This window comes from Lepidochelys kempii, chromosome 10 (assembly GCF_965140265.1).
Source record: "Lepidochelys kempii isolate rLepKem1 chromosome 10, rLepKem1.hap2, whole genome shotgun sequence".
NCBI lineage: Eukaryota > Metazoa > Chordata > Testudines > Cheloniidae > Lepidochelys > Lepidochelys kempii.
Window position 1 is genome coordinate 2,500,498 of NC_133265.1, and position 72,089 is coordinate 2,572,586.

Here is a 72,089-nt window from a genome sequence, read left to right on the forward strand (position 1 = left end):
AAACTCCTCTCTCAGGCCTGGGCCCCAAACATATTTTTACAGCTGGTTCTAATTGCCTGGGGATGCAGAGAGCAGGGCTGACAGCAACAACCAGCAGCTCCTTGCTGCAGTGAGGGGCCCCGCAGGCTCCGAGCCGGGCTGCATGCATGGGGAAAATGTGCCCCCGGCGGGGCAGTGCGGGCTTGGAGCCCCCTTCCAGAGCACGCTTATGGGGCCCTGTGTGGGCAGCGCTGGCCACTCGCCCCCAGCCTCAGCTGCTTTGTGCCACTGTGAGCTAGCCGCCAGGCACAGAACCAGGAGAGGGGAGTAGCCCTGTGTCACGGAGTCCCCAGGCGATGCTCTGGAACTGCCCCTACGAAGCCAGGCAGGACTCTGGGGAAGTCTCCTTTCTGGGAGCAGCCTGTCTTCAGGACACACAGCTCACACGGCTTCCCCCTTCCTGGGTCTGACCTCGGAGCATTCAGCCTCCTCTGCCCCTCCGTGCGCTTTCCACAGCGAGTCCACCCACGCGGGGTCCTGGGGAAGCCAGAGGGTCCTGCCCCCCAACTTCGCAGTCAGACGTGACTCTCAGCCAGCCAGTAAAACAGAGGTTTATTAGATGACAGGAACATGGTCTAACACAGAGCTTGTAGGTGCAGAGAACAGGACCCCTCAGCTGGGTCCATTTTGGGGGGCAGTGAGCCAGACAACCACATCTGCTCTTCACTCCATGTCCCCAGCCAACCCCAAACTGAAACTCCCTCCAGCCCCTCCTCCTCTGGGCTTTGTCCCTTTCCCAGGCCAGGAGGTCACCTGATTCCTTTGTTCTCCAACCCTTTAGCTCTCACCTTGCAGGGGGGAAGGGCCAGGCCATCAGGTGCTAGAAAACAGGGTGTCGGCCATTCTCTGTGTCCAGACCCCTGCACACACCTGCCCTCTAGGGCTCTGCAACAATCATACACCCTTACCCCACCCCCTAGATACTTAAGAACTGCCTAGGGGAAACTGAGGCACCCCGCACACTATTCAGAGGAAACACTGAGAACAGTCCCGCTTCATCACACCCTGCCCCACAAGCGCAGGGCCTGCCTATGTGCTAACAGCAATTCCAGCACTACCCTGGCTTGCCCCCCAGCACTGCCCCACATGCCTGCTGCTTCCCTGGCACGCACACTGCACCTCCCCCCGGGACACACAGACTCCTCCTCCCCATGCATGATACCCCACAGTAGGCGTGCAGAGCCCTCCAACAGACGCAAAGCCCCATGCACCCAGGGCAGCCCCTGCCAGGCGCACAGAACCCTGCTATATGCAATGCCACTGGCTACCCAGCACTCCCCCCTCCAGCTCTTCCATCAGGAAGTTTCGGCCACGACAAATAATAGCAGCAGAGACGAAATGCAGGTTGCTGCCTTCCCCAAAGCAAAGACCCCACTGCCACATCCTTGAGAACAACTCTTACGGGACCGACCCCGGGCAGTGGAAACGAGTCTCCCCTGCCTGCGGGCAGTGCCTACAGTACCAAGCTGGCAGAGATTGCGACACACCCAACCTGTTAGCCAGTGTGGGGCCTGCTGAGCTAGGGCTAAGTGAGTTCTCTCACCTTGGCTATAAAGGAGGTAGAAATGGCTCTCTAGAGGGGAAAGGAGGGTCTAGCAGATGGGCTGAGCATTTGTTGATATTAATGTTTCTGTTAACAAAGCCAGGCCCAGGCAGGGGTGTTTTTGACTCTGTTTGTTCTATAGCTGGTTGGGAAAAGCACCAGCTCACTATTATTCACACAAAAAGCTGCATTACAGGAATGTTGAGGCTGTAAAGTGAGGAAATGCCAAGGGGAAGGATGCCCAGGCAGCCTTAACTCTGCCCCCTTGTGCATACACATTATGAGACAACCTCACTAGGAGATCACATGCTACTGTTCCCACAGCATAGTCACCCTGCCTCGTTCATTGTCCACTATCCCTCCTGTCCACTGAGGAGCCAAACGTGCTATTGCACCAGCATAAATGCAAACAGACTCTGCCCCCAAATCAGGAAAGTTTCCCCTGTTACATTCACAACTATCCCTGCTTCACTGACTGTGTGACCGCTCAACCTGTGCTTTGTATGAGACAGGGTCCCCATGGAAAAAGCAACAGGTGAGAACTTTCATGTATTATCTGGTGCGAGACAGGGCCCCTGCCTCAGTCCGCACACCCCTTCATGCACAGCAGGGACAAGGTTTCAGAGTGCGCCCAGCTTCAGTGTGGCCCTGTGTGGTGCTAGCCAAATGCAGGGAACAGCCTCCTTGGGCTTTGTCAGGGCATGAGATGCTCACAGGCTTTACGGCTGTTTCTTGAATCCTTATAAACTTGGCCAAATCCAAACATGCGGTCTCTGGTCCCAAGCGCAGGGTAGCACTAGCCTAGGGCCTCCCCCCGCCAAATGTTAACGTCTGCCCCAAAGTCATGCTGCCTGGCGGTTACGTCTTTCTTGCCTAACAGCCCCAGTGTATTTTATTCTCTGCCTTTGCGTTCAAAAATGGCTCATTCGGAAATAACTCAGCCAGGCAGATCAGATCTGGGAAGTCTCAGCCCAAAATGTGAGAGGCGGAGCAAATTATGAGCAGCTGACTCCAGGCCTTTAGAATGAAAATGCTTAGGCCAAAGGGTAACCCCACCACGCTTCACCTGACATAAATGAAAGCAGACCGCCTGACAGGGTTCCCAGCACGCTGCCCAGCTCTCTGGGGCAGGGACAGTCCTTGTGTCTGAGTGCACAGGGCAGCCCCGAGCTCATCACTAAACAGAATGCCCGTGCCCCAGGCCCCAGAGCCAGGAGGAGGAGTCCCGGTCGAGATCCCAGGTCCAGCTGAGCGGCTGTGTTCCCTCTGGCTCCCGTAGGGATTTATCAGGTGAGCAGGCTCTGCCAGAGCAAACCTCCAGCTGCACATGGCTCTGTGCTAACGGCTTCCTCCACAATCCCCCTGGGAGCTGCAGCTCTGCATTTCATTAGGAAGCCTCCATCCGGATCCCCGCAGAGGTGCCCTCTCTGCTCGCCTCGCCCTGCATCCTCGTTCCTCGCAGCCTGGGGAGGGGGCGGGGTCTCAGAAGCACAAGGCCTTGATTAACTTTTAACTAGTCTGGTTCAGAGGGGCTGCCTGCTACAACCATGAGCTGCCGTTGCTTTCCCCTCCTTGCCTGCTGACTAGACCTAGAAGATCTCGGTGTCTCTAACCACTGTCACAAGCAGATCCCCACATGCCTTCCCTCTGAGCCGTACAGGCCAAGCTTCCGAGATGCAGCACCAGGGGGAGAAACAAAATGCACCCATGGGACCTATTCGACATTGGTGAGGCCTCATCTGGAGTACTGTGTCCAGTTTTGGGCCCCACACTACAAGAAGGATGTGGATAAATTGGAGAGAGTCCAGCGAAGGGCAACAAAAATGATTAGGGGACTGGAACACATGAGTTATGAGGAGAGGCTGAGGGAGCTGGGATTGTTTAGCCTGCAGAAGAGAAGAATGAGGGGGGATTTGATAGCTGCTTTCAACTACCTGAAAGGGGGTTCCAAAGAGGATGGCTCTAGACTGTTCTCAATGGTAGCAGATGACAGAACGAGGAGTAATGGTTTCAAGTTGCAGTGGGGGAGGTTTAGATTGGATATTAGGAAAAACTTTTTCACTAAGAGGGTGGTGAAACACTGGAATGCGTTACCTAGGGAGGTGGTAGAATCTCCTTCCTTAGAGGTTTTTAAGGTCAGGCTTGACAAAGCCCTGGCTGGGATGATTTAACTGGGAATTGGTCCTGCTTCGAGCAGGGGGTTGGACTAGATGACCTTCTGGGGTCCCTTCCAACCCTGATATTCTATGATTCTATGACCCCGCGTCGGCGCTCTGGTCAGCTGCCTGCAGGCGCACAGTTACCCACCAGTCAGGGCAGACAGGAGGCTCTGCCAGGCTGAGGCTTTCAGCACCACTCACTTGTTTCACAGGGCGCTGGGACTCTGACTACTGCCCAGCAAAATGAATTCACCCAAAGCAGAAAGTCCAGGTTTCAAAGCAAAATTCAGCCCTGGCATCAGTAGGCCCAACTGCCCCAGCTTCAGCAGGCTTCACTCATTTGCACCAGGGCTTGGCCGGGCCCCAGGGCAGGTCTTCACTGCAGAGATGCTGGTGCTGGGCACCCAGGTGTGAGCAGAGACTGCAAAGCTTGATGCAAGTTACTGCTTCCTCGCGGGTTCTGCACTCCCCCGTGTGCGTCACTAGGGCTGGGGCCACATCCCAGGGCTCTTAGCACTGCCGAAAGCTGAGCTGCTCTCTGATTCTCCCCAGGGAATTGGGGGAGAACCTGCCTGTCCTTCTGGGCACACAGGGGGATTACGGGAAGGCACAGGAGGACTGTCAGCACTTCTGTGGTTTACCCTGCATCCACACTACAAAATGGGCAGGTTACCACCAGCCTCAGTGACAGCAGCACCTGGCTCTAGTTTATATCCTAACTGTGCCAGCTAGCTAGGATCAAAGCTCAGGTGAGAAGTTTTGGTGCGAGGACAGAAGTGGGGGGAAGAGAGACTGGGCTAACAATAACATGAAGACATGTGCCCAAAGCCTCTTCTACATAGCCCCACATAGAGCATACACGGAGGAGAAAACCCCCACAGTGCACAGGGGGATGATGTAGCAAAAGCCCCACGCTCTTGGACTCAAGAGTAGAGGGAGGAGGAGATTTTTCTGACAACGTTTTTCCCCCAGAAAATGCTGTTTCAGCAAAACGTTTCACAGAAATGTGGCGTTTGACAAAATTTCTTTCTGAAAAAAAAAAAAAAATCCGAAGGGAGTGTTCGGCTCAGCTCGAAATGTTCCACTTTGACCTTCACCAAATAAACTGTGGATTTCCCGTTTCAGAAGGTTTCATTTCCAGCTTTGGAGCCGTACATTATGTAACCGAAGATAACATTTAAAACAAGTCAAACTCAGGATGAACCGTTTGGGTTGGCCGGAAACTATTTTTTCTTATTATTTTTGTTCTGTGGGGAGTTTTGGTTTTGTTCCATTTTGGCACAGAAAAAAAAAAAAAAGTCAAAATCTCAGAATTTCCGGCCACACGAGCAATCCGGTTCCCCCCGGCCGTCCTCAGGAGAGCGACGCTGGCTCCGCGGCACTGCACATGCAAACGGGGTTGGCTGGAGCAAGATGAAACGCCAGCACCAGGATAACCCTGGCACAGGTCCCCAGTCCGGTCTGGTGAGGGCCCAAAGAGCTGTCGGGCACTGAATGAGCATGACCAGGTGCCAAAGCCTCAGTCTGGAGACTTGATGCTTATTTCCCCTCGGGCTCCATCCTCTGTCCTAGAGAGGCAGCTCCAGGCCCCTGGCCAGCCTGTAACTGTGCCTGTCCGTGCAGCTATCAACGCTCGCTCTGGACAGGCTGTGGCACAAGCCATGCCCTGCCTGGGCAGGACGACGGCCCAGAGACGGACCGGGGTGATGTTACGGGAAGAGAAAAGGCCCGGGCTTCCCCCAGCCCCTCTCCACAGGCGCTCCCAATGCTTGCGCTCCCCTGCTAGGGAAATAGCCACACTGAGGGGAGCGAGAGAGAAATGTAGCATCCCCATCTGACGCAGATGGGGACTCAGCACCCTGGCACATGGAGACGGTCTAGCAGCTAGCGCACAGGGCTAAGAGGCAGGACTCCTGGGTCCTACTCCAGACTCACTGCGTGGTCCTGGGCGAGGCAGTTTCCTCACCTATCAAAATGGGCATAATGGGGGTTGGGAGCCTTCATTTGTAAGCGGTTTGGGATGGAAGGTGCATTATCCTGGGCACTTTCGTATTCATCCCAGTCGAAGGCCACTAAGCAAGTAACCTGCGAGGAGCAATTCATCTGTCTAGGGCTGACTCCTCTCAGAGCAAATCCCAGGGTTCTCATTTGTTAGACAGCATGCTTTGCAATGCTTCCCCCATGCAACGAGCTCACGAGCTGTTCCATGCGGCTATTCCAGTCGGATTGCGACCTGCAGGTGTTGCTGAGCTACCTTCGTCACGTGGCATAGTTTCCAATTCCTGATTTGACGACTTAGATAACGAATCAACATCACCAGTCCAGAGGTTTGAATGCTGCCTCAAGATCGAAGATTCTAGGTGTGTTTGTGATGAATGCCAGCGCGGGCAGCCTGTTCCGTGCCAATGCAGTCAGGGTCTCGACTGCTCACACGAAGCAAAGCTGAATGGGCCGCCTACACGGACCCAGAAAAATTAGCAGGTGAATTCACACAAGATTTTCAGAAAGCGAGTCCCCCCCTAAGTGCAGCCACCTCTGTGGCTGTGCCCCCAACTCAGTAGGGGGCTGCAGACCTGCACATCCTGAGAACCTCTCACTAATTAGAAGACAGGAAAGATCGCTGGGTACCCTGGTACAAATCCAAGTACATCACCTTTGGTATTGCCCTTTTTCGCCTTCCATTACATCTAAACCTAGACCCCAGTCCTGCAGCTGGCTCTGTGCAGGCATGGGAACCTGGCGGCTCCCAGTACATGGTGACCCCTGCAGCTCCATGTACTCCATGGCAGCCAGGGACTGCGGGGATCCCCCTACCCCCACGGTGGCGGCAGGGAGCTGCCAGGATCCCCCTGCCCCGCCGCGGCTGGCGAGGAGCTGTGGGAGTCCCCCTGTCTTCCGCAGAGTCTGGGAGCTGAGGGGTTCCTCCCCCCCGTTGGTGGTGGGGAGCTGCCGGGGAGCTGTGGGGATCCCCATGTCCCTTGCAGAAGCTAGGAGCTGTGGGGTACCCCCCTGTCTGCGGTGGCTGGGAGCTGTGGGGTACACCCGCTGCCTCAGGCGGCAGGGGTACCTCACAGCTCCCTGCTGCTGAAGGAGGGGGCAGGACTCTGCAGCTCCCAGCCGCCAGGGCTGAAGTCACAGAGGTCTTTGGAAGTCACGGATTCTGTGCCTTCTAGCGACCTCTGTGACAAAATCATAGCCTTATTTACCATTAATAGTTCACATGGACTGAGACTCTGCTAGCTTGTGTAGCAAGTGAGACTGCAGACAAGAGAAAAGAGTACAAAACTTCCAGGAGACCCAGAGTGTGTGTGAAATATTTGTTTTCTGGGCACAGAGAATGCTCTTGTGGTTGTCTCTAGAATGGGTTTTTCACACAACGCACAGTCAGCCTGTGGAACTCTTTGCCAGAGGATGTGGTGAAGGCCAAAACTATAACAGGGTTCAAAAAAGAACGAGATAAGTTCATGGAGGATAGGTCCATCAATGGCTATTAACCGGGATGAGCAGGGATGGTGTCTCTAGCCTCTGTTTGCCAGACGCTGGGAATGGGCGGCAGGGGATGGATGAACGGGTGATTGCCTGTTCTGTTTATTCCGTCTGGGGCACCTGGCCTTGGCCACTGGGCTAGATGGACCTTTGGTCTAACCTAGTATGGTTGTTCTTATGTTATCACAGGCTGACATAGCAGGTTACGAAGAGGTTTTAAGATGAGATTGATTCAAGTACAGATATGCCACCTACCTAAATTACCAGGCTGACACAACCCTGCCTCGCTTTATTGCACAATCAAGGGCTAATTTCTCCCATCGACATCCAGGCTCTGATGGTTGCACCTAGAAGAAGGGGAAAAGGCACCCCCCCGTTTGCATTCAATTTCTCCCGGCTCGCAAGGCATGGCTGTGTGCCTGGCCGACACCCACCGAGCTGGCAGGGAAGGCTGGGGAGTGGGGCAGGGTAGAGGCGGAGGATTTGGGGCATCGTCAGCATTCTAGGTGTTTCCCGACCCTAGGATCCTGGGGGAGCAGTTTGTCCTTACACCAGACTCCTCCCGTGTTCTGGGGCTGCCCAGGTGCAGGGTGCCAGGGCGGTGGTATCAGCTGGGTCCGGCTAGCAGGGCAGCCTTGCTTTCTGCACGCGGAGCGTGCCGTCCTGCCTCAGTGGAAGCTGCCGTCCCCGGGCCACGGGGCGAAGCGGTCCCCTGCAGGTGGGGCTAGGCAGAGGGGAGTCAGGGATCACCCTGTGTCCCCACTGCTGCGCTCACATGGGATCATGGCAAGGGCCGGTCAGGAGATGCTTTGGGGCCTTTTCTGCACCTGCCCAGGGTCTCCAGCCCACCTCAGGGTCGGGGGGCTGCCTCAGAGCCAGTTGTTCCCTCCCCAAACTCTAGGCCCAGGTGACCCCTTCCCCAGCAGGGCCCCACAATCCCCCATCTCTCCCACGCTCTGGGGCACCTCCCCGGTGTGTTAGTTGCACTCTGCCCTGCCCTGCGGGAAACTTACCTGGGCCCAGGCTGCCCCACTGCAAACACCAGTCACACCCCAGCACTCCCCCTAGTGGCGCAGGGCTGTGCTGCAGAGCTGGCTCACTGAACCTGGCCGCTGGGAGCAGAGCGGCAAGACAGGAGGATTCCCCAGGGCAGCTGGCTCCCTCGGCACCCAGGGCCCTGCCATCTCTCATCAGCTCTGGGGGAGAAACACCAGCATCCACTTTCCCCACTCAGGCTTCCACTCTCCTATGCACCAGCAGGGCTTGATACCAAGTCCCAAGCGGCCACACGGGGCCTTGCCTTGCATCTACTTTATTTACAAGAATCATTAGGAAATTATTGTTGAAAGGGCTCCTTAAAAGTTCCCTGCTTCCCCACCTCTGGGATCCCTGAAGGGAGTTGCACAAAGCTCAGACAGAGCTCCCTGCACAGATTGCCCCAGTCCCCGTGAGCTCCTCCCCACCTGTACTTCTCATTTGCTTTAAGTCTAAGGTGGAGTGCAAGCTCCTGGGGGCAGGGACTACCTCATCTTTACCCATCAAAAGCCGTGCACATGCACCTCAGCTCTGTACGAATAATCACACACCTTTGGCTTCATGTAGCAACACTGCACACAACCCAGCACAGCCACCCCCAGCGGGAGTGGCTGTGAAGAGAGGGGCAAGCTAGCAGAGGGCTGAATAGCTCAGCTTTAGGCCTTGGTGCCAGTCAGATACCATTGATGAGCGTTACAAACAGTAAATGCAGCCTATGGCCAGGGTCTCTAATGGCTGCAGTTCCAGTGCACCAGAGAAATGCACCCACGCACTGTAGTGCAGCAGTGTCCCAGGACAATAGAAGCTTTGCTATGTCTTTTTGTTGGTGTTGCTGTAAACACACAAAGCATGGGCTGTCCTGACCTTCCTCATCTGCTGTCATGGCTCGTTGTTTTGAATCACAAGCACACTCACATAGTTCTGCTTGCTGTTACAGCATCACTTTGTCACACTAAGCCCAATCCATGCACTGGATGACCCATGGAGGGCTGGGAGCTCACATGGTGAGTAGTAAAGGAGCTTAACACCAGCCTTATTTTTCATGGGGAGGTGGATTATTACTGGAGAGAGAAAAGCAGAGAATTTAACATTAGGTTCAAGTAGAATTATTGCTACTTGGAATGTTTCTCTTAAGTCTCCCTAAAGAAGTCAGCATGTGGTTAAGTCAGACTCTAACCAGTGAGTTTGCAGCTGTAGAGGCTGAAGACTGTATGTTGACCCAGGGCCCACACAAAGAGTGCTGGATAAAGCTCACAAAGGCTACCGTACCTTACACTAGATTTCTTCCCAGTATTCAGTATACAGCGACGACACTCACAGCAAAGCTTAATGCTCCCCCTCCAGTACAGACCCTAACTTTTAAATGGTTTTTACCACATCTCATCTCTGCTACCTGACTTCTTCAAATATTGTACGTCCTAGCTTGTGTTCAACGGCAGGGAGAAGCCTAAAAAAATGCAGTGAGAAACAGTGTAGCTTTATAGACTTTCAGAGTGCAGGTAGAAATTAATGGCAATTTCTCCCCACCCCCACAACTTAATTGAAGACTATGTGGAGTGGAATCGGTTGCACTGCTGATGCCGCTTCGGGGTGTGGAACATTACAGGAGATGGAAGAAAACAAAAGATACCATAAAAAATAGAGCACAATGCCTGTAATTATAAGGCGGCCATTGTGGCAACATAAGGAAAGACCATGTAGTGCATCAAATTCCTATTTAGCTGGATGACTTCCACAGTGTAAATTTCAGGCTTTATATCGTGGGACTCAAACCTTTGCTTGAAATTCCCCCCCCCCTCCTGATACCAGTCTCCATTCTCCTTTAAGGCTGGCAGGGAGCTCAAGGTCTGAGAGGAGACACAAGCAGTTTTGGAGTTTTTGATTCTTGCCCCAGCACATTAAGGTATGTATCTAGCACCAAGCAGCCATTAATGGGGAATGAGGGGTTTAAATGCTTTCCCATATCTGAGTTTCATATACTAATTTCAGAACATTCCAGTGCTTTATAATAACTGGTAGGATCTTGCACGTATACCATCTTTACATCTCTCGACTATTTCATTTATTAAGCACCGTACAAAACAAGATGCAGACGCTCCTGGCCCCAGCTTACCAAACACTAGAGATGGGGAGCAGAGACACTACATGGAGGCATTATCTAATACAAGGGCTTTAATTTTCTTTTCATAGCATAGACTAGATCTGAAAAGAGAGATTGCCTTAAGGGCCATCTGTTATTGGCAATTAAACATCCCTGTGCCAACTACAAGTAGTGTTTACATGGAAACCAGTAGTAGTATTTAAATTTATTTACATTTTTATAAATGTACAAAGATACCTTAGAGTGGAGGCATCTGTGTCATAAGTTACAGAAGCAATCAGCTAAAGCTAGCAATCCAGGTATGTTTAACTTCTTCTAGCACAATTTAGTGCCAAGATGAGTCGGCACAATAAACCAGTCAGTGCACAACAGACTTCTTTGGGAGCTCCGCTCTAACAACATATGTTCTTACTGGATTGGCCATTCTTGCAGTTCCCAACTCTACCAGGGCCCCAGCCTTGACTGAAGTCTCTGGGTAATACCACAATATACATTTTAAAGGGTTATTTTTAAACCACCTGTGCATGAGTATGTGGGAGGTGGGGTGGGTGGGGAGGAAGGGCGTGTGTGGTGGGTGTGAGAAGCAGCCCTCAATCTTCTGCACTCAGTGGTACCATGTTCTCAGAAGAGGGATTAAAACAGGTACACATTTCACTGACAATTGGGACTTAGGAAACCAATGTAGTTAAAGGCCAGGGCATGTTTCTCTAGATCTCCAAAAAGTTTTTCAAAACCTTTATCCAGAGGCATAATAGGCAGTACATTTTGCATTGAATATTTATTTTTGCTGCAGAGGCAGGGTAGTGGTCTTCAAGCTTATAAATTCCCAGTTTCAGGATCAATACCTCACTGGGCAGATGACAATGTTTTGTGGTCTCTTTCTGTTGCATCACTGTATTTCAACTAATGTGACTGTAGTTTCTAGAGCCAATTGTTGTCACCAGCCCAATGCCAGTTCTTCCAGCAGTTGCATGAAATGTGATCCCCGGGCTGGCCTTAGCGAGGGCAGTGACAACAACATACACTGTGTACAAAGCAAGCCTAGTGGGGCTGACAGGTGTATTCAGATTGGTCTTTTTGTTGGCCCCCCCCATAGGGGTGTGTGTTGGGGGGGGGGTTGTTTTTGCGTTAAACATTCAGATTGGAAGAACTGATGGTTAATACAGGACTAGTAAGTTTATGGCAGAAATAGTGAAGTCTGATTTTAGAAAGAATTAGTTTTAATCATACTGTTCAAAGCTCTTATTTCAGTTCATTTTTGTTAACATCTAACATGCTTTTGGGAGAGTTGTTTAATAAAGAGACAAGCCTCACACCTCCATGCCTTCAGGTAATGGCTGAGCACTTACAATCTCTGGAACACCAATAAAAACAGATGTAGGTGGGTGGAGGGAGCCTTAGTTGCTAAACATTTATCAGCTTCTAAAACTGAAGTGATCACTGATTGCAAAGCCACTTTCAATATTTAACTGTGCCAAATAGATCGCAAAGGCAATAAGGTCCTCTGCAGTTCATGAGAGCCATCTCCACATCTCCAATTCCTGCACTTTTACCTTAAAATACCACATTTCATTCTGACAGGCCATTCCATGCTCAGCTCAAATCACAGCATCAAATATCTAATTCCTTCTGTATTGCAAATGCATTCTGATGGCTGATTAAAGACTGGATCAAGGAGAGAGACCCTTCATTAATAAACAAAACCCTAGACCAGATGGAACACTAGTGGATTTTCCCAAGGTTGGAAGCCAGAAACTCTCATAGGTCATTCTGTTGAAGCGATATATATCAAAGGAACTTGGCCATTTTGACAAAATTTGAAAAGCTGGTTTAGATGTTAGAAACAAGCATCTTTTGCTGTGTGCATCCAGCTCTCGACATTCTTGGTTAAGGACATCTCAGTTTCACTACACTGAAGTCACTGGAGTTGCACCAGAGATTAATTTGACCCCACAAGTCTAGAAAACATGTTTGGAGCTACTCCCTTCATAGCACACTATGGATTGCATGAAAACAGAATACATTAATACCAAATCACATTTCCTTCAGAAATTTGTTGGATATAAAAGGTTGCTCAAAAGTGACAGTGGTACCGAATGCTCTTACATTCAGGATTGAACACAACAGCTGTATTTCAGTCTTTTCCATCCCAAGAAATTTGTAAAGGAAGATAGGTGATCACAGAGATTCTGCACATATTACCTCAAAATTCACTGGAGACAAGTGCGAAAAATCTCCTGAAAAACCCTAACGTAGGTTTTACAGCTCTGACAGCAAAGGATATATAAACTGAAGTTCTAAAAACAGCAGCGTTGAGAGTTTTTTTAGCATTGGGTTATGAAGAACTACAGCATCTTGTCTTTTTTGTGAAGGCACATGGTTGTATTCAACTTCCAAAACCTGACTGCTAAACAGATGTCTTATTTTGAGCCTAGACAATAAAGAGCATGTTAACATTTTCTTCTAACTGGAGTTTTAAGAATTTAACTGAGGCCTGAAGAAGGCTGCTGTACTCATCAGGTCCAAACAGGGCCATAGTGGTGAACCCTTTTCCATTTTCAGTGGCATCACTCTAGTGAGTAAGAGATACAGGAACACAGAGAATAGAAGAGGTCAGTTTTACAGATGCATTTGAATACCAGCACATTTGCTGCGTACTTAGCTATGAAATAGCTGCACTGGATTGGAATGCAGGAACATTTAGAAAGAGGTGCATGCAACAATTCTACTTCCTTATACATTTGCATAATTGTTTTGATTCTTCAAAGCAAAAATTTGACTGCCTTATCCCTAAAATCTGCTACTCCTTTGTACAGCAGAAGATTCCTTAAGTCCACCGTAAGAAAAATGCCTTACCATAAAAATGGGAAATTTGCTGCTGGAAAATGCAGTCCAAAATTCATCCTGATTTACTATTGTTTTAGCTAGCACAAGCACCTGAATGCTCATCTTTAAGCCAATGCTTACTGCACGAAGGCCCCCCTGTAAACAGGCTGGAACGAGTTTACTTTCTCTCCTGGTTGACTCGTCAAACTGCTGCCACCACAAACAACGCCACTTTTGAAGAAAATAGTCTCCACAAACAGGAAGCCCTGAAATGCCACTTTTAATTTAAATAGTTTCAAACAAAACTCAGTTTAGATCAAATCCCAGAGCCACTGAAGTCAAGGAGTTTTGCCACCAGCTTCAACTGGTTATCAGGATTTGGCTCTTAATTCACAGTGAAAAATACTTCTCACCATGTTAACTTTCCAACTGTTGAACAACACTGCTGTCACTTTAATAAAAGAAAGTGACGCTATAGGTCTTCTTTACATTATCAAAATCATTACTTTTACACTTTTTCTGCATTTCCTCTCACCATTCAGAAATGTTTATATAAAAAACTTGCCTTTCTAATTGGCTTCTTCCTCTTGACAAACTTATTCACGAACCCCAAAATTCAATGGTAGCGATAAGTCACTTCCATGATGATATACAAGGAACTGTGTCATCACAGTATAAAACAGCCCATTATAAAGCAAAAGCTTCTATTCTGAAGACACAAATATCTTGGTGATCAGCAATGATACAAAAGGAAATACAGAATATAGGACATGTTTCCCAAAATACATTTGTAAACATTTGCCAGAGTGTGGCAATGGCTCTTTAACATAAATTGGAACAATGTTGACATGTGACAGCTTCATATATATGACATTTTTAAGAGTCAGTACCGGCTACGTAGAGTGGCTATTTATTCAGGTAATATACCTTTTTAAATATAAAAACATCTAGTTGGCATAACCTGGCACATAAAAAAAGCTTTTTTGCAACACCACCCTTATTAGCTCAGCTCAAAACTTTCCTCATGTTCTACTGTTTTTTTTTTTTAAAAAAAGGTTAGAACTGTTATGTTCAGTACATTTCGGCTGCCTAAAAGCTTTTATTTGTCATTTTTGTCTGCTGCTGTTCTTATCCATACCCTGTTTATGTTCAGCTACTATTGCAAATTCCATCACATTGAATAAAGTTTACTGAAAACTTTTTATTGTAATCAAAAAGTGACATAACAGGGCTGTAACGTATTCTGCAAATCATTCTGCTGATATTTCAGAACGGATATCAGCTTTTTCTGCCAGGCAATTAAAAAAAATTCAAATGTGAAAATTTTCACAGTACAGTAAACTCCACCCAAACTAATTAACGGTGGTTAAAAATAAGATGCCTTAGCAAAACCTTTCATGTTACATGGTCACAACTCACAATTCTGTACAAAATGTTCACTTTATAAAGCTCTGATGTAAAAATCAAATAATCAAGCAGCAGTATTTTAAGTGCAGCACAGGGTCTTTCATGTCATTATTTACAAAGCTTGAATTTGTTTACATTATAACAAAATTTAATACAGATGACTTAATAATTAAGTCAATTTTTCTTATCTGTCATTTTATACAGCGACAGATTTCACTTTTTGGTCATCTTTCTCTTTCTCCTTTTCTTTATCTTTGCTCTTCTTGGATTTTTTCTTCTTGTGTTTGTGTTTTTGGCTTTTCTCCAATTCAGATTCATTTCCAGTGTGTTTCTTATGTTTCTTGTGTTTTTTATGCTTCTTATGTTTCTTTTTGTCTTTTTTCTTTTTCTTTTTCTTGCTGTCCTGACTCTCTGCTGAGCTTGCGCTGCTGCTGTGGCTCCGAGTCTGACTTTCAGAAGGGCTCTGACTACGACTGCGGCTAACACTGGGACTACTTTGACTCTGGTTTCTACTTACGCCAGGTTGGCCAAGCGTTGCTTTAACTGCAGTCTCTTTAGTTTTATCCACTGCCTTTTCTTTCAGTTCTCTAGTATTTCTTCCTATAGAGTCTTCATCTTTTGTCGACACATTACTCTCGCTGTCACTTTCATTGTAGTCTGGTACAAATGCAGCCTCATCAGTTTCTCTAGTTAAGTCAGAAGAGAGTCGAGAGGAGTGGCTTAACGGAGGCTTAGGTTTGATGGTGCTCTTGTCACTTTGCCCAGTAGCATGTTCTCTCTCATTTTTTGCATCCGGTGATCCATGTTTGTAAGATGATTTATTGCCACTTGTGTCTCTGTCTTTATTGCTCTTTGTTTCCGTTATGTGTTTCTCTCTCTCTTTACCCGAACTTCTATCTAGAGATTTGTGTTCGTCAGATGAACGTTTGGACTCATATGCTGTTTTGTGATCATGCTGTCTTCTGTCCCTCTGAGGACTATAGCTGCTCCTTTTGGACTCTACGGTTCCCTTTTTGGACAATTCTGTACGTTCTTCTCTTGGTTTACTCTTCTGGCCTGATGCAGACTCTCTATTTCGAGAAGGGGAGTCTTTTCTCCTTGTTAACTCATTCTTTTCATCTCTACGCTTGAAACTAGAATGATCCCTGCTGCTATCATGGTCAGATTTTTTGTCCCTGTTAGGAGTAAAATCTCTAGTGGAAGAGCCACGCCCAATATCATGTTTATCTGAAGATCTGCTGTCTTTGGAAGATTGAGAAAGGTTTTTTAGGTTTCCTTGTTCAGTCCCACGTTCTGAGTGGCCTTTTTCTGGTTGAACACTGCTCTTCCTTCTCTCAGAAGTGTCCTTGTCTGACACAGAATGATCCCGCTCTTTGGTTTTCCCTTTTTCATTTGACACAGAACTTTTTGAACTTTTTGCTTCATGCTGGGAGCTTTCATAATTTGCTTCTTTTGCAGTTTTCTGTGTTTTTTCCAAAGGCTCATTTTCTTTTTCATTGTGTTTCACAGGGTTTGTGGGCTTAGCACTGACATTTTTTACAACACTAGCAGGTTTTCCTACATTTGAAGGTGTTTGTGTAGATTTAACGTCTTCCTCTTCAGACTCAAAGTCATCTTTATCCCACTTTGACTGAGGAACCTGAATCATAATAATGACATCTTCAGCAGGGGCTGTTATATCATTATTATACTCTTCCATTGTCTTAATGACCGTTCGTTTTGCGTCTGGCTTTTCTTCAGACTTTCTAACAGGGCTGCCTCCAGTAGAGCTAGTGCTATGGTGGAGGGGTGGGGGGGAAGGAGAAGTAAAATATATACATTAATAAAGACCTAAAATCCAGTTACAGCAGATTATTTTTGTTAATCAAAGTGATATACTCTATAAAGTGGTTTTTGTTTAATTTCACAATTTAAACTCTAAATCTTCAATATTCCTTCCAAACAAATTCATATTATAAAAGTGGGCAAGAGAGGATGATTCCACAGGGTAAGAATTACGAGCAATAAATTAATATAGCTTCTCCCTACTATGCATTTAATTAGTTTATGCACTAGATCATCAGATTGGGGAATCTCTCGTCTGTAATTCCTGTGTCCCCTAGTTCTACCAGTACTAGACAGATAAGATAGTCCTCTTCAACTTGCAGTTCAGCAACCAATGATACTCTAATTTTCATCTGTCCAGCTGACCCAGGCCACCTTTGTGTTAGGTTTTTTTCCAGATATCACATTTATTTTTAAAATGCATGTTACAGTAATCCAAATCTCCCATCCTGGATGAGTATTATCTTGTTTTTAGCAGTAGCCACACCTGATGGAACAAAGGACAGCAACATGTTCTTCCCAGCCCCCACAGTAAATGAGGCATAGTACACACCGCCAATTGGTCAATACTATACATGAGTAGGTGATAGATGGGAAGCAGCCGCAGCATCAGGTGGTGTATCTCTGCACCCCCAACCTGGGTCCTGCGTGGAGTGGAACTTGTCTGAATTCAAGGATTTCGCTCAAAGCATCTGCTTGTTTTACACAAGTTTGATTTTTAATAGATTAGATTGTAGTTTAAGGGCTAGTCTATAGGAACAATTCGTTCACAGCAAATTGGGGTATGAATCTAGCCCCACACTAGCCTGCTGCAGACTAAGGCCTGGTCTACATGTGGAAATCAGGTCGGCATAACTACATTGCTCAGGGGTGTGAAAATCCATACCCCTGAGCAATGCAATTAAACTGACCTAATCCGGGTGTAGAACAGTGCGAGGTGAATGGGAGAATTCTCCCGCTGACCTAGCCACTGCCTCTTGGGGAGGCGGAGCACTTATCACAAAGGGAGAACCCTTCCCCGAAGTGAAGGTAACATCTTCACTGAAGCACTGCAGCTGTGCGCCACTATAGCAGTTTGTGTTTAGACAAGCCCTAATTGTCCATGTGGACCCTGCTGATGTGCATTAACAGTTCATTAACGTGCTTTGATCTAGTTCCATTTCAAAGAGGACCAGATAAAAGTGCATTAAACTGTTAGTGTGCCTCAGCAGGGTCAGACCCCAGCTTGCTGTGAACTAAATGTTCTGGTAGTCAAGCCACGACACTACAAGAGTTTGTACAGGTTGAACCTCTCTAATCCATCCGGTACCCTCGGTACCTGACTGGGGCCAAACCAGGTAATTTGCTGAACCATGGGAAGTCAATGCAGAGTGCCAGGCGTCTCCACTGGCATTCGAAGTAGGGGTGCAGGGGGTGCTGCAGCACCCCCAGGCTTTGCACCGAGTGTGGCCCCCCACCCGAGGGCCCCGCTGCCACCCAGGGTCCCTGTCACTGGCCCCCCACCCAGGGGCTCTGATGACAGCCCCAGGTCCCAGCTGCTGGCCCCAGGTCCCCACCCCCAGCTTGAACGCTGCAAATCAGCTGTTCGTGGCACTCCAGAAGCGCTAGGAGGGAGGAGGAGGAGACAAGCATGAGGCCGCCAGCACGCAAGAGGCACTGGTGGAGGGGGGAGCCTGGCAACAGTGGATGCTCCGCACCCACTCATTTTTCCCCGTGGGTGCTCCAGCCTATGCCGGACCACAGATGTTGCCAGACCAGGGAGCGCCGGATTAGAGAAGTTCAACCTGTAGTATAACACAACCATTGCTTGGTTGTGGTTCATATGCTCATTTTATCATCAATTTAGTTGTTCCTGTCACTAGACAACTCAAAGATTTTATTTTATGGAGAGCAGAAGAGAAAACGAGCAAAGAGGAAATCAGAAGGTACCTGGTGTAATCTACAAGAGTTGAACTGGATCCATCAGCTGCTGTTACTTTTCTTCTCATTTTTCCTTTCACTTTTTCTTGTTTAACTTTGCTACTGGGTGGCTCAGGTTTCTCGGCAGGTTCTTTTGTAGGAGGTACATTTTCCCCACTTACAATCTTTTTGCCAGTTTCTCGGTTTAGTTTAATCTTTTTTGCTGGGGCAATCAGAGAAGCACCTTTGTCCTTTTCAGGGGATCTCTCTGCTTTTTCATCATCAGGCTCAGTTTTTCCCTTTGGTGATGGTTTCACTTCAGCAACTTCTGCTTTAGAGGTTTTTAATGAAGTGGTTTCATGTTCCTTTTCTACCTTTTCCTCTGCCTTTCTTTTTCTTTTTTCAGGTTTTGTATCAGTAGGTTTGCTTTTTTCCATCGGTTTTTTTGACTTCTCTTCCTTGCTTGATGGCTTTTCTGGCTTGGATTCTTTTGGATGCTCTTTCTTTGCTTTTTCATCCTTGGCTGGTCTGGTTTCTGGATGCTCTTTTGTCACTTTTGGGTTAACTTTCCGTGGTGTGCCTAGCGCCTTCTCATCCTTTTGAGATGAAGTCGATTTAGTACTGTCTGTCTTTGGTAACTCCTCCTTTGCTTTTTTCACAGGAGGCTCAGTTCGAGGAGACTTTTCACGATCAGCCTCTGCTTTTTCTTGGGGTGCTTTAGATGGTTTTACTAAACTGTCTTTCTTGGTAGTGGCAGTTCCTTCTGTTTTCCGTTTTGTCTTGTCAACTTTTACTTTAGGTTTATCTTTCTCTTTTTTCTCCTTTTCAGATACTGGTTTAAAAGCAATAGAATCTGCTTCCATAGGCTCATCTCTGACAGGTGTAGCATCATCCCTACTTGGGAGCATGAACAGCGAGTCTGTTTTAATTTCGTCCCCCCCACCAGGCTCTCTGGGCTTTCGTGAGCCTTCCAACAACTCAGCATTGGGAAAGCCTTCACTCTCTTCCCCTTTCCTTCTCTTTCTATGCTTTTTATGTTTATTTCCTTTGCCATCTCCTGATGGATTTTCAGCTTCCTTTTCCTTTGATTTTGTAGGATCTTTAATGTTGTGGCCTTCTCGGCCTGAAGTCTTTTCTGGATAATTGCTACCTATATTGCGACTTCTATGGCTTTGTCCACTAGCAAAATCCTCTCTACGACCCCGAGCATATGGGGAATTCTCTCGCCTGGATCCTGGTGGACCAAATCGGTCTGGAGAAAAGTTCTCTCTAGTCACTGGAGGTCTAGGCTGAGCTCCAGCAGCATAGCCCTTGTAAAACTTTTCATACCACTCTCGATAGTTCCTTTCCCATTCTCTGTATCTTTCCTTTTCAAATGGATCCCTAAAATCCACAGATCTGCCATAGTATGCTTTCATGTCATATGGTGGAACTTCTCTATACCGGTTAAAATATTCTCTCTCCCCCTCTCCTTGAGGTACAGTCCGCTTAGTGGGGGATTGGCCTCTAAAAACTGGAGATCTTGATCGTGAATGGTATCTTCTATATGGGGGTGACCTTGATCTTGAACGATGATATCCATGGGACCTTGACCTAGAACGATAGTTACGACTCTTCCCCCTGCCTCTTCTAGGGTATGGAGGTGATCGTGAGTATGAACGAGAGTGTGAGCGACTAAAGGATCGAGAGTAGGAACGGGAGCGGGATGAACCTGATCTTGACTTAGAGTAGGTATATGAGCTTCTAGAGTAAGATGAAGCACTATATGGTGACTTGGACCTTAAAAACAAAAAACCAAAACAAAAACACTTTTAATGTAAAATAATCCCTTCGCTCTGCTTTAAAAAATACCAAACCCATCCTCCCAAAAAAATGTTTTTCCATATTTTGTTACCAAAACCACAGTAGGCGAGTTAACACAGTCATAATGACACTGCAAACTTCTTACGAGTAATCTGTTGTGTAGAAGTGTCTCTGCATAACATGCAAAAGTTGCTCTTATGTTTCGGCTAGCGTAACAATTGGTGCAGGAAGACTACAAGCCCAGCGTCTAGCCCCATCACTCATTTCCATCATATTAACTACCAAGTTTGTTAATTGATTTAAGGTGGTGTATAGTGGCCTCTACTGGTATGTGTAAGCACAGACAAATATTTTGCTACTCGGCAAATCAGTCTGTACAGATCATTTATGTTGCAACAGGATGCTAAAAGGGCAAGTCTTAATGGCTGAAGTGCAGAACCAAGCATTAGAAGACCATGAATTACTTGAAGGCAAAGCTAAATCTTAACAAAATGCCAGCTCAGTCACAATTTAACTTTACTGCTGATTTGGTAATTTGCACAGTGTGCATAATATTCTATACTGCAACATGACACACAATATTATTTAACTAATGCTTTCAGTTAGGACTCCTCACTGGAGGTAAGTGCAATACATTGATAAAGCCTAAGAACAGTGACCTTGTTTCAAGTAAAAATCACATTTAAAAGCTTTTAGCTTTCAACTTGTAACTTTTGGTAATATTATAAACTATTCAGTATTACTACCAATACCGACAGGTTTCAGAGTAGCAGCCATGTTAGTCTGTATCCGCAAAAAGAAAAGGAGGACTTGTGGCACCTTAGAGCCTAACAAATTATTCCGACGAAGTGAGCTGTAGCTCACAAAAGCTTATGCTCAAATAAATTTGTTAGTCTCTAAGGTGCCACAAGTCCTCCTTTTCTTACTACCAATACTGTGATTTGTATAGTATTACTGAAGAACTATTCTGACCAACGTTGCTGAACAGATCTGTACTATTAGGGTGGGAAGCTTTTGAGGACTTTCAGGACCCTGAAGATATTTTCCTTGTAGAAACTTTTAAAAAAGATGCCTAATTTAACATGCCACTACACTTTTATCAGTTCCCTGTGAAGTAGCCCTTCAACCATAATTTAACAAAAATGTTTTCAAAAAATTAAATACAACAGCAAATTAACTTTTTCTCATTTCTGAAAAAAGCTTAATGAAGTAAAGTGAACTTAATGCTAGTGAAAGGCACCAGATACGCAGTCCTGGAAGTTAAACGCTTCCGAAATATCCATAGATTAGATGACACACAGGCAGAAGTAGTGGAGTCTTTTCACACATTGCATAGAAACACCTACAGAGTCACGTAGAGAATTCAGTAAGCACATCTACTCAGTTTTAGGCCTGTGATGAGATGGTCTACAAGGGTGTCACCGTAGGCATAGGGATCTCCCTCACGCAAACCAGACTAAGTCATAATTCCAGATGGGTCAAACTGCTGCAAGATTATAACAATTTCCAGTCAATTACGATCAGGACCAAATTTTGCCAATGATCTAACCAATGAACTTGTATCATATTGCTAATCCCTCTGAAGAAAGAGGGACGGAGTAGAACTCTTTTTAATTCTGCTAGATTAGTTGGCTCTGCATTACAGACTGTGACAGAGTTGGGCAAGATGGCTACAGGATAGTAATAGAAGGCAGATATATTAGCCCCAGGCTAAGTAGGTCCCTTTTCCCTGGATAAGGTAACAGGGAAGGTTCCAGAACAATCAGGAACCTACCAGAGACAATTAAGACTAACAGGCTGATTAGAACACCTGCAGCCAATCAAGAAGCTGCTAGAATCAATTAAGGCAGGCTAATCAGGGCACCTGGGTTTTAGAAAGGAGCTCACTTCAGCTTGTGGTGTGTGTGTGAGGAGCTGGGAGCAAGAGGCATGAGGAGCTGACAGTGAGAACGCGGACTGTTAGAGGACTGAGGTGTACAAGCATTATCAGACGCCACGAGGAAGGTCCTATGGTGAGGATAAAGAAGGTGTTGGGAGGAGGCCATGGGGAAATAGCCCAGGTAGTTGTAGCTGTTGCACAGCTGTTCCAGGAGGCACTCTAGACAGCTGCATTCCACAGGGCCCTGGGCTGGAACCCAGAGTAGAGGGCGGGCCCGGGTTCCCCCCAAATCCTCCCAACTCCTGTTCAGACACAGGAGAAGTCGACCTGGACTGTGGGTTCAAAAAACGGCCAAGCTGAGGGCTGCCTTGAAGCTCCAAGGCGAGCAAATCCGCCAATAAGCGCAAGACCCACCAAGGTAGAGGAGGAACTTTGTCACAAGACATGTAAAACAATTACCTGGAAAATGAGCGTCTACGTTCCTTTTGAATCTTCTTGTATTCCATCAATTCCTTAGCAAAATCATTTGTAAACTCATCAAGTTTGGACTTTTTCTTTTCTCTGTTAAAATAAAATTATGATAGTTTGAACATATAAACACACAATAAAAGACATCAAGAAACAAACATTAATATTAAAATATTTACACTGCACACAAATAAAAAATGAACATCCTATATTTTTGAAAAAACACTAATATTTCCTATATGAATTTCATGGCAAACTTTAGAATTACAGTTGTCTTGTTTTAGTTTTGTAGGTTTACCACCTTGTAATGCAAAGCACATTGGAAAATTTGCTTTATATGTCACTTTTGCTTATGACAGATGCACTTTAGTGTAATTGCTGTCCAATATGCTATTGAAATAGAATAATGAAAAATAATGCAACTTCATTCAGAGCCAAATACTTACTCCTCTTTAAGTCTCCGCTGCTCTCTGTAAAATTCCTCCCTAGATAAAGGAGGTGCTTGTGTCGTTGGGATGGTATTTGAATGAGCCGTTGGTACTGCTGTTGGTACCCAAGGTGTTGATATGTTTGCAGGAGCTGGGGGGTATCCCGGTGGGGGGACATTGTACCCAGCAGGTGGAGGCTGACCAGGTGGAAACTGAGGAGGAAACTGTGGTGGAGGTACCCCCGGTGGAAGAGGAAGTGCATGGGGAGGTGGAGGAAACAGGGGAGGAGGAGGCACAGTCACAAAGACAGGTGTTGATGCTGGTAATGTTGGGGCCTGAGTCCTTTGTGTACGTTCACTATGCGGGCGTCCTCGATTTGAACTTCTAAAGAAACCCAAAAACACGTGTCACTGTTTGTTACACTCTGCCCTTATTTTAAAAGAGGAAAGTGAAGGAAGCTGGTGTCCATCTGAGGGCATTTCCTGTCCTTGTCCTCAATTTAAGTCTCAAACTCCACCCTGCTTATATGTCTGCTCATTTCATCCTATACTCCTCTTGCTCCTGACTCTCCCCCTCCATATCCTCACTCCCAACTGCTCCCTCAATCTTCTTTCCTCACTCTTTGTTTTGCAATTTTGGACAGATGCTCCCTATGCTTACAACAGTCTCCCATTTTGCATGTACCAAATGCCCACCGCTCCTCTGCCAATCTTTGACACATTTAATACTTTGCACTTTGAGCACTTCTCATCTTCAACGCACTGTACAAATGTTAACTAATCTTCTCTTGAACTTCTTTAAACTTCTTTCTTAGCGTCTTCCTATGTTGTTGATCTCACGATGATGCATCTGCACTTTCTTGTGCCTGAACTGCTGTCCTGTCTACTGATTTTGAGAGTTTAATATATTTGTGGTATGGACCTTTTTCCTTTTCTTTTTTTTTTTTTTTGAAGTGTTTTGTAAAGTGCTATGTATGCTTACAGCACAACAGTAATCAAATAAATGATTATACATCCCAGAAAGAAGGATCAGCTGGATGATGATATATAGGATTGAAAGGAATCAGCTTCACCATTTGAAAGCACTAAGTCAGAGAACGCAAAATTGCTGTCAGGTAAATGTTATGGGGGTTTTTTTATTTGCATAAATTTAATCATCTTAAACAATATTAACCAAATTCTTTAATGAACAGAACTTATAGCTGTGAAAGTGATTTCCAGCAGCTCCCAGTGGCGAAGCCAAGTCCTTCAGCCCTGTTCTGCAAACTGTCACAAGGGAACTTTTCTACCTGATTGTTTAAAATTATATTTGAGATTTTAAAATCTTTTTAATAGTTTATTCTTTGAAAGTGGGTTTATTTTTTGCAATATTTTCCAGATTACACTGAAATTTTTCTTTAGGTAATCCTAAGGGAATCTAGTGTTCCAATTTGTTAAAACAAATTCAGACTAAAGCATATAGAAATGGTGATTACCATTTGGCTTAGATTCACCACACCTGTCTACATATACTTAGATAACAGGTGGTTTACAATGAAATACGTTCAATAACCAAGTCACAGTTAAATTTAACAAATTAGCAAACTGATTAAAAGCACTAGAAAGTGAAATATTTTTTGCAAATATACTTACGGTTCCCAGCCTGGCCTATTGCCTGCAGAGCGAACCGTATTGGTTCTTATTGGCTGACCTATTGGGGGGGGAAAAAATTCTATTCAGTTTATCTGAAGAAATATTTCTATAAGAACAGGGCTAAAGTTGTGGTTACTCACCAGTAGTGGGTATTGACTGTCCTTGTGAAGTCAGCTGGCCTTGTAATGCTGGCTGTCTTAGTACAGGAACCTGATAGCCCTTAGGGATCAAGAGGGAAAAATCAGAAGAGCAGCTCTCTCAAAACATAAAACTCATTACATATGCTCAAGTAAAATTTACCTTCTCTTCCATCACAGTGCTAATCGATAGAGAGGAAGAAGTTTTAGAATGTTCGGAGGCCGGCACAATAGCAGCAGGAGGTATAACACTATCAGCATCGCTGGAAAAAAACCAAAGGACTTAAGATTTGTGACATATTCAAATATGGAGTTTTAAGTTATTGAAAGAAAAAGGACTGAGGTATATAAGAAAAAGCTGCACAATTTTTAATTATTGCAAATAAGAAAATGTTGCATAAAAACAGATTTAGGACTGTAAAAAAGGTAAAGTACAACTTTACTGAATGAGAGGGTCAGAAGGGAACACAGGTTTCCAGAGTAGCCTCTATATTTTCACATGCAAGTTTTAGAATGTGTACATTTAAACTTTTACATACAGATCTCGGTTCCAGGGTATGTAAAATTTAGTACATATATACTTTCAAATAGAAATTTAGTGGCTGGGATGAGATAATTTTGAAATATGGCCCTCAGGTGTTTAATGATATAGGTATGCTATACTGTATTTGTATTGTATTCTTGTATTTTGCTATGAAAAGCAGCTGTGTGTAAGCTCAAAAGCTCGTCTCTCTCACCAATAGAAGATGGCCAAGTAAAAGTTATTACCTCACCCACCTTCTCTAATAGGTAGGCTGACACTTTGTTTGACAGAGGTACTGTCTTGTAGGTTCAAACCACAGAGCTGGAGATGTGAGCCTTCAACTACAGTTTATTTTTTTTAAAATTAAAATAATTTAATAGGAAGTTGTTCTGGACCTTAAATTTACATTGTGAAGAGTTACATTTACATAGCTGCTAAGTAATGCTCTCTGATTCACTATGCCTCAAACCTACATATGTTACTGTTGCTTTGATTTATGTATTTCATTGCAGCTAGGTCAGACCCTGTATGATGTAGATGATAGAACTTGAACAGAAGGAGCGATATGAATGTAAATGATAAGTTTTACCTGTAGATGCATTTTTGTAGTTTAAGAAAATGCACCATGTCTCCTCAATAGTAAGAAAAGCAAACCTAAGGGTATGTCTACAGTGGAAACTAGAAGCGCTCCCGCAGCGGTGCTTTGAAGTGCGAGTGTGGTTGCACACAAGCGCTGGGAGAGAGCTCTCCCAGCACTCCTGGTAATCCACCGCCATGAGGGGATTAGCTCCCAGCGCTCGGAGCCTGTCTACACTAGTGCTTTAAAGCGCTCAGACTTGCTGCGCTCAGGGGGGTGATTTTTTACACTAACAAGTTAGAGTGCTATAAAATGTCAGTGTAGACATACTCTAACAGGAATCAAGAATGCTTTCCAATTGGAAGAGACTGATTTATCAAGTAACAAAATGGTAACTTTAGCTGCTGCTGTTCTCTGCTAAATTTAAAGAGTCTTCCCCCAGAAAAGACACTGGGAGAAGAATTCCTATAAGAAAGTAATCCTACACTGGGAGAGATTTAGTAGTGACCAAACAGTCACCAAGACAAGTGCTTCTGGGGAATTGGCTGCTCTTGAGTGATGCATGTCACCAACGTATCACAAAACTGCATCTTTATTTAAAAGAATGGTGAGCATCTCCATAGGAGCAGACTAATGTAACTAATTCTTCTACAAAGAAACAGATACACATGAATTAAATAAGACTTGGTGTGCCGTACCTCAAATAGATAAGAAAAGTCTACGGAAACAAATGCTTGAGTACCATTCTCCCAGTACCTCATGGAGTCCCTACTAAAAGCATAAGGTCTCACAAGGTCATGAAGTGTTCATATGTTGGATATATATAATGTGTCAAAGAACACATAATTGATTTCAAGGAGGAGTGGCAGAGGAAACTAAGTTTGTGAATTCCACCCTATCAGAATACAAGGTGAATGAAACTTGGCATCTGGATTACTCTCAAGACCTGTTAAATTACAGCAGGGAAAGTGAAAGACAATATGATAAATGAAATCCTCCAAGGCTGTACTTGGAGCTGGAAAGGAGAGGTTTGTCTGTCAACCATCACTAAAGCACATATAAACAGCTACCAGACAAGATAAAGCATTAGAAGTCAATGAAAGTGGAAAACCAGCATTAACATTTTTATTTCTTTTTCAGTTGCGTTAAACTACAAGTTTACTTACTGAAAAGGTCCTTCTGGTTTTTCAGAGTGAAGAGATACGGACATTGTTGCAGAGATATCAGCCGCAGGTGCGGTGGCAGAAGACTGATTTACTGGCAAAGTAGTTGTCACAGATGATTGACTAGGAGTCAGTGACGATGTTAGAGAAGGTGCAGAAGTGACTGGAATCATTAGAGGATCCTGTTGTCTGGAAACTGGAGGCCTTACTGCAGGTTGCAGGTTCCGCTGAACTGTCTGTCTTGGTGGTTGTATCTGCTTACGGAGCCTTTTTGTGTAGCCAGTTTCATTTTTGAAGTTGTTTACAGCCTAGAGGTAGAAAAATCATTGTTACATAAAAGTTACTAGTATGTATATTATGATCCCTATAAAAGACTTCCTTCACTAAGTGTTACGGTTGAACTATTCTCTCTAGTTTTCAGAGCTAACAACTGCACGGAGGTAAAAAAGGAAGTTCACTCTCTGCAGAGCTATTGTACGAGGCTGTCCTCAGATGGGAATAGCACTGCATCCGTTTGCACTTTCTTCATATTTTCAAGCTTCTCTTTGCAACAGTGAAAACTGGAAGTATGATTTCTTTTTGTGTAAACCAACATCAGAGCATCCTTTTGACAACATATATATTCAACAATGAAAACATGTCAATGTTTTTTGCTGAAATCTAGAAGTGAGCCAATTTTCTAATATCATAAATCAGGAAATTGCTCTGTATTTTTAAAGTGATCATTTCAAAATAAGCCATTAACAGATTTGAAAATGCATATCTCAACCTGTCTTAATTATAGTGATGGCTCCATGAAGTAGAATTTTCCTGCCTCTTAGCTACTTACAAATAAGATGAGCTTTTCGTACATACATTATATGTAAAGTGAAGTTACCTGGCGTAAGAATTTGTTGGCAATTAAAGCATCAGGGGAAACATCTGTTTGATGACAAGTTGGGCAGGTATGTTCCTCTGATTCCAGTAGTGATGTTCTGATACCTGTGAACAAACAGAAGCACCTGAGCTAACAAATATTTGGGTCATACTTTACTCTCATATCCCTAAAAGAAAAGGAGTACTTGTGGCACCTTAGAGACTAATGAATTTATTTGAGCATAAGCTTTCGTGAGCTACAGCTCACTTCATTGGATGCAGTGAGCTGTAGCTCACAGCTTATGCTCAAATAAATCTGTTAGTCTCTAAGGTGCCACAAGTACTCCTTTTCTTTTTGTGAATACAGACTAACACGGCTGCTACTCTGAAACCTCTCATATCCCTGTACACAACGAACAATGGGGTCTAGGGGAAACATGGACAGGGCGGAAAACATTTAAACAGGGACTTATTGAGAAGTTCTAGTATGTAGTATTATACTTTAAAACAAATTCTGTGACCACACACTCATAATTAACAGGTTTCAGAGTAGCAGCTGTGTTAGTCTGTATTCACAAAAAGAAAAGGAGTACTTGTGGCACCTTAGAGAGACTAACAAATTTATCTGAGCATAAGCTTTCACTTGCATCCGATGGAGAGCTGTAGCTCACGAAAGCTTATGCTCAAATAAACTGGTTAGTCTCTAAGGTGCCACTAGTACTCCTTTTCTTTTTTCATAATTAACAGTTACTTTTACTAACAGATAAAGAAATGACAGGTTGATTACAAAAAATATTTTTTGTAAAAATAAGGATTTACAGAGTATAAAAAAACCATTTCCATGGCTTTTTGAAAACTCCACCTTAAATAAAAAAGCACCACCTTGTTTGTACTTAAACATTGTTTAGTGTTTGCAAATCACAAAGTACAAGATAAAGTTAGTGCATGACAATCAGTCAGTGAAACTGATTTAACTAGTTTATTTTCATTGTCTAGTGGAGTGGGATACAATAAGTAATCAATCTCTAGATTAATGGGTACATTTTATTTCTAAGAAAGCATTAGTAAATTAGGTTAAGATTATATTTTTAACTAACTGTCCTTTTAAAAGAGGAGTTTGAACAACAGTCTATCTTTCCTCTTGTTTGAGCCTCCAGTTAATTGCCGGTGTTGTATTTGGGATACTAACAATTTATATGGCAAATTGATGACAACTATTACCAAATCAAACAACAGAAACAAAGGAGAAGAAGAGCTTGAGAAAGCATTTATTCAAACTAGATGTCTTCAACATCAGGGACTATAAAAAATAATAATACAAGCATTCACTTCTTATGTTTTTCCATCCCTATGTAAAAAATTCCTCTAATCTGAGTTCCAGCTAAAATCATCTCTAGCATTCTTCCTTTACCCAAAGATTAAACGCAAGAATGTTCTGGTGAATAGATACCCCCGTTTCAGAATAAAGAGTAGCATAGCATTTTTTGTTAATTCAGATTCCTGTTCATTTTAGACGATCATTTGGCATCTGAGTTAACTATAATGTCAGACTATGGCACTTACATTCATCACAATAACTGTTTCCACAGCAGGGAATGACAACTGCATCATTCATTATATCTTTGCAGATTAGACATAACAATTCATCCGGAATAGGATCGTCCTCTTCTGAGGAGGAGGATGGTTCCTCCGGGAGGAAAGGGGGCTTTTCCTTCTTCCCTATAGCATAAGCCTCCCTGAAAGAAATAATTTAATTTAAGACTATCTGTTTAAAGAAGGGGCATAAAAATTTCAGATTTTATAACAGAATAAATAAATCAAGAAAACACTTCCTAAACAGAATTCAACCATATACTTAGTATTATACATTACGCAAGAGAGATTTAATCTCTAAACAGGTAAGTGATTATTTATTGCATAATTAGCACAGATCAAACATGATACTGTTTCTACATAAGGAGGTACGCAATGGAAAAATGAATTGAGATTTAGAAAAGGTTGAGTTTTAGCTGTATAACAGGTATCTTTTTAAAATTACCATATGAACTAGATATAAAGGTTATGTAGATCCCTCTCCCTCAACCCACCACACCAATATTTTCTTGGTTTCTAACAACCATAAAATATTCCACAAAAACATTTGATATATATTGGTATTTAAAGGGATTTTATCAGGTCAAGTAGTTATTTCTATTTTTGGACAAATTTTGATGTACACTACATACAATGCAACCACATTCCTACCATCTGCCATCACCACCAAAACGTCCATATAAACCCAAGTATTTGCATTGATGTACTTTTGTAATCCTTATCCTTCCCTCCTTCTTATTGAGGATTCTGCACTATTTAAAAAAAAGTGTGTTTGTTGGATTAGGTAGGACCTTACAGAGGATAACTATTTTCTACTGCGTTAAAACAAACAGGGTGAACTCAGATTTCCTGAACTTCCAGTGCCTTTACTAAGTGAGAGCAGCATTTCCACTAGACCTGAGTTTGCAGTGTGTTTTGCATGAAGGAGTTTTGGATTTCAACATATGAACAGCTTCAGCATCAGCAAGGTTTTCCACAGGCACATAGGTATTTATTAATTCTTGCTATTACTATTTTTTTGGTACATCTTAATCAGTTTACATAAAAACACTAAAGACCATCTGATCTTAAGACCTTTGGTGTCTTGGCTGAAACTGGCAGTTTCATCTAGAGCTGCTCAGTGTTTTGCAAGAAACCTTTGAAGCAGATGCAGCGTAAGCTGAAAATCAGCTTTTTTAAAAAAGTGCTTAACTACAGCTGCAAATATTATTTAAAACAACATCATCAGCACTCCTATAGCAGTGAAACTGAGGTAGAAAGTTTAGGTGACTAGTGCAATTCACACCAAGTCAAGGGCACAGAATCTCAACTCCCTGAGCTAGCCAGTAAAGAACGCTGCCATCTCAGTGTTGGCCATTTTTATAAAGTGTTCACTTTTAAGAAGCTTTTCATTCAAAGACCAACTATTCATTTTCAATACCTTGCTATTACACTTAAATGAAGGATTTATTTGTAAGCCAAAGCTTTCTAGCCAGCAATGGAAATGGACAAGATCAGATGCTGTTGCTGTGCATACCCCAAAATGTTTCAGGCTTTTGCTATGTTTACATAGCCCAATATTCACTGTCTCAGTGCTAATTTCTATGAAATAATATGCATGCTTTATGACACATTAAAATATTAGCCCAGCATATTTCAGTCAAGGTTTTCAAATCACTTTACTGCCAAAGTGAATTATTTGCAACAGCAAACTGAACACAGTCGGAGGGGCAGAGAGGGTGCCTAGATATGGTGACACACACACCTGTGTATTGTGTGCATATATCTGCATAGCAAGTTATGAGCATATGTACGAATGGAACAAGAAAAAGGTTAAAAATACATTTATATCAGCTTCAGGGGGTACCAATATTTTCCCAGTTAGAGCCACAACGACAAGTTTGCCACGGTTGCACCCCATTAGCATTATACAGAGCAGACTGCAGCCACTCAGATACTGTGCCAGAACCCCTGGAGACCACAGATGCCAACCTACATTGCTCCACTTTGATGCAGTCTCTGTTGGTTATGCTTTGGCCACCTCTGAAGTACTAAATACTTACGCATCAATAGTTGGTATTGCATATTTTCCTGTGTTTGTAAGCATAGCACCCTTTGTATTGGGATCTTTCACTTCCATCATGAAACTCCTGGGAATTCCTGTGCTCTTTTTAATCCTGGGAACAGACTCAAAATTTTTGTCCTGTTAAGAAAAAGAATCCAGATATATTTCAGCTTTAAAGGGAACCCATTTAAAAGGGCATCTGAATGCTTAAGTGTGTGAGAGTGATAAAAAAAATTGTATTTAATTTTTTTTCCTTTGCAAATATGAGGACTGCATGATAAATACATATAATTCCTTAACTGACTAAGACACTGCAAAGAATCAGGCAGGTGTTTTGAACAAAATGGGACAACTCCTGTGCTTGAAGTCAAACACAAGCACAGGTCTTTGCAGTACTAGGCCCTAAAGTGATAATCTCTCCATTCATGTAATAATGGCTGTAAAACATTTATGCTACAGAGTAGATGTCACATACATTTGAATCTACGGGAGGAGAATGGTTGGAAGAGGCATCCTCTTTACACTCATGTGTACAATTAAAATGATAAAGCATTCAAATGTGAATTGGTTTATTCATACAAAATTGATATTGAAACTATGGAGGATGTGACAAGTCTCAGGTAAGCATGAAGCATTCCACAGCTTGCAATATGAAAGTGCAAGACGCACTGGGATAAGGTAAAGAGAGGGCTTGCAATACCAATACACTGGAAAGTACAGGACATATCCCCTTCACCACAATTTCTCTCCTTTTCTTTACTGATAAACTTAAAATATTTTAGAAGAAAATTCTTCTAAATTTTCATTGATTTTTGACACCTCCGCACACAGTTTTTAGAATCCATTCTATAAACTCACATTACTCCACACACTGAAATGAGGCTAACTATCATGAATATAAATAACTAAACCTTTACTCCTTACTTCAAATGTGCAATTACTACTTTTAAAAATAGATCAGATAGATAAACATATTGTAAAGGTCCCTCCCTCCCCCCTTAATGTCTTGCAATTCAGAGGAACACAAGGCAGAAAAACCTCTCAGAATGGAATGTTTATCTCTACAGTGCATTCCTATTCTGGAAAAAGATACTAACTCTGAAAATGAATTTTTTTAAATACGTAAACTAAATCCAGCCAGAAATCTGAATTACTAAACAAAGCTCTCCACTATCAGAGTGGATGTCTTGTCAACAAATAGTATACAGTTAAACACTATCAGCTACTATGCATAGGCACAAAAGGAGAAATTCAGAGCAGAGTTTCAGCGTTTGCTATGAATTATCTTGCCTATGTGTTTAAGTTAAATCACAAAATGCAATAAACTCATACTACTAAAAACATAACAGTGCAAATCCCTCCATAGACTCTTACCCCATTTGTTGGGCAATTCTTTATGTAATGACCAGGTTTTCCACAACGAAAGCACGTATAGGATGGTGGAGGTGGACCCAAAGGTTTCTTCATGTAACTAAAAAGGTTTAAAAAAGGTGTGTCTACAGTTTTTAAACAGAACATAAGCATATCTGTACAATTTGTCCATAATCTTCAAGGAACAGATTTGACATTATAAACACTTACTTGATTGGATCATATTCATGGCCAGACTGTGACATCATAGCTTTTATTTTATCTTCTTCGGAAGCATTGGCTTCAGCCAGATTGGCAGTCTGTTTAATAGGTAATTATTTGACACACACATTAGAAACACAATTAAGTCCACACAGCCAAAGACAACACCACTCATCCAATCCTGTAAAGAGCAGCACAAATCTAACTGAAGTTGCATCAAAATTGCTGCTTATATTTTATATTGTCATGAAGATGTTCTGGGGAGTCCTTAAGCCATTACATGATGTTTGTGTGCCTGTTAGTCTACTTGAGAAAAGCTTTCTTGGACACTCAAAACCTTAGGCTCTGTTTGTACCTTACATAAAGACTTGTGTAACTGCTCCAAAAGTGGACTTGGACTTAAGCTAAGTGTACAAAAATCTTATTCAGTACTTTTAAGTTAAAGAAACTGAATATTAAGCTCCAGACTACATGAAAAAGTACGCTCAGTGTATTTGTATTTATTCAGAAATATGGATACAAGTAGCAGTATTTACATTTCAGTGTTAAAAGGACACTCAACTTGAATTATTTGAAACTTACTCTTTTGTTTGTTTTGTTTTAAATAAAGTCTGGGTCTCTGATATAGCACCCTTGAAGAGAATGTGCTTTTAAAATTCCTTTAGTTTTTTAAATAAGGGTATGTGTATTCCCCTCCTGAGATTTTTAGAAGGGTCTTTTCAGTAAAGCAGAAACTGACTATACAGAGAGTTCTGTCACGTGTAAATAGACTAAAAATGTATTTTTGTTAACTTTATACTATGAAGTGTTGTAACTACAGCGGGTACAAAATTTGCAGATAAATAGCTTTCAAGTTGACTGTCTCTCTTTAATATGAAAACTGTAAATGTAATCCTCATATGTGGAGCTAACCTTTCAAAATACTGAAGCCAACTGAGGAAAAAAATTAAAATTTACTAGTACTCGTTAAAATATTTCATTACACACTAGTCCAGATACAAGCAGGGTCTAAGGGAGTGACTGCTAATTACTTGGATCTTCAAGCACCTAGCATTCAGATCAACCACTCAAAGTATTTTATCTTTTTATACATTCATTCACAAAAGCAACCAACTAGTTTCAACATTTTATTAAATGGTTGTTTCATATACATAGCTTTTCTTAACAGTAACATCAACCAGATTGACATCTATGAAACCATTTCCATTAACATTTACAGAAAATGTGATTTACAGATACTTAACTAATTTGTTTGAACCCAAACAGTTTACAAACACATCCAAAAGCACAAAACATTAGTAGGAATAGACCAAAATTCCAATATGGCATTTAATACATAATAGGAATAAAACAGAAAACTGTTAAACACATTGCCTCCATGCTAAGCCAATCTGTGCTGAAGAGGTTAAAGTAAGTAACAGTTTTGAGCTGCTTTATGTTAAGTTTCTGCATTTTTCTGAAATACTTATGTTCTATCAAAAAACTTAAAAAGGAATACACCACGTGGACAGCTTTTCACATCTTAGAATAAGAAAGTTGACACGAGCTTACAAAACCGAGGACAGATTTAGGGACAGCACTAATGGAAGCCAATCTCTTTAGATGGCTATTTTTCAAGTTAAATTTCTTTGTTGCCAAATGAATGTAAGATTTTCATGTTTATAGTGGAGGGGAAGCTGTAGATGGAAAGAATTATATTTTTTCCTGGAAAACAAACGCCAGTCTTTACCCTCAAAAGAAAGGAAGTCTAACTACTCTGTATAATGTCCTAACCTTTCTAATCTTTTAAATTTTAAAAGAGCAATAATTTACTTGGCTGATACTATAGTATCTTTTTAGAAAGTGTAGTCACTAGTGCTTTCCCAAACAAAGTCACACATCATTGAGCAGAAAATGCAAGCAGTTTCATAGCAAAACATGGCATATACAACAGTTTCAAAAGGTCACATTTGCCAATATGCCACAAATACACATTGGTATATTCCTATAAACAATTGATACATTTACACAATTTACAAGTCTGTGTTCAAACAAATTAGATTGTATAAATGTTGTCCACTGTAAATATACTACAAGTCTATAACTTATGAAATTATGTGCAACACTCAAAGAATTGGTCTAGCACTGGAAAGTCTAGAAATCCAAAAAATAACCGTGCAATTGTCCATGTTAACGAAAAGCTTCTATTTTGGCTGTTGCAAAAAACTCTGGCAAGTCCATAACTTACAGCCAAAATATTATTAAATTCTTCTTTAAAAATTGTGCTAGTTTCCAATGGAAAATTAACGGAACGTATGAAAGAAACGGTAAACAGCTTCTGAAGTGCTTCTTCCTTGTGTCTTGAAGATGAGTAATACTGCAACATTATGCTGAGGCTGATAAGGTACTCCCCTTCTATCTTCCCAAACTGGGAACTACTCTTTACAGGATAGTATCAATCAATATATACACAAATTTTCAAGTTAAAGTCAGCACTTTTCACTAAAATAAAATTTTGCTCATATTACAAAATTAGCCAGATATAGATCACAATATAAGACATTTAAATATCAAGCAAACAATTCATTCAGTTTTATTTGACAAGAATATATATGTATATATACCTTTGTAAGCTGGGCCAGAGAAATAGATGCAGAAGAGTCATCAATCTGTTCACAAAAAATTAAACACACATTCAAGTTCCACAGTCAAAACATAGTGATATTTAGCCTCTATTGTAGTTTGAACGTCTACTCTGGGTATTTTTTGTGTGTGTCATTGACAGAGGCATTTTCCAAAGTAGTGCAATTTTTATTTGCACAAAAGAAATGGGGCCCAAAACCATGGCAGCTTTAAAAATGTGTGATAGATCAGGAGGGGTCAGCTTCTAAGGGGAAGACACTAAAATAGTGAAGCAACTTGCTTAAATCAATGTATTGACTCAGAGCCTCTTCTCCCCTTGATGAGACCCCATAGCGCCCTAAATCAATAGGACTCAATATATTACGGACAGAACAAATACTTCTCACTTTGTAGCTAACTGGATTAAATTTTTTAAAATAATTTTTTAAAGTTAGTTTGAGAAAGAATTGTGTTAACATATAAATATATGTTTACTATATTTTGTAATTTAACACTTAATCATGAATGAGTGTGGTTATGCTTTTGTGAAGTACACAGTCGCCTGTTGCCAAAAGAAAGAACAGGCATATCAGCCCAGAGATAAAATCTTGTCAAAAAAAATCCATTTCATAAAAGCAATCCTTCCACTTATCTATGAGTTGCAAAATAAACTGTCTGGATCAAATGAGGACAAGTAAAAAGCTGTATAATTCTATATGTCATAAGAGTTTACTAGAACAGGGAAGAAATTAAACAAGTCCATTTTATTAAAACAGAAGGGCATATTATAAAACTGAACCGAAAACATGCAATTGACTTTATAGAGATTTCAATATTTAACATCCTCCACGCCCCACGCCCCCAAAAAGGACAGTTTTTAATAGCAGTCATGAGGAGCAGTTATGGACTCCATTATGGACAAAAGCAAGAAAGCGTACTTTCAGAGACGAAGGTAGACTCAGGTCCCAACCCTGCAAGCTGCTCATCCATGCGACCCCCATATGCTTGCCCAGACAAAGTACCTTGCAGGAAAGTGGCTGATTTTAAAGGCTTCAAATGGATCATTGACTGCAGCATAAATTAGATTACCTATTCAAAACGATTGGTAATATGTAATTTTTCCACACATGAAAAGGAAAATTCCTGTGCTCTTTGTAGAGGTATCAAATTGTAACATGCCACCACCACCAAGGATGAAATGATTAAATAATCAAAATAATACTTAATTATCAAAATAAAATTTGGAGAGAGAAAATATTTAGAAATTTTGGGCTCAGTGGTTATTTTGTCTTAAATAAAGCTGACTGGAGAAATGGAATAAAATTTCACAAGTTAGAGACCTCTCAAGTGAAGCCAATACTATCACTAGCATAAGCTGGAGAAAGATTAAAAAGAAAAAAAAAGTAATGGAACAGGTTTTTAAAGAATCCTATAGAAATTCTACATTACTTAATGTAGTAGAAATATGCCACAGAATAATTGTATTATTCCAACTTTGGGGAAATGTTTCTGTAATGAACCTATTCTTCATTCAATCAAAAAGGTCCCAGAGTTCACGATTCCTCCACCACATGGGACTCTTCTGCACATGAGCAGTACTTGCAACACAACTTATACACGGATTTTTACAGAATTGTCACAAAGACTTCAAGAAATGATACTCCTGAAAATATTCCATGGAGGGGAAGAATTAGAAGACTCAGAATATGAAGCCCCTTTTCAATGGTAAAGCTTTGCGAATTTTTTATTATAAATTTCAATTTAAGAAAATTTCAGTCTGTTATAAAATCTCGATATGCTATGTTGTGATGCTCTACATTCAATTAGGTTAAAAAAGGAAATGTAGTTAAATAACCAGAAAGCGGAGGTTTCAGAAGTCCCTCCTTTTTACATGTGGAAATAAAGAGGGCTCTGGTTTACAATTACAGCCGATAAAACTAGTTTCTGAGCTTCTGTGTTTAACAATTTATGAAGTGTTAGGAATGTTTTATCAATTTTTTGCCAATGCTAGACTTCTCAGTGTTTAATAGTACAACTGCAAGAGTCCAATGGATAGCTTTTCTAAATCGGTTATATTTTCTACCTTGAGCACAGCAAGATAACATAACAGATAAAATTTTCTCATGCAAAAGCATTAATGGTTTTAGACACAAGTCTGACCTGATCTCTTAAGGAAGGGGGTAATGGTGTTATTCCTGAACATTAAATTACCACCAGAGGGAGTGAATAGTTGATTTAATGTCCGAGTATCTCCTGGTGGCCTCCCGGCCTGTTTTGTATTCTTCTCCTTTTTGCTGTCAACTTTTTCAAAATTTCTACTATAGTATGTGGTCAAGCTTCCTGCCAGCCACTGGATTCAGACACATGGAACCTACATGTCCAAGGTTCTTGTGACTCCAGGTGAGAGTACAACAGAACAGACCTGATACTGTAGTAGAACTCGAATAATAAAAAAGGTGAATGATTGGATTGGATCCCATGTCACCAGAAAACTGCTCAGAGGAACTGGAGTAGAGTTGGGGGGGGGAGGAAAGAGGTGAGAAGGACAACAAACCATTCAATCCCAAACTTTACACATAGACCACTGTTGGAGAACTATAGGGATTTCCGTTTCAATTATAAGGCCTACAATACTCAGGATTCAAGTTAACTGAAGAATTGGCCAACCAGGATTTCAGCTACATTTTAGTGACTTGTGCTCTGAGCAAAGGACTGTTTTCTGTATTTCTACAGCACCTAAGACAATGGGGGTACTGATTCTGATTAAGGCTTCTTTTTGCTACTGACACTCTGATACTAATAAGGTAGTCACCAGTTTTAAAACAAAGGTTCAAAACCCTAAATCATATTGTGACAATGTCAGAATGGGCACAGTGTAGGAGGATATTAACACATAAAGAGCAAGAAATGCAGAAATAATCAGTCAAGATAATTATCAAATTACTTGAATTTATATCAGGTATACTAACCCATTTTAAACTTGCTGCCCTAGGTTTTGTTTTTAGTGTGTCAGCTTTCAATTAACTTAATCCTAGTACACTGGAGCCAAGTTCTGCTTTTAGATACATGCAATGGGAGTTGTGCACATATAACTAAGGACAGAATTTGTCCCTGATTTTAGGTTGTGCTGGGCAATTACAGGTAATAAGTGTGCCCACATCACTGGAAGTGACTTATCCTGGATACTGCAAGGATTGAACCCCTACTGTCTTTGAGATTTAAAGATGAAAAGCACTAAGAGTTAGGTATGATCATTAACAGAAACTGCATATGTAGAGGACTGGCAAGATCAGGCCCCAATTGATTTTTTTCTGCCCACAACCTAAATAGCGTCCAATCATGCCAACAAGACAAGAGGGAATATTTTTCCTTTGCTTCCATTTTAATTTAAATAGTTCTAATTAGAATTAATACAGCCATTCTTTAAAGTATATTTTTTAAAACTGATGAGAAATCTATATCAGCTCATAATAAGATGCTACTTAGAAATGTAATACAGAGATGCCAGGGAACACACAAGGCTAAAAGAATGTTAACTTTATTTATGAACATGTGATCTGTGTTCATACACATGCTAGTAAACAAAAAGGAAAAGAACTGTTTTCAAGAAATAAAAACTCATCTGAATTAGACCAAATACTGTAAATGTGGTTCACATAAATGCATTACATTAACTTCTAGGGTCGCTGGGACAGTCAAGCTAATTTGAGCGAGCGCTGAGACATAAGTATGTCTAAAAACCAATTTGAACCAACTGCTGACAGAATTTTGGACTGCGGGATTAGGATTTTAAAGATGTTAATACCACAAGTACAAAAGACTAGGATTTTAGATTTATTGTTACATTTCTTGAGAAATGGAGGCTATATTCTTCACAGACCACCGACCTAAAGGTAGGAATTTCTAGATTCTGTTTTTTTAAAAGCTTATCAAGCAATCAGATCCAATGATCCAGGGTTAGTGTAATGCCTCATACCATTCTAGATAAAAATCAGTTGTACTTAAAGAAAAATGAAAAATAAACACCAAGTAATAATTCTGAATACTAATTAGGACTATTTTGAAATGTTTGAATTATGCACAATATTCAACCCAATCAGCAAGTCAAAGTCTACACCATAACCAGTTAAATATTTGTTTGTGTAACTATAATTCTGTATTTTGCAACAGACTAACAATCAGTGTGTCAAACCTAAAGAAAAATGCAGCCCCTTTTTCAACTGTAAAAGCAGAAGTGGTGGTATACTAAAGAAAGGCTTGGTCACTAACAGCTTAAGAAGCATCCAACTCAGAATTGACCCAGATCAGAAAATGTCCTGCAGGTCAGAGTTAAGGAGGTTGGTAGGGGGCTTCACCTGGATTGCACAAGGGTCTAGCAGACAAGATGACTAATTAGCTGAAATTCCTACACCAAGTTTTAGATACTTTAGTCTGCAGACATACTAAACTGTATATCACAGAAAGTGGAAGAATCAAATGCAGAACTTTAGAATACCACTTTGTGTACCAAAAGTTAGTCAAATTCATGGCAACTGTTTCAAGACATTTATGTATTTAGAGGCGCCCAAACACTCCTTTTTAATCTCACAGTTTTATGGAATGTAAATATTCAAGTATTTAAGGACAGCAAAATGAGCCATTTAGCTGCACAGAAATGCGCCCCCTCCCGAAATGCTGGGATATATTTGGTTCAGCATTTGTTTGAACCCCAAGTCAAAAAGTAAGAAACAATACCAAGTTTAACAATAATGGTTTCTCAGTGGTTTTTGATAACATTTTCAAAAACCATTAGGCAAAAAAAGTATTGAAAACAAAAGCTAAGTGATACAATGTGAAAATGGCAAAAAATACACTCCAAACATTTTTATTGCAAGAAACAAAAAAGCACACAACAACCTGTACAAACATACATATTACTAACTATAGACAGACAGATGTAGAACATGGCACCATGTTCAATTGTGCAAACCTTGAACCTTCATGATCTGAAATTGATCATACATTATCTGTACAACACAGAGTCATACAGGAAGTATTCTAGCATATTCAATATGAAATACAATGCATTACTTGGCACAAATACTAGTATTCACATTAAAAGTGTGCAAATGATGGCATTACTCAATATTTTTACTATTTTGCATCAAATACATTGTATTTACAATATATACTGTGCTTTGTTGGAAGTTAAAATTTAAGTTAATGTTTAGAAAATTAATTTGCTACATTATTGTTTATAATTAAGTGCAGTGTGTAGGAAAAAAGTGTGAGATTGTGTTTTTACATACTGCTTTTGAAGTTCCACTCACTGGTTCAGTTCGACTTCTAGAAGAAGAAATAAAAAGTTGTCAGAATAAGAACACTGTTTACATCCTTCAAACAAACAATGAAAACATACTATGCTGTGATTACCAATATTATATGTTCTGATAATTTAGTGAATATAGAAATTTAGGTGACTAGAGAAACTGTTCTCCCTTGGGCGTCACAGCATTACTTTGAAGTTACATTTATATTTTGTATTTTCAAAACAAATATTGTAAGACTCATGTTTGTGGAATAAAATTTATTTAGTAAAAATTGAATTTAAAATTCAACAAGTCTGCATTTGGACAATTGCCAACATATTAATGATCCTAAATATGAACTGCTTCATGCTACAATTCTGTATTCTCAGACTATCACCTATCTAAGCAGGGGCTTACAGTATCCAAACAACTCTGACATTCCTAATGCAGTTATACTAAGGATCAGCTCTGAGTCTCACTGACTGTATTTGATTATTATTCTAGCTTCTGAAAAAGAGTGGTAGTCTAGACAGTTATTGGCCTAGTGGAAGGGAGGAAGTAGTAGACATGATATATTGTGATTTTAGTAAGGCGTTTGACACAGTCTCGCATGACATTCTCAAACAAACTAGGGAAATATGCTCTAGATGAAATCATAAAGGGGTGAACAAATGGCTGAAAAACGGTACTAAGAGTAGTTATCAATGGTTCACTGTCAAACTGGGAGGATATAGCTAGCTGGGTTCTGCAAGGGTCTGTCCTGGGTCTGGTATTTTTCAACATTTTCATTAATGACTTAGATAATGGAATGCAGAGTATGCTTATAAAATCTGGGGATGACAAGCTGGGAGTGATTGCAAGCACTTTGGAGGACAGGATTAAAACTCAAAGTGACCTACACAAATTGGAGAATCAATCTGAAATCAACAAGATGAAATTCAATAAAGAAAATGCCAAGTGCTACACTTAGGAAAGAAAAATCAAATGCATAAACACAAACTGAGGAATAGCTGGCCAGGCAATAGTACGGCAGAAAGGATCCAGGGATTATACTACATCACAAACTAAGTATGAACCAATATGTGATGCAGTTGCAAAAAAAGGCTAATATTCTGGGATGTATTAATAGGTGCATGTATGTAAAATGCAGGAGATAGTTGTTCCACTCTATTTGACATGGTGAAGCGTTAGCTGGAATATTGTGCTCAGTTTTGGGTGCCACACTTTAGGAAAGATGTGGACAAATTGTAGAGTCCAGAGGAGAACAACAAAAATGATAAAAGGTTTAGAAAACTTGACCTATGAGGAAAGGTAAAAAAAACTGGCCATGTTTAGTCTTGAGAAAAGATGACTGAGGGGGACCGGATAGTCTTCAAATAGGCTAAGGGATGTTATAAAGAGGACAGTGATCAATTGTTCGCAATGTCCACTGAAGGGAGAACAAGAAGCTTAATCTGCAGCAAGGGAGACTCAGAAAAATCTTCCTAGCATCTAACCTAACTATAAGGTTAGGAAAGTACCGGAATAGATTACCAAGGAAAATCATGGAATCCCTATCATTGGAGGTTTTTAAGAACAGGTTAGACAAACACCGGGTCAGGGATGGTGTAGAGGTATACTTGGTCCTGCCTCAGCATGGGGGGATGGGCTAGATTACCTCAAGGTCCCTTCAGCCCAACATTTCTATTGTTTGAAATGTGTCTGATATTGAAATATTATTGGATTCTATTGTTTGAAATGTGAATTTTAACTTGTAAGAATTGTGCTAAAAAGTAGAATGTTTGAGGTACAGTGAATAATACTATAAATCCTCAGCAATGTGGTACTCATACAGGATTTCTTTGTGGAAGCCCAAACACCCTGGTGAGGGATCTGCTGATTTTAGCCACGAAAGTGCCCAGATAGTAAACCTTTTATATATGCTATATTGACTAAAAGTAGTAGTAGAAACATCACCTGAAAGAAGTTTCTAGGATTTTGTGCGGTTTAGGAGTCCTGTGACAAAAAAAAAGTCTTAATTACCAGAATTTGCTCAAAATAAATCCTGAATATTCTACAGTATTTAGGAATTCCTTTATTACATTTGAAAGTGTGTTGAGGTTCTACATATTGATTCTGGATCTGCAAACTACTTAGAGAACTAGGCATGCAATTGTTGGTATTGTTAATAAGAGTTGTATATTTAATTAATGAAGTTGCGAAAAGTCTCCCATGAGCTGAGGCAGTTTAATGCCTCGCATGGAATTTATTTATGCATGTAGGACTTGTGCTTACAACAGTCACTACTAGGAAAACTGTTCCAGGCTCACAATCAAATCAGAGGTAACGACATCCCAAAGGTGGGGATAGGTGAGGAAGTTCTTTAAGATATACACCACACATTTGTTGATCAATGTGTTTACCTTGAAGAACATGCTACAAGATGAACAGTAAATTTTGAAAGGCATTGCATACAACAATACTGTAGTTCTGGGCTTGAAATCTCAAAACTGCTTATTTTTAAGTTAACTATACTAATGAGCAGCTTAATAATTAAATCGGCACACAGTATGCAACTACTCAGGAGTCACTTCTGCACTTTGCCTTCTACTTGTTAGGCTAGAAGCACCACAGAAGCAATGGGCAGCCTTTATGGAGAGAGCAAGATGCACCATTCTTTTTGTACCCCCTACAGATTTCTATCCAGATACTTATTCTATTCAATAACTTATCTGTTACTATCTAACACTTTACTTTGGAATAGCATTGAAGCACCAGGAAGATGCTGTCTGCTCAGCCACAGATTAAAATGACTCATTCAAACAAAGCTAGTGAAACTAATGTAGAAGTGGGATAATACAGGAGGAAAGAAGGGTAACAAGCAACCTGCAATCCTGACTTCATTCTTTGGAATTTCTGACATTTTAGCCAACACTACATCTGTTACTCCACACTGGGATTAACAGGGAAAACAGACATTTGGCGCTCAATGGTAACATAGTATAAAACAGAATTAATGAAAATCTTTTAATCTTGTTCACATGCAAAATGGCTGACCTGATTACTGAATTTCAGGGTGGGGAGGGATTATCACCTCCCTCACCACACACATTTGGGAACCTTGTTCTTTTTGCCTTCCACTGAAGCAGTGATTGTCTCTTGGAATCTGGCGGGCATATCCCCCATAAAACCTCCTGTGTTTGGAAGATATACAGAATGGTGGACCTTGGTCTTTCCAGTATGGTTTCTATGAAAGACTCCATGATTGTTGCCAATACTAATACTAGTTGTTTGTTGGTAAAGTACTTGTCCTGCCCTGTCCCAAGACAGGAGTACACCCATTCACTTACTGACAAGTAGTCATCTCTGACATGGGAATGAGTGCGTATATATATATATTACACACACACACACACAAACATGCATAAGAGATGAGAGAGGGGAAAACTTTGGCCAAGCATTATAGGTTTTTCTTATAAAAAGTGCTATGAAATCTTTCCTGTCAATATAGAGCAAAAAGGGCCTCAGTTTAAGGGCACAACCAAAAGACCAACTCACAGAGTAAACTGAACAGAACTCTATCTACCTCAGAATGTAATGGTGGGACTAGAATCTGGAGTCCCAAGAAGGCTAGATATTCAAGCCATCCCTCTGGCAAAGATCAAGAGGTTACAGGTCTCATGCTTTCAGCTACAACGTGAACCAGTAGTAACTCTTATGAAAAGAAGAAAACCTAGACACATTTGAATGCTTCTAGCAAACTATTCATTACCAAAGTCTAATAGCCGCAACACCTGATAGAGTATGATTTTATGAATACCTACATGACATATGTTTTGCTTGTAGATTTAACTCCTCCAATAGGGATTCTTCTAACAATTACAGATGAGTTCTTAGGAATCAGGGCACTATCATCTGTATATTCTGAAAAGAGTAAAAATGCGGTAAGAAAGATCAATTTCCATTCCCAAAAAACACATTTCTCTTTTTCATATGCAATTTGTTAGGTATTTAGAAGAATTCATTTAACTGAGAAAAACCAAACCCAGAATTTTAAAATAAATACTGAAAAGGTTAAAATTAATCCACACAAATAAATAGTAGATTTCTATTAATTGACCACCAATTCTAGAGGGTTGTTGCAAACACACACACAGGCAAGTTCTACAGTGTTATAATCAGAAAGGTGACTAAACAGGTACTTTCTTACTCAAGAGATCCAACCCATGGCAAATGTAGGATTTCACTGTAAAATGAGGACAGCTTGGCCCATAACATCTTCATAACTGAACTGGTAACTATGCAAAAGCTACAGTGAATATAGATCTGAAGTAGAGTTTGCATGGCAGGCAGTTCGGAATAGTAATCTTTTAACTTTCAAACTTAAATATGCTATAATGCGTTTATTTACTTAAGTTACTAAAAATATGTTTGAATATTAAAAGTGAAAATTTAAAAAAGCCAATTTATCACTATTGTGTTTATTTTTGGCATTTCTTCAAGCTCAATAAAAATCAATGCCATCAGTTTCACTTTCAGTACTTGATGTTTGGATTGAAAACAAAGTAGAAGAAAGTCTGTATTAACGGTTTAAACTGGATTTCTTTTAATTATGGAAATGTGTCTATTCTTTCTTAAACTAAGCAACTGTCTAGGAAGTAATTGAGAAAAACTCCACAATGCCCCTTGTAGATAGATTCACTTTTCAAAGTAAAACCACTTTAAGACAAAATCGTAGGTTTAGCAAAAAGAAAGACTTAACACTTTAAAAAGCTAAACATTTAAAATAAGTTCTACATAGTGTTGAATTTGTCTTTGTGAAACATATTCTGATCTAACCTCAAGCTCACATAAACCTGCAAGTCTTTAAAAAACAATACCCAACATCAGGTTACTTTCAGATTCAAAATGTGAGTTTTGGGACTACCTCTGCTATAGTGTAACAGTGAGTGGTAACTGAGTTTCCAAGACTAATTTAGCTTGCTCAGGATGAAACTTCTTGCCATGAAAGAGGTCTGACTCTCTATGGCAGCTGGCTACCCCACCCCAAATGGTTTCAACACAGTGGACATCAGTCTGGGTTCAGGAAACATGGCTAAATTATTAGTCATGGAGGCATATAGGGGAAGACATAGTGGGATCAAGATCAAGACGGTGTAGTGTGCCAATGATCATTGAGAAATTCAAACAACTGGGATTCCTGAACAGTGCAGGCGCTATTGAGGGAACTCATGTGCCCAATCTGTGAATTCATATTCCCATATTAAGTCCAAAACGTAGATTAACAGAGAAAGTTACTGCTCAATTGTGACATGGCTTTGAGAGACTTATGACAGTTTCCTGGTTATTTATATAGGGTGGCCAGGCAAAGTGCAAGATGCACAATTTTTCAAACAGCCGGACTTCTAAAAGATGGGCAGAGTAGGACTACAACGCTGACAGTGGCATTTGTCCCCACTGTGATTCTGGTGATCCCACATGCCCGTTTCCTCTATTTCTAATTAATCTATTCCCAGATTACACCAGACTGAAGAGATATCAATTCAAACATACACATCAGGTGCGCATGGTGGTGGCTAGAGAAGCATAAGGTTTTGTGAGACTAAAAATAAAATGGAGATGTTTGTTGACCTCCAAAGGCAGTTCAGTGACCAATGTAACATCTGCCTGCTGCATTTTTAAACATATATTAAAACAAAGGTAGTCTTTTATGGAGAGCTGAAGAAGTAGGCAACTAGCTATGCAGCAACCTATGCACATCTGGACACACAAGCAGTTGCATCTGAGACTGTCACTTAAATATAAACATTGTGCAATCCTCTTCAGAAATGCTTTGTATACACACACTTTTAAACTGTTGGTTCAGCGAAGTAAATATTGTTTTATTTTTAGCCATTTATATTTCTTTGCTGTGGGCTTCTTGTGTTTGGCATTTAATTATCCAGTTATCTTGATTTGTATAGTGGATGAATTTATGGAGGAGTGATTTCATGTACCAGAGAATAGTAACTGACAGCTGCTTCTGTGAAGTGCCTTTCAGTTGTGAGCTTATACTCTTGGTGATTTTAATGCATTGGTTTTTCTCATGCTTTATTAGTGATTTGTATTAGTTCTGGTGAGGAAGTTTCATGGAGGAGTGAATTCATGTATTCCTATTAAAGAACATAATGCTTGATGCACAAAGCCTTTATTTTTAAGAAAATGTTTTATTATACAAACATTTGCAAGTCAGCTGCAAAAACAAAACAAAGTAACATTTGTACAACATGAAAGGTAACAGACATTCATTCACAAATTATCTTACTGGGATTCCAATTTTCCTTTCCATTGGCTTCTAAAGGCACGAGTTGCCAGAGGAATAGAAAGCAAGGGAGCTGAAGAGTAGGTGGCAGCCTCATAACTATTATCCTAATTTAATGTTGTGTTTTACAGGCAATGCAGGGATCAGTTGTTCGATCAACAGAGTCATTTTCCTGAACACTTTGCATCAGTTGAACGTTTCCCTTTAGAACTCTGTCTCCCATTCTAATTTCTCCTCTTCCTGAAATAGTCCTGCCTCATTGTGCTTTGCCCTATATTGCAAATTGGCCCTCATTTTGTGTTCCTTGAACCAGTACACTGACAGATATTTCACCACTGTGAATCTATTCTGCATGACACCATGCCTCTTCTGGGACATCCATCCTACTGGTGTGGCCACTATAGTGAAAAATAAGGAATGAGTTAACCATAGCAATACTCATCGATCCCTAACCCTAGGAATACCAAGACGTGCAACAGAAATAAATTCAGTTTCAAATTTTAATACCTTCTTACAAGTAATTTTCTTCCTGGATTAGACTCAATGAATTCAAAACATTTATAAGAAAGAGGGTTCATTAGGGTGCTAGATTAAGGCCAAGAATGGAATTGAGGGGATAGGTGCTGGTCTACCAATGTTTACTTATTACAGGAAAACACAACACTTGAAACCATTTAACCGGCATTTGGGGATAAAGGAGTTCCTTAGGAAATGAAGGGAGAAGCTGCTAACTCCATTGCTAATTTATTTGAATAGATGCTTTTTTGACTGTTGCTACACACTGAGCAGAAGTCTTAATTGAGCTGTCCACAATAATGCCCGGGGGGAGGGATAGCTCAGTGGTTGGGGGGAGGGATAGCTCAGTGGTTTGAGCATTGGCCTGCTAAACCCAGGGTTGTGAGTTCAATCCTTGAGGGGGCCACTTAGAGATCTGGGGCAAAAATTGGAGATTGGTCCTGCTTTGAGCAGGGGGTTGGACTAGATGACCTCCTGAGGTCCCTTCCAACCCTGATACTCTATGATTCTATGATTCTATGATCTTTTCCTGAGGATAATTAATTTAAAATGCAGTAAAGTATGAATTGTTCAAACCATTATCTTCAATTTGCATTACTTTGTGTTGGTCAACGTTAAATTTCATCTGACATCACACTGCCCATCACCACAGCTTGATGAGAGTACTCATGTTAGTCTTCCTCAGTCTTTACTAACTTAAATTGTGTTATTTGCAATTTTGCCACCTCACTTCTATTTCCGTTTCCACACATATACACACCACTCCTATTAAGGAATCTTGTCAAAATCTGCTCTTAAACTTCTGCTAGGATGATGGCAGCTAATCTGGTGCACCAGTCTGTTATATAGCTTAAAACAGCCAACACTTTTTTTTTTTTTTTTTTACAGTGAAGTTCTCATTTTTAGATTTTTTTCTTTTTTAACATTGTCATCTCTTGCTCTTTGAATCCACCATGCTGAGGCAAACTTCCACCCTGACAGGAAGAATGGCTCATACAGCCAGAGGGTGGGGGAGTTATGTAGGGGCATGCCAATATTGTAGAATTATGGGGAGAACCAAAGCAACTAGGTATGGAAAAAGCTCATCAGCTACAGCTTATACTGTCTAGGTGGTGGAGAAAGGACTTGTGGAGCAGGAGAGGACATTTCTATCCTCACGTAAGACTATTATCTGCCCTTTCAAGAAATGATATTCATAAGAACCCAGAAAACTCTTCCCCAAATAATTAAGTCACAGACTCCCACACCCTGTCCCCACCAGTATATTTTACAATAAAATGACATATACCTGGTGTTGAGAGCTCTGTGTTTTCAGATTCCTTGTCCTGCCAATCTATCTTGGCTGCTATTTCTGGATCTTTCATGCACACAAAACAGTTCCTATGAGGTCAGCAACATGCCTGGCATCTTCAGAACTAGCTTCATGTTCCAGTGGTCCAAATTGTTGATGGAGCCCTCTTCCATCAATGCAATGCATGGGACCTTTGTGCTATGCAGAAGTATTTCTGTGGCTCTGGAAGGTTGAGCCTCAAATAATTTGTCCAGTTCATTATAAAAGGAGCACACTTTTTGCCCTGAACCAGGCCTACTGCCACTAGCTCCGGCCTCATTATACAGGATGTTCAATCCCTTTACCTTTTCTTGGCATTGCCTTCCCCTCTAGTGATGCCCATCTCCACCAGTCACTCAGACTCCCAGTCTCACACTATTATGAATGACCAAGATCATCTGGGCCGTATCTCCTTATATGGCCATTAGTTGTTTGCACAGCAACCTCAGGTAGCTAATTCTATGGTCACATGATGGACACCTCCAAAACATGCTGCTGTCAGAACAAGAATAATTTCAGCAAAGTTGTAGAAGAAACTGATCGCCATGGAAACAACATACATTTGAGTTCCATTCTGTATGTAAAGCTATTTGCACAACTTGACCCTACACAAGAAACTTCAGGAAGTAGACTGACGAAGGTCACCTAGGCAGTGAATGCTGCACTGTGAGATCATAGCATGAGGATTACTTGTACAATTGAGGGATGTTACCCCAGCAATCCCTATCCACATGAGCACTGCAATAGATATTAGCACAGTGGTTAGCCTTTCTTCAAGAAAGGTTTTAGAGTAACAGCCATGTTAGTCTGTATTAGCAAAAAGAAAAGGAGTACTTGTGGTACCTTAGAGACTAACCAATTAGCTCACGAAAGCTTATGCTCAAATAAATTGGTTAGTCTCTAAGGTGCCACAAGTACTCCTTTTCTTTCTTCAAGAAAGGGTCATCTATACAGTGGATGTAATGCCTGTGTACCATTGGAAACATTTTAATACATACAAAATGTGTTAAAGATGTGTTGGGGGAATCAAATGGTGGTTAACACAACAAGTTTTGTATTGTAGATAGCATTTAAGTGGCATCACTAAAGCTGCATGGTAGAAACCAATTTAGACAGGGCTCAAGCCTTTTTACTCCTTTAAAGAGTAGAATTAGATGACTGTGGTAAAAAAAAACATCAGAGCTTGCAAGAACACTATGCAAGAACACACGAACACAAAAACACATTTTTTCCAGTACACAGAAGGCCAAAGGAGAGGATGAAGAACTGCTCATTTCCCTTGCCATGCGTGGCAAGGGAGTAGGGCAAGAACAACTGCTACTCAAGAAGACTGAACTCCTGAAAAAAATCTACAAGAAAAACTGCCAAACACCTGGTTAATGGAGAAAATCATGAAATCAAAGACAGTTATGAATTCCATGATCTTAAGGTTCTCCTGCAATTTTTGATTAATTCTGTACTGTCTGAAAATCTCCAATTATAAAAGTATGATCTGAAATAGATTTTTGTTTTCTTTTTGTAAGTGTATGTATAAAGTGGGCATGAAAGGTATTTTTCCCTTTTAAGGAAGTGTCCCATACTGCTTATTTACCACCTTAGAAATACGAAGGGTGTCCAAAGTCTGAACTTTACTGGTTTTACTTTTTCAATTTCAGAGAATGTTTAGTGTGAGCTTGAACACCTTACTTGAACATCTTACCATTTGATCCTCAGTTGTTTCAGCCTAACTGTTTTAGTGCCAGTCCATATGAAAACTAGCTGAAAAAATTTAACTAGTCCTCCCATTACTGTTCCACATTGTATCAGTTGTCTCTTCAAGTATCCCAAAATCACTGCTTCTGTGAGCTGCGTCAGAAACTGTGGGGAAAGTATTCATAAGGCACTGTAATTAGAATGGTTCAGAAAGCGCTAGTGTGGTTTGAGGCTGAGCATGTGTTCTTAACATGATTCAGCACCAAAGAGCATGTGCCTAAATTGGTGCTACAGAATCAGTTCAACAGTTGTTTAGTATATACATACAATGCCACAGACTGAAGTTTCTGCCTTGTTAAATCAGCCTTGTAGAAAGCTGTCTGCAGCGAAACAATGCACAACCTTGGCTGTTGCTTATCCTCTGATCCTATTGCGTAGTTTCATTTTTGAAAGAGAAACTGCTAAGGAAGTCAGCAATTAAAAACAATAAATATTGAATTACAGAAGGGTTGGCTAATTAATTCAAACTTGCATTAATAAAGTATGCAAGTACTGGTTTTGGCTATGTACTCAACTTCCATATTAGACATAGTGTACACATTATAGCAGACAGTGATCAAGAAAGTGTTAAGTGCTCAATTTCTGTGCATTTGAAGTTGTAACCTCCATATTTATTACTGTTAACTATAGCATTTAATATTCATAGTACACCTACATATAATTCATCTGCTGAACATGACAGCTAGTACAACAGTTGCAACTGAATGTTTATTGACAACTCATGTAATAAGAAGGAGAAAGAACACCTTCACAACTAAAACATACATCAATGAAATGTGACTACATATGGGCCACTGAACTAAGACTTCACTCAAATATATGAGGTCACTAGACACCGTAGTGGAAGAGAGGAAAATCTGACATGGATACTTCCACTGATTGAGAAGTAATTTTAAAAGTATCAGAGTAACAGCCGTGTTAGTCCGTATTCGCAAAAAGAAAAGGAGTACCTGTGGCACCTTAGAGACTAACCAATTTATCTGAGCATGAGCTTTTGTGAGCTACAGCTCACTTCATCGGATGCATCATGCTCAAATAAATTGGTTAGTCTCTAAGGTGCCACAAGTACTCCTTTTCTTTAAAAGTATCGCAAATTCAACAATAGGGACTACAAAAAAAGCTCTCAGCCATACTGCTGCATCTCCTAGTGTCTACAGCTACATTTTTGCATGGTAGGACTGTGAGAGGTAGAGGATCCTTTTGAAAATTAATGCATGTTCCTGGATTGAGTAGTAACAGACCTCATGATGAGCAGATGTACCACACAATTGTATCTATCCAAGCTATTTACAACACTAACTTATCCACAAAACACTTAGCTGCACAACTGCTCAACTGCACAGCGGCAATGAAGATGGACATTTTACCTACAAGCCTCACTAAATTTTCCTACAACTTTACCAGTGTGTGTGCATGTGTATTTGTGTGTGTAAATAGCATCTAATTCACTTGTGTATCTTGCCATATCTATTCAACGATATCACAACCCAATGTTTGACGTCAACTTGCTTTCAAGGACTGTAATATTCCTAACTGAATCAGGTTGGAAAAGAAAGTCAATTATAAAACAGACCACTTTAGTTAACACAAAAATCTCAATCCGCGACCAGAGGGGGAAGAAGGGGGAAAAAGAAAAAGGCTGAATCTTAAACCTGTCTACTACTGCATCTGTCCTATCCAAGCAAAGCCATAATAATACCTCTCCCTGAGGTATCACACTATCTTTTACCACTATCCTAGTTCACTAAACCACCACCATAACCTGATTCCTATCACTCCTAAAAACTTACTTCTTCCATAATGCTCAAAAGTAAATAAGAAAAATAATTTGAAACTAAATTTTTCCTGAGTTTTCCTCTCAATTGCAAGGTCTCTGGGGGCAAAAACTCCCTTCATTCAGTCTTGTATAGCACAAAGTACGCTGTAGTATTTAAGTACTAATCAAATAGAATTTAATGAAAAACATGAAGCTGAATTGTAAGGATTTTTCTTTATCTTTTTCGTTGTTATCCTGAAGAAGTTTACAATTTATGACCAGTAAGTTGGCTAGGCATCTGAAACTCAAGGCCACCAGGCAGAGGGATTTGGGGTAGATAAATAGAAAAGTTTATGTATTTATAAATCTACTATTATACAGCTTTGCTTTCAAGAGCCAATACTTTTTTGCAACATTTTGCATTTCCCTCCAAGTTCTACATGAACCCTCCCCGAATAATCATACCAGACAAAATAAACTCTCTCACCTATTTCAGCATTCCATTTCCAGAGATTTAAAGTCACATTAACAATATTTATTTCCGTGTCTTATCTTTCCCCCTCTTATCCAAAACTTATCAGTCCTAACCAAAACTAACAGACTGATGCTAGTCAGTCCATGAATGGAACTTGAGTTATGTTCCTTCCATTTTAATCAACACTTCCTTTTAGGAAGGCAAGCACTCAACTTAACAGTCTGGTGAAACATTATGGAATTCTGTGTTTATTCTCTAAAGAAAACATTAACCTTTTACAAAGAACTCATCAAATCAATACAAATTCAAAATGAATGAGCCATAAACCCTAACCTCAACGTTGTCAGAGTCTCTTTAAAGTTACACTTTTCTCTGAAGATTGTTTACCTGCCTCTACTACAAACACCTTTAGGGTCCAATCCTATAAAGCTCAGGGCCTAACAACATTTTTTTTTCTTAATTTATCTTCAGTTTCCCATGCATTTGATAGCCTTTGTTTCAGTTGCATATTCTGTGAGTCTTTCACACAGCAGGGAAAGGAAACACGAAACAGCTGGCAGACAATGGCAGATATAGCATCCAAAGGTTTCACTTTTCAATTTTAGTTGACTAAATTGGTAGCATTCCTTTAAAGGTAATATATTGCATTTTAGAAGTCAGACACTTCTTAAAGTTGTTGCAAGTTGAATTCTAAATTTAATCAGATGCTAAAGTTATACCAATGGCTGATCCACCAATTTAAGACTCCTGTGGAGAAATATGAAATGAGAATCCCCCCAGAGCCAGCAGCCCTATTCACTGAATGGAAATAATGGTATTTCTAAAAACTTCTGAGAAGTGTGTGTGTTATTCACAAAGCCATTTACAATAGGACAGGTCATGTACCAAATATATCAAGGTTCAAATAGGATTTAACCAGGTGAGCAGATGCAATTAGTTTGTAGCAAAGTAGACAGACAATAAAAAAGTGATTGACGGTTTGAACTTAAAGAACTTCCAAATGACTGTAAGTCTTATGTTTGATTAAGAAAAGAATGGGAGTTACCTGTTAATGCAAAACCAAACATATCTACATGTTTGTGTGTGACTCTCTCTTTGAAAAGCATGTTGTAAGGATTTAATGAACACTATAACATGAATATACATTACAGAAAAAACCTAAACAGCTCCTCTTTATCCAAGGAGCTAACAATGAGCCCAGTTTCTATAACTGCCATCTAACCACCATTATCTAATTCTGTAATCTCTCAGCAGACAAAACTAACTCAAAGATTCTGTATTGTCACAGTGTGTAGTTCAGGAAGTAATCCTCCCCAATTGTATTAAAGTTCTGCATCTTTCAACCTCCTTTTTTGATACCAGTAGAATTCGGGCGCTTTGTTACTATAAAACTTTGCCCCATGTTTCCCTGCCAGCCTATAAACCAAGAAACCCAGAAGAGTTCTAGGAAATCAAGACTTCGGGGTCAAGGAATTCAGGATTTGCCACAGCAGCTCAAAGCCCAGCCAATTCAACCGGGCACTCTACCTATGACAACGGACGTAATTTGTCAGCGGTAGTTATTGAGAGAGGAAAAAAGACGACAGAAGTGGCCTTTTACGCTCCCTGAACATACATTCCAAGGCCTATCTACTGATTTCAGTTCCCAAAATCCACCTTTATTAGCTTTTACGTCTGTTAAATACTTTGCGCCCCTGCGCGGCCGCAGGAGAGGGCGCTGGGTCTGAACTCCGACTCCCGCCCCAACAGCGCCGATCAGCCAGTTCAGCTTCCGCGACTGGGGACGATGCGCGAGCGAGACAGAGCCCAGCCGAGCCCAGCCGAGCCGAGCCGAGCCCAGCCCCCAGAGCCCGCGGCGGGCCGGCCTCCGCAGCGGCGAGCACCCTCAGGCCGGCCTCTCGGTTTATTGCCCCCGCGGGGGGGAGGGAGGGGCAGTGGTCCCCCCCCGGGGCGCCATGTGCCCGCCGCGCCCCGCCCCGCCCCGTACCTTCTTTGGTCTGCGCGTTGGTGATCTGCAGGTCGCAGTCGGCCGCCTTGAGCTTCTCGCGGCCCATGATCTGGCGCTTGAGGTCGCACAGGGAGATGTGGAGCCCGTCGAAGGTGACCGTGTCATAGTTGAGCTTGGAGGAGAACTTGTAATGGACGCAGGACATGGTCGGGGGCGGGGCCTGCTCCGCGCGGGGGCCGCGGTCTGAGGGGGGAGACGGGTCCCGCGCCGGGGACGGGGCGGGGCCTGCGGGGGGAGCTGAGGCCCGCTCGGGCCCGGCCGACGAGCAGCCTGCTCGGTGGGGGGGGGGGGGGCTGCGCGCGCGCTCGGGGCCCGGCGAGCGCTCACAGGCCGCCACGCTCCGCCATGGCCAGGCCCCGCGCTGTCAGGCTGGGCTGCCGGAGGCCTCAGGACTCCATGGCGGCGGCTCCGGCCTGGGCCCCGCAGCGATCGATCTGGGCCCCGGCGGCGGGGGCGCTGCTGCTGCTCCTCCTCCTCCTCACACCCCAGCCGGGCGGACGGTGCGGCTCGGGCTCCTCACACAGCCGCGCTGAGGCCCGGCTTCTCGCTATGGCGGCTCCAGCGGCCCCTGCCTCAGCGCTCGACTAGGGGGTTTCCCAGCCAGGAACCGCACGGGCGAGGGGCGAGAAGCGCCGCACTGCGCGTGCGCCTCACAGTGCGCCACGCCCTCTTTTCCTCACGTGACGCGGCGCATTATGACAAAAGGCGCTGCCTGCTCCGGCGTCACGTGACACGGGTGGTGGTGGGGGGGAAATGGCAAAGGGGGGGCGAGATGAGGAGGAGAGAGGGCGTGGGGGAGGGGAGGGTTGGGGGTCAGGCAGGAGGAGAGGGGTCCGAGCTCCTCAAAGCCCCTGAAGTTCCAGTCTGCCTAGGACCCTGCACCCCCAGGCAGATTTAGCACCCCTTAAATTCCGCCCCAAATAAGATTTCACCTAAAAAATTCCAGTTTCTAGCCCTTCTGCTTGCAAATAAAATCTCCCGAAGAGACTCAGTTCTATGTTACCTGCCTGAGTAAGCTAACCTGAGTCTGCACGAGGCTTTTTCATGCAAAAATACCCAATGTTGGTACCACTAGTTTGACTTCATTGCTAGTAATAAAGAAGGGACCTTTAGGATAGACAGGACTCCTGAGGCCTCCTGACCCATGAAGGACTACTAACGCCATGCCATAGCGGTATAAACATCCCCATCTAGATGGTAGGATGGTCCCTTTTGGCCTTCAACTCTATGACCTTGTCTGCACTAGCATTTCCAGGAGGGGTCTGCAACTGGTGATAAGGAAATATTTCAGAAGAAAGGCTAGTGTAGACAAGTTTGTATTCATGCAGTAGGCTGTTAACTCTAAAACCTTATGCTGATGATTTTGGCTAAAATTCCTGTGAAAATCTTGCAGATTTTGGAGGCAAACTTCAGATTTCATCAAAAATCCTTTCTGCTTTCTATTGCCACTGATTTGTTAGGGTTTTTAGGAAGCTCAGAAGAAGGGCAGATCAAAGCAATGGTAAATACACAAGAGGTTGTTAAAAATACTGTGAAAAAAGCTATATACAGACCACTAATCACCAGATCTGAAAAGCAATCTGGTACACAATGTAAGTGATTTTCTTAAGGTAGTAATAAAATAACTGACACTGGAGAAGAACTAGGTTACATGGATTAGCTCTTGGGAGCCTGCCAATATCAGTCGTGGGATGGACACATGACAGACTTGCCAAAGGAAATTAATTGTATTATTTCTTGGCCTAAAAAAATTAAATTAAATTAAAAGAAAAGAAAATTGTGTCTCAGAATGTCCAGTGAAAACTTGAGTTAATGAATTTCCAAAGACAAGGTAGGTGAGGTGATCTCTTTCCAAGTTCTGTTAGTGAAAGGGACAAGCATTCAAGCTTACAGAGACAAATACAATTTTAGATGACAAAACTATTGATGTCTATAACGTCAAATGACAAATGATTTATAGTGATTTCCTGGATTATAGAGCAAACAGGGTCTGTAGCACATAGGGCAGTTATAATGTATTTAAGGACCAACAAGTATATAGGTACATTGGGTCTTTAGAAAGCACTTTGAGATCTATGTCTGAAAAACACTATATAAGAATAAGTATTTGTATTATAGAGCCAATCACTTCCCATTGTAACTTTAATCCAACTTTTAATTGCATTGAACATATATTATAAAATAATTTTAAAAAACAGAACATTAAGAAAAATTGTGCTAAATTACAGTTAAGATTGCGCTGTGTAGTTAAAGGACTGTTGAACACAACTTTAAACTCAAACATTTAAAAAAATTGAAATCACTAGCTAAGGTTACATAAACAATTTTGACACCAACCTTAATATACACACCAAACAACAAGCAACTCCCATCTTTTCATGCACTGTTATATATATCTTCCTACTGTATTTTCCACTCCATGCATCTGATGAAGTGGGTTTTATCCCACGAAAGCTTATGCCCAAATAAATTTGTTAGTCTCTAAGGTGCCACAAGTACTCCTCGTTTAAACAATACTCTGTGATCAACAGACAAATAATATTAATTCTGTCCATGTGACAAAACTCAGTCTTTCCTTAGACTTTATTAGACCTTGCAGTTATTATCATTGTTTTCAATAGAAGTTGGATTGTGCTTTAAAATAGCAATATAAATACAGGGGCAGAGTTAAGGTTGTTCGATTACTGGTTTTGGGGATTTTTTCTCCTTTGTGTTATTTCATGTGCACCAATTTATGGTTAATGTAACTTTAATTTGTGACTTCCGTAACTGTTAATGCTTTGGTTTGATGATGTGTTCAGTAGTAAATCTTCTAATTTGCACTTAGCAACCTGAAAAGTAACTTATTGTTTTTTTTATTTTGTATTGTATTTGCAGATTAATGAGGAAAGAGGAGGAAAAAGGAAGAGGTTGATGAGGAGGATATGTTTTATTGTTCTACTGGTTAGTTTATAGATCAGTAGGAACCGCCTAGGGAACTATTTACTATTTTAGCTATATTGTTTTAGAAATGGCTAATTTCTGTAAATTTACAGGAATAAGCGATAGAGTCACCTTTTTCTTTGTATGACTGCGTCCACCCTGGAGGTTGTGCTGCTTTAACTCTAAAGCGGTACACAAACTGTGTGTAGACAGGGCTTTTGGTTTTGAGGTCCTTGGAGCGGGGAGTGACCTTGAGTGTTTGGAAAATGCCTAGTTAGTACATAATAGGCTCTACTTTACAGAAGAATTAAGTAAATGGCGGCAGCAGCAGCTGCCTGTTGGCAATAGACCAGCAAATAAGTAGGACTGTTCTGTGCATTGCTGTACATTGGCTTCTCCCTGTCCAGAGTTTGTTTTGTTGGGTGGATCTTTAATTCCCTATTTCTTGAACTTTGGATAAGAGGAAAGTGGGAGGGCAAAAAGGACTCTGCATTGCCTTGAGATCCAGGGGAAATTACCAGTTTGAGAGCCAGAGACCTGTTGAGCAAGTTCTGGAATGTCCAGATCTCTCCACCTGTGACATCACAGAGTTCCACAGCACGTTCTGTCATCCTTGAGGCTCCTGACTGAGGCCATACGGCTCTTGTGAGCACAGCAATACTCATAATAAAGTCAAGCTTTAATTGTAAATATTTGGCATCTCCCATCCTAATAATTACCCTGTGTGGAAACTGGCATTAATAGACAAGAACTTGATTCATCCCCATTACACAATAACTATTGCCTTTGGCAACATGTTACATTTTTGGCATCTTGATCAAGACTGAGAGTCCGAAGGCAGGTAACCAAAACAAGGATGTTCAGACCATAAGCATGGGGCGCCCTACAGATGCCTATGTAGATTTTCACTTCTGTTTGTGGGGCGGATAGGGACATCACACAAGGATTTAGAGCTAACATGCCAAATCTGTTCAAGATGATTAAGTGAGTTATGAATGGCAGCATGTCAGATATATGCAATCACTACTTTGATATTTATAGCCAAAATATCACAATGTCTAGTACCATAACACTGTAAAATCGGGCACATTCACAGTAGCAAGACCGCCATCTTTTTTAGAGCATATCTTTTAGAAGAAAAATCCAATTTTGATTTAAAAATTGCCAGGGATGGAGAATCCACCACAATACTTGTTCCAATGATTTAGTACCCTTACTGATAAAGATTTGCCCCTTATTTCTAGTCTGAATTCATCCAGCTTTGACTTCCAGCCATTGGATTTCGTTATACCTTTCTCTACTAGATTGAAAAGCCCTCTATCATCAAATTTCTGTTCCCCATGTAGTTATTTATAGACTGTGATCACCCCTTAACTTTCTTTTTGATAAGATAGACCCAGAACTCAATCTATTTATCACTGTAAGGCATATTTTCAATCCTTTAATTATTTTCATGGTTCTTCTCTGAATCCTTTCTAATTTTTCAACATACTTCTGGAAGTGTGGACACCAGAACTGGACACAGTATTCCAGTAGCAACTTAACCAGATGCAGAGATAATATAATCTCCCTATTCCTACTCCTGTTTACACATCCGAGAATCACATTAGCACGTTTAGCCACAGAATTACACTGTAAAATCATGGTTAGCTGATTTCACGGGCAGAGAAAGATCTGACAGGCATTTGAATGCCTATAAATGATACTTGAGACTCTCATTGATTGTCACATTCTCTCTCTAAAGATACCACATTGATTGAAGTACTACTTTTGGATCTGAGCTCCCTAGGGTGAGACAGGAATTACAAGACTAATTAGAAGTGAAGAGTTCTTTGGGGTCTGTACCAGTCTTGGAGACAATATCCCAAATTCTGCTGTTGAGAGCTGAGTGCTTCAGATCCAGTAAGGCCTTCAAATGAGATTCCTCTTCTGAGTCCAAACTGTTCTTGGCATGAAGTGCTTCCAAGGCCTTAAAATGGATGCCTGCCCCCCCGCTCCCAGCATTCTGGGTGTAGCCTTGCCTCGTGGCTTTGAGGAGAGAGACCCTGAGACGATGCTTTGTGATTTGGGACATCCACTCAGAACTGTCCCTAACTTTCACACATCGGTGCAAAATGGTCCTTCAGCTTAGGACGTATTGGGGCCACTGAGTTTAAGGTAAGTGGACTTCACCATGAGGCTAAAGAACAGATGAGCGTCATTCTCCTTGTTAAAGCATCAACACATTTCAGAAAGTATTTTGACACTTCAATGCAAACAGCTTTGATTGTTCAGACCTTAAAATGGCGATGACATCAAAGATAAGCCACCTACGCAAAAGGAATTTCCAGCTGCCCACTGTGAACAGCTTTCTACTATGCAGCATACGCTAGCCAGATATGATGTGGGGAGGTTCTGGTCTAATAAATAACTCCCCAAAACCAAGAAGGCTGTTAACCTTGGACCAAGTTGTTCATTTGGAATCTGGCTCTTTGACTCCAGTGGAGCCAAAGGAATGTGTATTAAATATTAATCATACTTTTATAGAGCAGTAACAACCACACCCATTATAGCAAACTGGGTTCCCATTCATGAAATTCAGAATACAGGTATGTGTCCTTATATGTTTGGGGAGGGCAGGACTCCTCTGCAGAACTTCTTCTACCCAGAATGTTTTTAGCATTTTCTAGGAGGTAACCATGAAGCTTTCAAGTCTCCAGTTCCAGAGGTGTTTTGGGGGTTGTATGGAAGTACTTATGGAGGGTGCTGATTGACAGCCCAGATACAGAGACTGGAGTCCTCTGTTTATCCCCAGATAAATACAGATACAGTAAGGGATGAAGAAGCGCCAGCTTCTCACATCCTGCCCTGCCAACGTGCATCACCCCATCATTTGGCCACTCTGGGAGCCCAATTATTGTGTATGCTTGTCCACTGCAAATTGGACAGAGACCACAAACACATCTGATGGCTGTTCCATGGGCTAATGGTTTTTGGCCAGTACCTACCTATTCTGAATCCAAACTGATGACCCAGAGGTGAAAGCCATTTTTGTTTAAGCCTATTGGAGACTTCTAGCCTGTTAATATCTTTCTACCCACCCCATAAACTCTCTAGTTACTTTTTCATGAAAAGGAGTACTTGTGGCACCTTAGAGACTAACCAATTTATTTGAGCATAAGCTTTCGTGAGCTACAGCTCACTTCATCGGATGCATACTGTGGAAAGTGTAGAAGATCTTTTTATATACACACAAAGCATGAAAAAATACCTCCTCCCACCCCACTCTTCTGCTGGTAATAGCTTATCTAAAGTGATCACCCTCCTTACAATGTGTGTATGATAATCAAGTTGGGCCATGTACATTGGTCAAACTGGACAGTCTCTACGTAAAAGAATAAATGGACACAAATCAGATGTCAAGAATTATAACATTCATAAATTAGTTGGAGAACACTTCAATCTCTCTGGTCACGCAATTACAGACATGAAAGTTGTGATATTACAACAAAAAAACTTCAGATCCAGACTCCAGCGAGAAACTGTTGAATTGGAATTCATTTGCAAATTTGATACAATTAACTTAGACTTGAATAGAGACTGGGAGTGGTTAAGTCCTGCAAGGTAACCTATTTCCCCTTGTTTTTTCTAACACCCCTCCCCCTCCAGACATTCTTGTTAAACCCTGGATTTGTGCTGGAAATGGCCCACCTTGATTATCATACACTTTGTAAGGAGAGTGGTCACTTTAGATAAGCTATTACCAGCAGGAGAGTGGGTTTGTGTGTGTGGTGGTGGGGGGTGTGTGTGTGTGTGTGAGAAAACCTGGATTTGTGCTGGAAATGGCCCAACTTGATTATCATACACACTGTAAGGAGAGTGATCACTTTAGATAAGCTATTACCAGCAGGAGAGTGGGGTGGGGGGAGGTATTTTTTCATGCTTTGTGTGTATATAAAAAGATCTTCTACACTTTCCACAGTATGCATCCGATGAAGTGAGCTGTAGCTCACGAAAGCTCATGCTCAAATAAATTGGTTAGTCTCTAAGGTGCCACAAGTACTCCTTTTCTTTTTGCGAATACAGACTAACACGGCTGTTACTCTGAAATTTTTCATGAAAGAATCCATTCTAGTTTCAGGATAATCCATTAAAGATTAGGATCCATCTGATTTGTTCATAATGGCCAGAGCTGTACTGCCAGTCAGTCATTTATAATCAGCGTGCTAACCCTTTATAGCGTGCTGGGTTGGGATGCCAGTGCTCAGATGATGTATCAGCACAATACATCATCGTATTACCTTTACTCTGTTGATATATTACTTCTAGGGTGGCACTGACTGGGAAGAATGGGCCCAGGGGCCCTAGTAAGGTGTTATTTATTATTTTAGATACTAATAAATATTATAAATATCTTTGAAGAACTGCTCTGCAGTTTATGAAGTGCAAGGAAGAAGAAATAATGAACAGACAGGGTGAGGGGCTCAGAAACCCTATGATGCTGAATAGCAATTTGATTTCACCGGGACCAGCTGTGTTGTTTTTGGCAGCGCCATGTATGTTCAAAAAGCAACGCAGATTTGGCACTGTCCCCTAGTCCAAGAGGCAAAGAACGAAACCCCACAGGAGGGCTTGTGGTACGCCTCCCTAGAGCCTCTTTACTATGTGGTGTATGAACCAAATTACAGTGCACTAAAGACGTTGCTGGATTCTGGCAGCATGGCCAGTGGGTAGGAAGATTTGGCATGGATTTCACACAATCACATGTGCTGAAGGTTTTATTTAAAGGACAGCGTCTTCTTTCTGTCCAAATATGCGTGCCACACACACTCCTTGTTCTTTCTTTCAGGGGCCTATCCTATCCCTATTGTTATTGGGCTGGTACGCATAATACTTCGATGCATAATGTTTGTGCCGTGCTCTTTTCATCTTTAAATTGCTTTGTAATCATTCATTAAGCCTTACGGCGGCTGGAAGAAAAGCACGGTGTAGCTCGAAAGCTGGTCTCTCTCACCAACAGAAGTTGGTCCAGTACAGATGTTACCTCATCCGCCTTGTCTCTGTAATGTGCCGAGACATAACTACACCACTACTGCAAACAACACCCTGGAAGGCAGGCACGTCTTATACCTCCAATTCTGGGGAGGGCAATGAGGCACAGAGGTGAACTGATTGTCTGAGAGGTTTCAGAGTAGCAGCCGTGTTAGTCTGTATTCGCAAAAAGAAAAGGAGGACTTGTGGCACCTTAGAGACTAACCAATTTATTTGAGCATCCAGTTGCATCCGATGAAGTGAGCTGTAGCTCAGGAAAGCTCATGCTCAGATAAGTGGGTGAGTCGCTAAGGTGCCACACGTCCTCCTTTTGATTGTCTGAGGTTGGTCTGCCAGTCAGTTTCAGAGCCTGTGATAGAACTCAGCTAGACCACACCTCTCCCCTCGCCCATGTGGTGGGATTCCAGTTTTATCACATGCCTGTGACCTGAGGCCAGGAGGTTTCAGGTATTATAGTTGCTCTTTACGTCTTCATGTGTCTACAATCACTAACCAATCAGGAACTGGATTGAAGAAGTCAGTTCTGACCAAGAGCCAGCTCCTGTCATCCTCTCCTCCTTAGTTTCATTATCAACTGCCCAGTCTCACCTCCTTTCCTTGCTGTAGCTGGGAATGGCTTACACAGCACTCCTTCTTCATACAGGTACACGTATGTCCCACCGGTTCAGGAGGAGGGGACCTTACAAACCCATCAGAGCAAGCCAATCTCCCTCCTTGTTCTCCAGCTGTCTTGTAGGAATATTTCACTTCACTCATGCTGTTGGGTACTTCTGATCCAGAATGAAGCTAAAAACCCCAAACACCACCCATGGATTGTACTGGTACATTTTCCACAGGGAGAAAACTCTTCAGAGAAGGGGAGTGTTTATTGCAGTGACAAGGTGCCTCTGCCCTTCTAATTCAGTTCTACTGTAGGTCTCTCCTCTAGCTTCCCATCGCCCAGTCTGATCTTTGTGGGTTCAGCCTCCCCTACCTGATTGTGTGGGTGTCTAATCTCCCCACTGCTGGGTGCTTTGTGAGGCAGGAGGGATGACCAGATAGCTAGTGTGAAGGATCCGGACACTTTATTTTTCCAGGGTGTGTGGGGAGGTCGAGTTGCCTATATAAGACACAGCCCCTAATATTGGGAGGGTCCTGATAATATTGGGAGGGTCCTGATAATATTGGGACGTATTGTCATTCTAGGCAGGACTGGAGTCCAGGGCATGATGCCTTAAGTGGCTCTAGACATGGTCACACTACTGCGTGTGTTAAAGGAGCACCATCAAACTTCAAATCTCCCAGATTACCTGCAGTCCCAACAGAAGCCCCACTCTCCCCAGTAACATGGGCCTATACCTGACCCTGTTTCACTCCCAGTTCTGCTCTGCCAACTCTGGGTATCCTCTCATTCCCATCCCCCCCGGCCATGTACCCCAGTTCACATATTCAGTTAGAGGCTTTGCATCCCTCCTTCAACATCTTCCCTCTTGGGGTGGCAGTCTGACAACCCCACCACCCCCGCTCAGAAGGGAGGGAGGGTGACTAAGAGCCCATTACGTGGTCACACCTCCTGCGTTATGCAGTGTTACTAGGCTGAAATGTAGCCCAGGGTTTTCATTCCAGCGAAGGAGATGCCTGTGGAGTCTCTCTCCAGCTGGAGACAGATCGCCATCTAGGGGTTTACACCAGCCCATGTCCTGGGAAAAAATTCTGTGTCAGCGTAAGGAGGAAACAGGAAGTGTCAGAGATGTTTGTTGAGTGTTGGCGGCAGGCTCTATGCTCTGCAAGACCCAGGTAAAGGCACGGCCCTTGGAGCAGATTACTTACAATATCTGAGGAGGGCTAAGGAGGAAATTCTCAACTGAAGCGAGAGCATTGTTTGGAGAACACGAGCATTAGCTTGGATCCCCTCATTGTGTTTCCCCCTCATCGTTACGTCCTTCACGCTAGGTCACACCATGTCCCCGAGACCCGCCACATGGAGGATGAACACAGATCTTCCCTGCTCTGCACGGAAGACATTGGGTGCAGGTGTTCAGTTCTCTCAGCAGCCCTGCCCCCTTCCAGGGACCATACAGAAAGCTCTCTGCAGGCTCAGGATGTGCTCAGGGGGAGGGGGAAGACCAGGCAAGGCCAGGCCAGGCCAGCCACGTTGTCCCACCATCATGCTACACAGTTTACTAATCACAGACAATCCAGGTTCACTGGAGCATGCTGTCACGGTGCCAGCCAGGTGGGCCCCTGGGTGTCCACTAGGCAGCACATCCACAGGACTGACCCTGTGCGAGAAACCAGAGCTCACCCCACATGGGTTGGCTTTGGAAACTCTGGCACTGCCTCACAGAATGATTTGGTGGGGACTCAGCGTGCTGATCCTCACTTGGTGTTCATCTCTCACAGGCGTCTACCTGAAAGGGGATGCCCTGGACCACTGTTCGGAACAACACTAACCTGGCTGTGACATGCAAGTACCACAGTCTCCCACTCCAGCACCATTGGGGCGGGGGGGGGGAGACAGAGGGGGTTGACAGGGGAAGAGTCTGGTGGAACATTGCTTCATAAATGAGATAATTTTTAAATGAAAGAAGGGTTTAAATTATGTCATCTTGGGGGCTATTTTTATTAATCTTTAGATAAAATTACAGTCATGACAATCACAAAGGAAACAAGCACAGCGTTAAAACTCTCCTCATTGCAAAAAATCCCAACTTTCCCCCTCAAGCTTTGCAAGAAACCCACTAAAATACCAGAGGAGCAATAAAACAAAGAGGCAAAAATCCACTTTGCAATTCAACCACAAGAGCAAAGGATACTGCATTTTGGCACAGACAGTAACAGACTCACAAGAAATCAATTCACTATCAAACACGTCAGTGTCCATAGGCACGTAACAAAGAATTAGACTAAACGTCCTCATTTGAACATCCATCATCATCTTAATCCTCATTTAGATGAGATTCCTTTTGGTCTAATTTTGTTAACTAGGAGACTTTGGCATCATTATAATTTTTTTAAAAAAAATGTATTTTAGAAGCCTTTTCTTCGCAGCAGTATTGCCAGCAACCAAACAGATGCTTAAAACCCAAATGGGAAGAATTCAGGGAGTAGTGCCAATAATTTTCTTTTATGATTTTGAGTAAAAAAAATGTCTATTTTTGCCATCTAAAAATTGAACAAATACTTATATAAACAAACCTCCGAATCATACACACACACACACACACACTCTCTCTCTCTCTCTCCAGCTAGAATAAAAACGCCAGAAGTTTGGCACTTGGCCTGAACTGAGCTCACACTGAGGATTAGCACATTTTTACGTATGGAGAAGAAATTTTAAAATGTCACCAAGGATTGAAAAGTCACTTCCGGGCATGCTCAGGAGGCATGTACTATATTTTGTGTTTTTTTATGCAGTCTACTGAAGACCCCTCCCAATCTGGGACCTATTTTCTTCACCCTGGCTGGCAGGCCCAGGGACTTCTCTTTTCAGGGCGACTATAAAAGTTTCATTGATACACATACAGCACAGTTCTCCCAGAAAACAAAACGCACCTTAGTATCAGGGAGAGGAGAAGAGCAGATGAGAAACCCAACCAACCACTGTGCGTGCACATTCTGTGAGCTGAGGGCCTCGCCACAATCCCAGCTGCACCCTGCAGTGTTCCACAAACCCTAAACCTTCATTTAAGACCGCCTAGGTACTTGGCCTTATTTTCAGAGCATCCACAAATCCCACAGAAGTCAGAGGCAGCTCCAGGCGCTCAGCACCTTGGAATATCAGCTCATCTCTATTTTTCCTGTTGCAAATATAAAACCAAATCCAAAACCCATTGAAGTCAATGGAAAGGCTCCTGTTGAAGACAGTGGGCTTTGGATCAAGCCCATACAGACTTGTAATTCAGAAGAAGATGCCCTGTGATGCCAGCCTTGCAGGTAACTGTCTCCAAACAAACAATAGCTGGTAGGGAGGGAATTCTCACTTCACGTCAGGGATGTCCATGCAAGGAAAATAACTGGAATAGCTATTGCAGCAGAAGCTATTCCACCACAGCTGTTCCTGATGAGCTCTTACTCTGGAACAACATGTTGCAGAAAAAGGCACTCTGAGTGCCAAACATGAGTCTGCATATGGGGAGCTACACTGCTATAAGTACAGTAGGAGAATTATACTGATCTCTCCCTGTGCAGACAAGCCCTGAGTGTATTGCTGCTGATCTCTAAAAAACATAAAACACGTGTAGCCTGGCTGCTGAGGGAGCGTTTCATGCTGGGAGCTACTCCACATTAGCAACAGGTGTCCCCTTCGGTAGGTGTTTCTTTGATCAGGCCCCAAAGTGATGGCGTTGCAATGGCTCTTTAGATCAAACCTGGGCACAGCAGGAAGGCACCAAGCACAGGGCTACTTCCTAGCTGATCTTCAGAAGACAACGACGAGTGTCCTCATTATTCTAATGAGATAATTTGGGGAAGAAAAGAAATAGGACCAAGACTTGCCCTGTGATTTTCCCACATGGGACATGGACTCTAGGCTTAGGCTCTATCATCAGGCTGTGTCCATGGTCAGCAGGCTGTCTGAACAGCCCCAGCTCTCAAGGGGGGACCGAATATCCCCACCGGCCCCTCTCAGCTCTAGTGGCTGACAAGGGGGAGTGGGCAGGAGACCCCCCAGTCTGGCAGCAGCATGGCTGAATCTCTGCCCTGTGTTACACACAGACCCAAGCCCGTTTAGTTCTCACCAGGTCTTACCACTTACGGCCTTACACCTAGTCACTGCAGAGGAGTGAGACAGCATTCACACCCGTGCAGAGGAAGAGACACCACCCCAGAGCTGGGGAATTGCCGCCTCATTCCCTTCTCTGCTCAGCGTCCCTCGCTGTTGCTCCCTCCTTTCCCACCACAGCTGCTCCCCTCATGCACTCTGCCCCACCTCCATGACTCTCTCCTCCCTGCTGGCTCCCTGTCTCTCCCCCTCTCCATCCTTGCTGCTGTGCCTACTCTGTCTTCAGAACCTCTCCCTCTCCCTCCAGCTGCCTTGGAAGCTTTCTGGAAGTGTCTCTTTATAGCTGCCTTCCGGCTCCAACATGTGTCCTTCTCTCCTGCATCACCCAAGGCATGGCTCACCAGGGCCCTATCCAACACCTGCTGGGCATTACATGGAGCCCTGTTTGAATCGCCCTGGTAGAAAACACACGGTCACGTTTGCTCCAGCGATTAGCATTGTGGCTGTCTCTCCCCAGAAAGCTGGTGGGGAATTCTGCCTGTCGGCTGGCTGGCAAACCCTAAATCACAGCGTATAAAGACAAGGTACAGAGCTCAGCTTAACAACAGCTCCTCTTCCTCAGCAGCATGTATTAGCTCCAAGAAGGTGCTGGAACGTTACCCAGTGCCGTCATGCTTCTGCGTTCTGCTTCTCTTCTCAGTCTAATCACAGCTCACAGCCTGCGCTGGAGAATGCCTGGAGTGACCTTGCAGTTTAATGAATCCCTAGTAACTAATTATTCAGCTCAAGGAAAGAAAGTGACAACATTAACAATCCTTCCCCCTCCCATGCATGGGAGAGTCTGAAATGTCTCAGCAACGTTAGCAGCACGGGGCGGAGGCTCCACGCTTGCGGTTTGCAGAGCTGGCTTGCTCCCCGGGAGCTGACCTTCACTTTGGGCCTGCTCCAGATGAAGTCAGTGAGGAAGGGGGGTCTTCTGGTTAACACACTGGTCTGGGACACGGGAGGGGCCTGCGTTTAATTCCTAGCTCTGGAACAGACTGCCTGTGTGGCCTGGGGGAGAACCGTCCCTGCTGAGGGTCTGGAGGATAAATTCATTCCTGTGTGCGAAGGGTGAACTACACCAGTGCAGACCCCATGTTACCCAGTGCAGTGCAAGGGCACGGAAGGTTTGTATCAGCGTAGCTACCGGAGTGTTGCTAGACCACTACCAAGAGGCCCTAATACCAATACGAAATATGCTAGAAACTCCAGAAGGACACAGCCTGTCAGTGCTGCTAGCTGACAAGATCAAGCCATGTTGCTCTAGGTGTTGCCCCTGGTCCTTGTTTCTATTTAACCTGGCCTAGTTAAGCTACTCAAGGCCAGAGCAAATGGCATACCAGACCCTCCCTTTGCAGAGATTACCGCAGACAGACACATTTGGCAGCAGAGGGCATCTGGCCACTTCTGCCGACATCCACAGGCTTCCTTCTACCCACACGGTGACATCCCACCCCCTCATAGCTAATGAGTGCAGGTGAGTCCTGTACAGAATTCGGGCGCATGCTCCAAATCACACCCAGACACAGCCTTGACAGGACAGCAGCTACCGCCAAATATCCATAACAGTTTGTTGCAGAATCTATTTCACAGCTAAGACTCTTTCTGAAAATCCATGTCTGCTGCAACGTCCATGCTGCTCACCTGCCTTCCCTGAGTAACTGCGTCATTTTATTGCTGCAACCCCTGCCCTTACCCTCATTAACTGACAATTATTTATAGCACGGTGACACCCAGAGGCCCCAACCCAGATCAGGATCCTAGTGTGCAGGGCACTACAAAAACACAGAGGTAGATACGGTCTCTAATCCAAAGAGCTCACACTCAAAGAGGATGAGCAGCATAGGTGGGGGAAGAGGTACACATTTATAATATACTGTACAGAGAGAGAGGATATAATTAAAACAATAAAGAAGCAATGCTGCCTCTCAGTCCAGCTGTTTAGACGTTGGCTGGTTATCTATTGGTATCGTGGCAGGGTGGATTTCAAGAATGGATTTGAAGGCCCAGGGGATAGCGCCCTTACGGATTTGTCCAGGCTGGAGTTTCCACATGCCCTCACCCACTCTTGGCTCTTTGGTTGTTCCCGTTGCTCCACATTCTGAAATCAAATAGTGAGCTCTTCGGGGCAAGAACTAGCATTGTGATGAATCAACTCGTCATTTACTCCTGAGGGCATTCTGCACCAAATAATTACAAATTCTGCACCGAAAAAATAAAAATTCTGCACACAAGATTTTAAAATTCTGCAAAATTCTGCAAATTTTATATGTCAAATAAATGGGGAGGCTCCACTATGGCATTGGGGAGCACAGGCCACTGGCTGCACAGAGATGGGAGATCACTGTGCAGCTCCGCCCCGGGACACAGACTCAGCAGTGAGGCTGCACCCAACCCTGACACAGCGCAAGGACCAGGCCTGCCCCAGAAATACCGCAGGAACTTGCCCATCTGTGCCAGGTGCACCAGCTGTGGGCAGGCAGGTTCAACAAGGCAAGATCCAAGTGTAGAGGGGCTTAGTGTGGAGGGATCCAGGTGTGGGTTGAGAGGGTTTTGTGTGGGGCCATCTGGGTGTGGGCAGCTCAGTGGGGGATCTGGGTGCAGGGGGATCTGGATGCATAGGGCCTTGTTTGGGGTTCTGGGTGCAACGGTAATGGGACTCTGCGGGGGGGGGGTGTCCAGGTGAAGGTAGTTGGGGCTCAGTGTGTGTGTGTGGGGGTCTCGGTGTGGGGGGGGCTCAGTGGGGGTCCAGATACTGGGGGAGTGGGGATCCAGATGCAGCCAGTTGGTGCTTGGTGGGTGGGGATCCTGGTGTGGATGGCTCGTTGGGGTGGTCCAGGTGTAGTGGGAGTGGGGCTCGGCAGGGGGGTTCTGAGTGTGGGGAGTGAGGCTTAGCGGGAGGGTCTGGGTATAAGGGGGTCTGGATGAATCAGGGTTGGGTGGATGGGGGAGCAGCTCCCTGTACAGGGATCCCTCCCCTTGCAGCTGAGGAGTGATGGGTGCATGAAGCAGGAGCAGGGATGAGGGGACAGACTTTGTAGAGCTTCCTGCAGCTAGGAGAGAAATCTGGGGGTGGGTCTGACTCAGCCCTGGATGTTGTGCAGGGGAAGAGGAAGTCCTGTCCTCCTCCGCCCAGCTGGGACTAGCAGCTGAGCCTGGCACAGGGTAGGAGCCACCCGCCAGGTCTTCCCCAGTCCTGCCTCCTGCCCCACAGTGGTTTACCTCTCTGCAGGTTGCCCTGGGCCCCTGAAACATACTGCTGGGAAGGGTCATGTGACTGCTCTTGTATCTTCCTTTTGCTTCCCTGTCAGAAAGTCATTTTTCTGCAGGGAAGCAAAGAACTCTGCGGGAGACATAAATTCTGGACATGCGCAGTGGTGCATAATTCCCCCAGGAATAGTATTGTACCTACACTGGGAGATGCCTATGCTACTGGGCACTCAAACTGAACAGAAACAGTAGGAGTAGATAGGGCCCAACATGGTGCCAGAGCCATCTCCCATAAGATTCTGAATTCTGCCGCATCCTGCCCCACCTACTGCATGCATCCCCCTCCCCATCTTCTCCTCCTCTTTCCCCGCTGATGCTCTCAGGGGTCAGGTGGGGGGTGAAGGGAGGGAAATGGTACAGTACTACTTGGGCTGTGCTCACAATACCTGCATTGCTGGACGTCTCTGCTAAAGTAATCGGCAACAAAATAGTTATCAACGTTTCCATTCGCATTGTCAGCAGTAGGTTAGAGAGCTAGCACACAACTCAGACAAACTGGGAGGGTGCACAGTTCCCAGAGCTATTGTTTCGGGTTGTCTCGAGGTGCAGCCATCAGGTCATGGTTGTGAAGTTTCCTTTGCAACCAGAAGGCTGAAAACTTTTTTTTTTTTTCAATGAAAGCTTCAATTCTGCAGAAACTAATGGGGCCTTCAGGCAATTCCAACTCCTGACTGATGCCCCGTGAGCAGCTCCTTGTAGATTGATCGTGTTGTGACACCCCACTAGGGCAATGGAACCCAGCCACAGGGAAATGGGGCTCACAGACGACCTTAGCACAGAGAGAGACTCTTGCAAACTTCGTTTTAGCCTGCGTGTGTCCTGGTGATAAGGTTTATTATTTTGCATTTTTATCTTTACATTGTGCAGAAGGATGGACTGCTCCCCAGGTTTCTCGGAGTCACTGCGCTAATGAATGGCTGGACTGTTTTTAAAAACAGCTTGAGATTCATGCAGGGAAAAAAACTTGCTGATGGAGACTAGGAGTTCATGTGGAATTGACTCCACCTAGGGAGAAAGGGATCTGATGACACAGACAGTTAGGAGCTCTCCAAAGCCAGGCTCTGTATCTCGCTGCAGCCGGTCTGTTCTGCACTGTGTACAATCCTGCCCTGGAGAAAAGGGAG

General features: G+C 42.6%; 1 protein-coding gene across 3 annotated transcripts; it reads right to left on the reverse strand.

Annotated features, from left to right (window-relative positions):
* Positions 1-11,565: 11,565 nt before the first annotated feature.
* Positions 11,566-55,637, reverse strand: RBBP6 (RB binding protein 6, ubiquitin ligase). Of its 3 annotated transcripts, XM_073361643.1 has the most exons (18): positions 54,978-55,637; positions 44,685-44,784; positions 42,838-42,876; positions 40,882-40,918; positions 35,596-35,640; positions 33,002-33,090; positions 32,795-32,891; positions 31,419-31,558; positions 29,347-29,519; positions 27,806-27,909; positions 26,932-27,236; positions 24,829-24,928; positions 24,669-24,747; positions 24,529-24,586; positions 22,916-23,281; positions 22,461-22,562; positions 18,350-20,098; positions 11,566-16,371 (listed from the first exon to the last, which is right to left on the reverse strand). In XM_073361643.1, the coding sequence occupies exons 1-18, from the start codon at positions 55,141-55,143 to the stop codon at positions 14,793-14,795; spliced, it is 5,328 nt and encodes a 1,775-aa protein (XP_073217744.1). In that variant the 5' UTR covers positions 55,144-55,637; the 3' UTR covers positions 11,566-14,792. The 3 variants fall into 3 exon arrangements, with proteins under 3 accessions (XP_073217744.1, XP_073217745.1, XP_073217746.1); XM_073361644.1 differs by lacking the exon at positions 42,838-42,876; XM_073361645.1 differs by lacking the exon at positions 22,916-23,281 and having other exon boundaries at positions 54,978-55,636.
* Positions 55,638-72,089: the final 16,452 nt, after the last annotated feature.

Excerpts from the sequence above, each read along its gene's own strand:
- RBBP6 (XM_073361643.1), bottom strand. The coding sequence starts at position 55,143 with ATGTCCTGCGTCCATTACAAGTTCTCCTCCAAGCTCAACTATGACACG. Across the intron at positions 31,559-32,794 it reads AGAATTGCCCAACAAATGGG|GACAAAAATTTTGAGTCTGT; the intron begins GTAAGAGTCTAT and ends TTTTCTTAACAG. Across the intron at positions 29,520-31,418 it reads GCAATACCAACTATTGATGC|GGAGGCTTATGCTATAGGGA; the intron begins GTAAGTATTTAG and ends TATTTCTTTCAG.